General features: G+C 36.1%; 2 protein-coding genes across 3 annotated transcripts; one reads left to right on the top strand and one right to left on the bottom strand.

The window, feature by feature from the left end:
* Positions 1 to 3,303: 3,303 nt before the first annotated feature.
* Positions 3,304 to 11,788, bottom strand: LOC143634776 (clathrin interactor EPSIN 1-like). Of its 2 annotated transcripts, none has more exons than XM_077102773.1 (10): positions 11,670 to 11,788; positions 11,517 to 11,568; positions 10,105 to 10,184; positions 9,852 to 10,014; positions 9,608 to 9,753; positions 8,426 to 8,671; positions 5,559 to 5,716; positions 5,301 to 5,479; positions 4,842 to 5,220; positions 3,304 to 3,824 (listed from the first exon to the last, which is right to left on the bottom strand). In XM_077102773.1, exons 1-10 carry the CDS (start codon positions 11,708 to 11,710, stop codon positions 3,598 to 3,600), a joined length of 1,671 nt encoding a protein of 556 aa, XP_076958888.1. In that variant the 5' UTR covers positions 11,711 to 11,788; the 3' UTR covers positions 3,304 to 3,597. The 2 variants fall into 2 exon arrangements, with proteins under 2 accessions (XP_076958888.1, XP_076958887.1); XM_077102772.1 differs by having other exon boundaries at positions 3,305 to 3,824; positions 5,301 to 5,485.
* A 31,396-nt stretch (positions 11,789 to 43,184) lies between these two features.
* LOC143634769 (uncharacterized) lies at positions 43,185 to 54,758 on the top strand. The gene is made up of 5 exons (XM_077102767.1): positions 43,185 to 43,322; positions 52,511 to 52,602; positions 53,340 to 53,664; positions 53,773 to 53,850; positions 54,615 to 54,758. The coding sequence occupies exons 1-5, from the start codon at positions 43,185 to 43,187 to the stop codon at positions 54,666 to 54,668; spliced, it is 687 nt and encodes a 228-aa protein (XP_076958882.1). The 3' UTR covers positions 54,669 to 54,758.
* Positions 54,759 to 72,089: the final 17,331 nt, after the last annotated feature.

The raw sequence follows: 72,089 nt of genomic DNA, 5'->3' as shown, positions 1-72,089 counted from the left end.
TATGAAATTTTCTTTCTCTAATATATGATTTTTTTGTCTATATCATATTACTATATATTAATCTAATTATGTGTGTTTGTGTAATTACTAAAAGAGTAACTAGGGTTACCGTACAAAAATGGGTTATTTTGGAGTTCATATGAATTTGATTAATTTCATGCATAAAGACTAATTTCTTTTTTTTTTCTAACACCTCTTTCTGTTTGTGTTTGTTCTTGAAAATGTTAGGTTTCTAATGCACGAATATGTTTTTTTGTTTTTTTGTTTTTTTTTTTTTTGAACGGAAGAGTTTATATAAAAAACAAAGAAATCGGCAAGAAGCCGAAAACAAAATAAACAACTTACATCAAGACCTTGCTTTAATTAATATGTTGTATATTATAGGCGTGGGTCGACAAAATATGATTTGTTCAAAACCTTGCTTTCTTGATTTGAATAGATTGTGTCGACATATTTGGTGGGGTACATACTCATGAATCAATTCACATCATGAATAACCAACTTAAAGCGGGTCATATCTTTAAAATGAATGACCTGGCTCGGTGGATCAGGTAAATTTTGACAACCGTGTTAGTTTTTACATGTAACAAGTCAAGCTTTTATCTTATGACAATTGTTTTATTTAATTAATATGTTGTGTATTATAGGCGTGGGTGATCTTAGACAACTTCTATTTAATATTTAAGGAGTGCAGGAAGTCTAAAGATGGAGTTCACATGGCTTCTCCGGACATGCTTCTCACAGACTTGCTCTTGAGGTAAAAATAAAAAGTTGTTGATATACACCTATTTATACATATCAAATCCCTTGTAAAGTTATGTTTATTTAATGTTTTGAGTTCGGTTTAGTTCATGTTTCGTTCATCTTTTATTAATTTAGGTTTTGAGTCAGGTTTATTTGATGTTTATCGTGTTTTATATCTTTTGGTGTCTTGCTTTTTAAAACCTAATTCTTTCTATTATTTCATGTGAAGTCTATATTCGTTTCTACTTATCAATGGTTACATGATTACTTCACTAAGTGCTTTGATTTGTTTTCATGTAGATGGTGGCTTGTAACTCAAGGAAAAGAAGGCCTAGAAGGTTCCTATCGTTACTTGGAGTTCAAGGAAGAGATCTAACATATTTAAGTAATAAAATAACAAGAATTTTCGTTGCCCCCTCCTGATACACACCGCGCAAGCCCGGTCGCGCGGCGCCTAGGGATCCTGATCAGTTATTTTTCGCAAGTTAAGGCCCAGATCGCGTTATATGAAGATATTTTTAAACCTAGACGAATACACAAGTTATTCCAGCCGATTTTCCAAGGGAGAGAGCCAAGATTGAAGGTGTTTTAGAGGCTAGGAAGAGAGAAGATCATAGAGCTTTCATCCGAGTGTTCAAGGGTCGATTAAGACAGGTTCTCTCGTTCTTTTTCATTGTTCTTGTTCATTATCTTTCATGATTTTACTCTTTGTTCTTTGTTCTAGTTATTTGTCTTTAATGATGATTATTCTCGGCTAGACTTCATGTCTACCTAGGTGTGATGAACATGTTTTGATTTGATTCTTGCTTTGGACTATTGTTTTGATTATGGTATCGTTATATTAATAGTAAAGACTTGATTTTGCTTTCATGATGCATATGAATGTTTGTTATCTTGATTGATTGTTAACTATTGCTTCACATAGATCTTATATCTCTTGATTGTGTTCTTTAGATTTAGGGTTTATGTTTAATCATTACTTGGTGTTTTGATTATTATGACTGAATAGGCCTATTAGATTATAGAAGCTTGTTGATAATTGATTTAGGATTTTGAATGTTCTGCTAAATTCCAATAGCTGTGAGGTGAGGAGTTGTTCATGTATCTTGGTCAATCGCATTCTAGGTTAGATTAGTGACAGTATTCTTGCTTGGTTACTGTGTTGATCCTTGCTCATGATGTCGTGTTTAGTTTATCAAGTTATCTAAGGTTTAGTGTTTCGTAAGATTGTTTGCTTTGGATACTATTAATTAACCCTAATTGATAACTGTGAGGAAATCAAGATAACTGATTGCTTAATAATCTAATAATTATTCATTGGGATGGCATTTGATTTGGTCAAGGGTCCTCTAGGGTTTGTTAGATGAATATATTTAGAAATCAGTTACCATATCATGTTGGTTGTCCATTGCTTGATGATTGTTGATACATGGGATTCTTACCTAGGTAGATTTCTTCTCTTATTGGTTTCGATCTTGTGTTTGATTGCTTGTTTTCTAGTTTACTTGTTCATTAATTTTCTTAATTTAATATTAGTTTAAAATCCCCCTTAAAAAATTAATAATAAATAGTCGTGTCGTAAGTTGAGTCTAATTAGTTAATTAACGTAATTTATAGAGTCCTATGGGTTCGATATTCCGGACTTACTTAGCTTTAGTACAGTTGATCGGTTCACTTGCCGGTGTTTTGTGTAGTTGAGTCTTAAGTCTAGTTTTTATTACTTGTTTAATTTAGTTAATATTTAATTGACTGTTTTTAGCACATCAGTTGTTTTATATAATATAGCATTCATAAGATGTAATAATTGTTGTATTTTTTTTCTACCATTTTTTATATTTAGATGAAGAATAAACCAAAGGTAACTTTTCCAAAGGGGTTGTCAAGAGCACTTGTCACAAGGGTGTTTTTGAACCATGATTTGGAACATCGTTGTTGCATGATGCGCAAGTTTTTTTGAGTTGGAGGTGAAGAGGAAACTGATTCTGCGGTAGTTCAGGCAGATCCCAAAGCAGAACTGTTCGCATAGTTGTGAATTTGTGGTTAGTTTGTGAGGGAATACGACTGGTGAAGAAGAAGAAAACTTATTAGGATGGTTTAAATGTAATTGCGAGAGGGTGGTTGAAATACGAACAAAGGTTGTAACCACAAAGAAATCTGACATCAGGTAGGACACCCGCCGCAACGCGCGGGCTCTTCTATTAGTATATATGTAAGACTCATAAAGTCCTATTTACATAATTCGTTCAAATATGCATAGATTTGACCTTATGACAATATATTCACTAAATGACTATTTATATCCTATTAAACCTATTTACATAATTCGTTTATAGGCACCCTTTCGTTCATAAAGTTGCACAACGGACCAACGGAGTGGGTATTCACTCTACTCAGCTTTTCATTCTTATATTCGGTTTAGTTTTGCAAAGAACCAATCCTTTTTACTTTGATCCAAACCCATTGGCTCAGAACCCTTCTTGACCCGATGCCTGGCCCGCCCGTTTTTCCAAGCTTAACCCCCATGACATCTAATACACTATACGATTATATCTATTGTGTTAAATCATATATGCTACAAAAATCTTACCTAACAGGCGGTTAACGACAAACCAATACACCTGAGTGTTTTGCAAGTAAGCAGCATACGAATACAATAATACAATTGTTCGCAGTATACAAATACGGTATGATGGTCCCTCATAAGCATGCAACATCTCCCAAAAAAATATCTCATGAATTGCTACCAAATTTGTAAACTTTAGTAGACATTTTAACACCCACATCAAATGATCTCACACGCGAATCAAACACTTTAAAAGTAGATACATAATATTTCACAAAACAAAGAGAAGTTTACTTTTGGAACGAGCCGTATTGATTTTGGGGGCCACTAAGGCTAGAGAAGAAATCATCCATGTCGGTTGTTGCTGAAGTTGTGAAACCGGTTGACTTACCGAGCCCAGATCCTGAGCCCATGGCCTGGCCCATGAACAAAGAATTTGGAAGCCCTTTGTCTTTCTCTTCAGGCCCAGTAGACAGACCACCAACAATGCCCACGTCAGTTAAGTCTACCTTCTTGGCTGCTCAAATATGAAAATTATACGGTTATCATGAATGGGTCGTTTTAGGGCGGGTCAAATAAAATGTCTCTTGTTGTGTTAAACAGGTCGTGCCAACACAACGCGTTTAACTGAATGTGTCATCAGCTAACACGTACATGTTTAATAAGCGAGGTACAACTTAAAAGTGTGCATGAAACCGAAAAACCTAACCCAAACAAAATCGATGGTTTGGTTTTATGTTTTCGTAAAATATAAATTTTCGGCTCAGTTTTGCAAGTAACTTAAACCGAAAAACCAAACCAAATGTAGGAATTTTCAATCTATATTTGAATGTTGAGTAATTTATAAGAATTTAATATATGGTATAACCCAAATGTATAATAAACAATTAATAATTTATTAATAAAAAGATTGGCCTAGATTCATTATTTTAGGCCAGTTTTTTTCCCCAAAAAGTTTTGAGCCCAAATGATAAAACTAAAAAACGAAACCAACCGGTTTTCAAAAACTTGAAACTGAATTTTTGGTTCTCGGTTCGGTTTTAGCCCAAAACCGATCCAAACCAACCGATGCACCCCGGAAGTTACATGACGGGACACATTTAATGATTAAATGCAAGTATGTACCAGTTCATTAACACAAATGACACGACATGTTTAACGATTTTATACAAACAGTTTAATAACACAAAACTACATGTTTGACACGACTATTGACATGTTTCACTAAGCACTGTTTAGAAATAATACCTTATTAACCCAATAAGTTAAAATTTACCAAAACCACAATCCATATTTAATTATAGCATATTTTACTATTAATAAAACTAAGTCATCATGATAAACAGGTTACAACAGTGTCTCGTCGACCAGTTAGCCTATTTAACACAATAACTTAAGCACGTTATGCATGTCATAAACAATTTAACCAAGTTGAATACGTCTAAACACGTCTTGATCGTTTTGACCTGTTTACAACTCAACCCGTTTTAACTTTGTGCCGTGTTAACAAGTCTGAAAAGAAAGAGTGACTTACGTCCAGTTATATTGAGATCAATTAGCCCACGGCTCAAAGAATCAGCCCAGACTCCAGATTTGACTTGAAACCCATCCTTCTTTAATGGCGGTGCTGCGGTTTTAGAGTTTTGAGTGTTTAAACCGCTGCTATCCATGAAGCTCTGTGTGGGCTCAGTAGGTACCGAACCAGCATTGGAAGAAAACGAACCAAAAAAGTCCGGGTTATCAAAATTGGTCAATGGAACAGCCGCAAATGGGTCAACTGTTTGTGTTGACGTTGTCTTTGACTCCAAAGGTTTGACCTCAGGTTCCACGACTTGTTCAGGAACCGCAAAAAAGTCAACAGTTGAAGAAGCTGCAAAACTTGCTGGTGCAGAAGCAAATAGATCAACTTTATTCTGCTGAAAATGCCAAAACTTTTATATCATTAAGTGTACAAGTAAAAAAACAATTACTTTTGTATGAGTTTTGACTTCACCTCAGATCCAGATGTTCCATTAGTTGGTGCTGATACAAAAGCAGCATCAGCAAATAAGTCAACTTCTTCTGAGATATTATTTCCATTGGAGCTTTGTGTGGGGCCTGATGTTGGTACATCTAAAAGGTCACCGATTAAACTTTCACCGAACAAGTCCACCTGTGGAGTGCTTACAGTAGCTGCCTCTGCCAAACACCCAAACATTAGTCCAAACAACATAGTATAAACCAAATTCAAACATCATAGTAAGAAACTTACTTGCAGTTGATGTTCCTCGAGGGTCAAAATCATCAAAATCATCATCATTGTTATTTGAAGGTGCACTTGTGGTTTGTGATGAAATTGAGGAATATTTATCAGAAGCACTCTTTGTTGATGGTTTTGATGCGCCAGTAGTTGTAGAGTCTTGAACGGCGCTGTGATCACTCTTTCAATGTTAGTAACACCAAAAAATAAGGTCTGTAAACAAAGTGAACAAACACGAACTAAACATGTTTATGTTCATTTGTTTAGCTTTGATCCAAAGATGTTCATTAAACGAATGTTGTTTTCTTGTACGTTTGTTAATAAAATGAACATGTCCGTGTCCGTTTATGTTCGTTCATTAACAGTATAAATGAAAGTACACGAACAAACATAAATGAACATAGATAAACAAACATAACTGACCATAGATGAACAAACATAACTGAGCTAATTAAAAGTAATTGTGAAAAACAGTGACCTGGGCTTAAAAAGTTATTAAATCCTAGATAACGGTAATGGGCCTAAAAGTTTTATATTAATGTATTGATGAACATAAATGAGCGAAATTAAACAGATATATATAACAAACATAAATGAACGCCACTGCACAAACATAAACAAATTTAAATGAGCAAACATAAACGAGCCTAACAACAAACCAATTCTATTCCCCCTTTCCCAAGCCACTATTCCTCTTTATTTATAAAGGTAAAAGTTACATATACCCCCTCCCACAATTGCAAAATACTATTAGACTCAAAACCTAACATACGATTCCTATCAATACTCCCCCCATAACACAAGCCTTGTCCTCAAGGCTTGGTAGAAGACCCCGACACGGAGCAAAAACCCCCATTCGGTTGGAAATCATCCATATGTTCCAACTGAAAATGCAGCCCCTCGAATCCATCTGGTTCATCATCGCCGAGCAACATCACACAAAGTCTACCATCGGGACATTTATGAGTTGGACTATAGAGATGTCCACACTTGTAGCATTGACCCTTATTCCGACGTTCCTCCCACTCGGTGCGAGATAAGGAACGCACACCGCGATCACTTTGACCCGCTTGGCCACTTGCAAAATTCAAAGGGGAGTTTCCAGCAGTTTTAGACTTCGACGTACCCTCAAGACGGTGCCCGAACCCGTAGCACAATAATCCCGGCTGTTGAAAATAGCGAAAACGAGACGACAACATAGGAGAATCTAATGGTCGAAGCATCAACTCAACATCCTTAGCCAATGACATCGCATCAATACATGAGGTTGGGCGATGTAAACGAACCCTCTGTTTGACATCATCTTTCAATCCCGCAAGAAAATAACCAATAACTTGAGGCTCGGGTAAACGAGGAACCAAAGACAACAAAATACTCGAAATCATCAATAAAGTCAAAAATTGAATCAAATTGTTTAATAGTTGCCAATTGTTCATACGGCATCTGAATCGTAAGACCACTTAACCTTTGCAACATCCACGAAAGAGATGGTCGAACCTGAGTGAGGACCGTAAACCAGTGATGAGCAACACCGATCATACTCACTCGAGCAAGCTGTAAACGAGAAGCATCCAGAGTCTGATTGAGAAAGAAAAACAGATTCGCCTTTTGGATCCAGCCTTGAGGATCGAAACCAGAAAACTCGGGTAATTTGACCTTCACAGCCCAGGGTAAACCAGATGAAGGATCAGAAGGGTCAAATTTGGGCCCGGACAGCGAGAATACCAAACCTGAGGATCCCGATCCAGAAAAATCGTCAAGAGGTTGCTTCTCCTGTGATTTCATCCATGCTAAAACAGCTTTGCGGAATTCAGCGGATTCCGCACGATCGGCATTCAATACCGAAAAAGATGCCTTGATCTCGGTAACATCAGATTGGAGTTGAAGAATTTGTTGTTCGTATCTAATCGAAAGGTGTGATTCACCATGATGAAATCAGAAATTGAAGAAATTAAAATAGATAAAGGAATTTGGAGATAGATCTTAAATAGAGATGTAATTGATTGAAACCCTAGATAGATCTGACTGAATCAGTGAATCAATAGATCTGGTTGAATTGAGAAACGAGCGGAGCGGTGGTAGAGTAGAAGTAGCAGGTCGGACCAATGATAGGGTTTTGGTATGTTAATAACAACGATGGTGAAAATCAAAAGATAATATTTGTATTAAATTGAAAGATTTGATCACAAGGATCTTACAAGGATAATAACCACAAGTGGTCCCGGGCTATGCCCTTCTCATGCACATGGCAATGAGCCTAACAACTAACCAATTCTATTCCCCCTTTCCCATGCCACTATTCCTCTTTATTTATAAAGATAAAAGTTACATATACCCCCTCCCACAATTGCAAAATACTATTAGAGTCAAAACCTAACATACGATTCCTATCACATAAACGAGCATTCATGAACATAAATGAACGAACAAGATACACATTCATGTTCGTTCGTTTAACTAAATGAACCCAAAATTTTATACAAGTTCGTTCGTTCGTTTATTAAATAAACAATCACAACTGAACTTCCCGCCAAACGGTTCACTGAACGTTAAATTCATTTACAGGCCTACCAAAAATATTATCATTCAATTATAGTATTGTTAGACCAAAGACTGATCACTTGACTTTATTTTTCAAATAAATTAAACATGTATACATATTTTCGGTTTCCAAAAACTACCATTCCATCATTCCAGTAACACAAGTTAGCATGACCATTTTCTGATGGTTAAATCTTTTACATATTTAAAAAAGGTACAATAAATCACATCATAACGTGTCTAATATCTTTCTTTACTTTTGTATCAGTAACACCAACATTTAACATATAGAACCTCTGCAGTGAAAATAAATTGCAACGCGAGTAAAAAGATCAAACCTTCCATAACGAGACGAGCCTTTTTTTAACGAGCTCCCGCTACTAACGTCTTTGCGTGGCTTAAATTTACCCGGTTCAAACCTATCTTCATTTGATTGGTCTCTTTCCTTAAAACTATCTTTATATGTATCATTGTCTCTTGAACTACCATATCCACCATATGGATCACTTTTAAAGCTGCTGCTGCTCATTGATGTTGCTGAGCCTGATTTAAATGTAATTCCAGTTGATGATAATCCAACATATCTAATAATAAATAATCAAATAACATAGTTTAAATGTTTAATCACATAAGTGTTGTATGAATTACAATTAAAAAGAAAAGAGAAATTGTTTCATTTTCTAGGGACTGTGGGCCTGTAAAAGAGCCAGGTGAACACCAAAACGGATGCGTCTGAATTTTGAAAAAAGAGTGGCCGCGAACTAAACGGAAGGGGTTTTCTTGCTCGTATTTGTCTGTTAAGAAAACGACTGTGTTCATCCTTGTGTTATATCCTTTCATAATGGTAAAAAGTTATAAACGAACAGTTCACAAACAAACACAAGTGGGACATGATAGTCTTTTCTTTTTAACTTTAACCAACAATTTTTATCCGACGTAAACACTTAAACGAACAAAGTTTTCTTGTTCGTTACAAAAATAAATGAGTTCATCTTCGTTTATGTCTGTTTGTTAGTAGTTTAAACAAAAGGTTCATAAACAAACACAAACGGGGCATGCTCGTCTTCATATTTCTAACTTTAACCAAAAAACAACGCACGAGAACAATTAAACGAGCAGAGTTTTCATGTTGTTGTACGTTCATTAAAAAAATGAATGCGTTTATCTTCGCTTATGTTTATACTTAATAGTATAAACAAACGGTTCACGAACATAAACGAACATAACTGAACATAACTCAGAAACATCATCAATTAAAGAAAACATGAGAATCAATTTGTTCAGCCTTATACTAATACTAGACTAAAATCTAAATTGTAATGGGCCTATAAAAATTTAAATGAGTGTGTAAACAAATGAACTAAAACATACGTAAACTAAACGAAAATGAACGAACATGCTTTAATGTTCGTTCGTTTAACTAAAAGAACAAAAACTTATGTTCATGTTCGTTTATTGAATAAACGAAAGGTTCACTAAACATTTGTTCATTATAGGCCTAAACAGAGATTGTGACTTACTTTTCACGATTAGCAGCAGCTTTGTTTCTAGTTGCTTGAATTTTCTCTTTATCGTTCAGCAATGACACTATGTTCTCAACTTTTTTCCTCACGTTGATCCCACTGTCTTTTCCATTCGGCTCAACGTACTCGAAACACGCAAGTGACTTTATGATAGTAAGAATGTGATAAAATCAGTTACTAACAAAATATCACAAAATGATGAAAATGATTAAAAAAAATCTAGAACTGAAAGAAGACGTACAGAGATTTGGAAAGTGTGTTCTATGATGTCATCGACGGCCCGTTCAGACCCATTTGCCACCAAGTACTCTATCACAGCTAATGCCTTATACACATGGCGCCAATTGCGGTCTGTTTCGGTTAATCGGGCCCACAGGACATTCATAACCATTTGACATTCAGAGCTGGAATACATATTGAAGCAAAAGTAACAAGATTCAGTGAGGTGTTGTAGAAAGGAGAGTTTATTATGCTAGAAGGTAATAAAGATTTACAATTTCTTAGTTGCTTGTGCGATCTCTGCTAATGCGGTACCATGTGGACCCCATGGTTCGTCATCAGTAGCATCTAATACCTGTTTCAGTATCACTAAAGTTAAGCAAATGAATAGATCTAGAACAGCTATCTAATCATCATTAAGTTCACAGATTCTGTAGTTAGGCCTGTAAACAAACCGAATGTTCAGTGAACCATTCAGCAGGAAGTTCGTTTATTTAGCGAACATGAACAGAAAATGTTGTTCGTTTAACTGAATGAACGAGCATGAACAAACGTTGGTTCGTTCATTTATGTTCATGAATGTTCTTTCATGTTTCTTCATTTACGTTCGGTTATGTTTGTTTACTTACATTCGTTTACACTTGTTATGTTTGGTCATTTACATTAGTTCGTTTATGTGCGTGTATCTGGTTATTTTTTGCGATATTAGCTGGCCTGCCATGTATTAACTACCAAGTTGAATGAACGAACAAGAGCACTCTCATTTTGCTAGTTAGTTGTTAACTTACATAAATTTACATTCATTTGTGTTCATTAATCTTCGTTCATTTATCTTTGTTTGGAATATATACAATCAAACATAAACGGACACAAAATTGTTCATTTTCTTAACGAATGAACATGAAAAACAAAATCCATTCATTTAAATGTTCATGTTTCAGTTAAATCTAAATACACGAACATAAACAGGGCTCCTTCGTGTTTGTTCGGTTCGTCTACAAGCCTATCTGTAGTTCAATGTAATCTTGAATATAAACAGCAACAAGACCATCCGGTTATCAAAAGGCTTTGGACAAAATCTAATCCACAAAAAACTTATTTTAAAACAGCTTGGTATACCGTTTGGTTAATCCAATGCATAACACCCGATGTATCAAACCATATCATGTAACAACAGATCATGATATTTTGTCAGATTTATACAATAAGAGTTGACATAAGGTCCACAGATCCTTAACATGAAATCTATAGTATAACCTCCATGAATGTGTTTGGAGTTAAGCTAACAGCTTCCTTTTGAAACTAAAAGATATTTTGATAATGAATTTGGAGTTAAGCTAACAGCCTCCATGAATAGTATATATTCATCCATCCTTAAACTCGGAATTGACAACGAATGAAAAGGAGACACATTTTGATAATGAATTTCTAATAAACAAACCATTACCTTCTCAAAATCATAAGTGATACGGAATCGGTTAAAGTAAGATCGATGCTAATCTATTTGTAGTAGTAAACATTGATTAAGTCCCAAATCCTTTTCTCATAATGTTTAAATAAACTCATCATATAAATTTGAATCCAAGTATCCGATTTACCATCAACAAAACCCTAGCGGATGAATACAAACCCTAAATGTTATAATATAACCTATGAAACGATTGCTGAAACAACAGATTGAAATTACCTTCTGTTCGATCTCAGGAACCTTCAATACTTTCAAATTCACCTCTCGTTTTCTGAAATTAGAAGAATCAATGCAAGGTATAATAATAATAATAATAATAATAATAATAATAATAATTTGGGGAAAATGAAAATGGAAATGGAAATAGCTTACATCTCACGCACGGTCTGGTCGATGACCTTCATGAAATCCATATTGGAATAGAATAGATGAATGAAGAAGAATTGGGATTTGATGATCGAACCAGAATGAATGAATCTGCAATCAATCAATCAATCAATTGTTGGGGTTTGAGAGGAGAAGATATTATAGATCTATATTAGGAAATATTATTATATTATTATTTTATTTATTTTTTATTTTTTTTTAAGAAAACCATATATCTTCCATTTCTATAAAACATTTATAATAAAGTTACAGACAAACGGGCAACAAGCTGTGTCGTTACCCCATTTTGAATAGCAAAGCCAATCCTAGAAACCTTTATAAATAAAATCAAAATGAAATTTAATAACTAGATACAGCTATTCAAAAAGCTTGTGGTTCGGAGTTTGCTTGGATTTAACTTGGAAAAAGCTCAGTCAATTTGGCTTGGTTTGAAAATAAGCTTAGCTCAGCTCAATTCGTAACGAGCTGGATTGGCTTGGTTAGGCTCAGTTCAACTCTGATTTTCGGTTTTTAATATACTTTATCTTTATATACATAAAATATATATTTGTTTTTAATTACACTGTAATGACTAGTTGACCTCGTTTTTCTCTCACGAACCCCTGACTAGTTAACGAGTCTTTCTCTCTCAAACCTTTGTCGATAAATTTGGAGCCCTAATGTTTCATTCTTCGTATTCTTCTTCCACATAATCGAGGTTGCAAACATACGATCGATCTGAAGTGTGATGCACTTGTGATGCAACGACTTGCTACCAGATTTCCATGACCGAATCAAACCCGTGTCGGCGATTCTTGTGTTGTGTAAGTGTAAAATTAGTTCAATTTTATGATTATTGGATTGTGTAAATTCAATTTTAGGTTAATATTGTGTATGTTAAGATAATTAGTGTTAGTTCAATTTTAGGACTATTGTAGATTGATAATGTGTTCATATGTTGAATTCATTACATAAGAGAAGTTGTGGATGGCTAAAGTGGGCTGAAATCCCAGTTGTCCCAATTGTGAAAAGGTAATCCATGTTATGATGAAGATGATGAGCAAGAAAGATAAGTTTGCGATAATGAAAACCAAAAAAGTAACAACATTGAAGATTGTGTTAGGAGTTAGTTATTTGTTGTTCTTTGTGTGTGTGTGTTTGTGTTTTTTTATTATAGTTTACGATAGATCTTTATATTTTGGTGTTTAATCTATTTACATGATTTGTTTTGCACGATAACAATCATGTTACAACCATGATGAACTTGTTGAGATTGAGAATAATGCAGGGCAGGTGGAAAAGCATGTTGGTAAGATTGACAATGAAGTTGGTTTATTGAAAGAAAGTTGTTAATGTTGACAATTGGAAGAACATGAATTGTTGGTCTACATAGTGCAAGAAGATGAACTATTCATACCAAATCAAGAATATGAAATGGAATCAGGCCATGATTATGATCGTGAAGTTTTGAAAGATGCTTATGATTGATTATACATGAAACCGGAGAAAGATTGCTATCATGATCCGTATAAATGTGAGCACGATTGAGACTCTGACTGGTCAAATGATGATTGTCATTGGAAGTAACCGAGAAGTTGATTTGTAGTAATGTTTGAATTGATTTGTATTGTAATGTTCGACTTGGAATTTGATGATTTAATAAAACTGTTTAGATGATGCTTATGATATGTGTTATCTTGTTTGTCAAGCCATGAAAGTGCATAGCATAGCATCAAATTCTAAGACATTTAAAATGCAAAACTAAAACAACATAACATACCACTTCAACTGTCATGCCATTTAAATTGTCCAACATCAAACCTTTATAGCATCAAACATTCTTAACACACTTATGTACATAAAATTATACATCTTTTTAGCATTAAATAACCTCTAAAAATTGCAAATTCTATCAAATAACACAGCACATAAGACTACTTATCATAATAAAATGTAATTTCAGGTGAAACCAAGTCCCAAATGAAGAAATAAGCGAAAAGACGAAGAAAAACGGAAGAAAACACAAGAAAAGCAAGAAACACGCCCCTATGACTCAAGAAACACGCCCCCGTGCTTATGAACACCAGAAAAGACAAAAAAAACTACAAGAAAAGACAAAAAACTGAGAACAAAAATACGAGGTCGTGCCCCTTGCCCACGGGGCCGTGGTCAGACATAAGAAACGACAAAACAAATCCGGCACATGTCATAATAAAACACGGGGGCGTGCCTACGTAAGCACGGGGCCGTGCCCCTCACTCCAAATTGCCTATAAATAGTAGCTCATGTTGCACTCATTTGGTGTGCCTTGAAAAGAGTTCTTTCCGGTTTTCAATTATAAAAACACCCACTAACACTCATATTGAAGATCTAGTGAAGAGTTTGAAGGCTTGGAGACCATCATCATCAACCATCATCATCATCCATCATCATCATCATTAAGAAGGAAGATTCATCCACATTTGGTTAGATTGTTCTAGTTTAATCATGTGTTTGTTATCATCATCCATTCTAATGTTCATAACTATGCTCATTATGAGCTAAACTCCATTTACCATCTAAATCTATGAAGAAGCTTTGTTTTACTTTATAATTATATAAAATATGTGGTTTAGTCTAGTAAAGTACATGGTTATCTTGCAATTATCTTTTGATGAGAAATGTTTCACCATCTTAAATCAACAATTCAAAGTTGGTGATTGTCAATTCTATTGGCAATCATTCATGATCGATTTATGTTCTTGAAAGATAGAAATACTTTGATAAATTATCGAAACATGGATCCTTATATTGTATTTAGAAATGATGAGATATAAGTTCTGATCTATTTCTCTAAGTCTTGGTAATCCTAAAATGGCTTTGCTTAGGATATCATGCTAGTTAAAGAAATCATATGTTAATGGAATGTGTAAGTATAACCTCCTTAAATCAACCAAGGGGAGGTTGTGTGAGTTAACTACAACCACCCGAATTTGTTAGAATTGGTATTTGAGAAATCGGAGTCAATCCTAATCTTTCTACTTTACGAAACTACTTGCCAACTTAAATTGACATTCTCGAGGTAGCATGACATTAGGAAAGGGTCGACTTTAAAATGCGCATGCTACTCCCTTTTTGTCATAGATGCTCGCTTAGAAATGAGGAGCTATCTATCATATATTATTACGGAAAGTTTTACCACATATTTACGTATTAATTATCAATGATAAAATGGAGTGGATTCTTGATCTTAGATGGTAACCTTCATGTAATTGAATTACTTGTTTAGAATTTCTCGTCATGGTCACCTATATATTATATTTAAGTATTTATATTTTATAAAAGTTCAAAAAAATTAACCTCAAAATGATTAAAACCTCCGATTAAAGTAAAACGGCGATTCATTATTAGAAACATTTGTGTCCACGGATCGATAATTGGTTCTTACCAATACTATTCTACATATACGATAGGTACACTTGCCTATTTTGTGTGTGTTTAGTTGTCGTTGAAATCATTTTTATAAATTTAAAACACAATCTTGTGTAAAAGCTAAATATCCAATCCATCATATTTTACAAGCCACACTCGCACACGCATCAAGTTTTTGGCGTCATTGCCGGGGACACGGTACGTTTCTAAGAACGATCCAAGTTTTAATTTAATCATTGTCTATAATTGTACAATTTTTTCTTAACTTTTATTTTATTTCATTTTTACTAACTATTAAACTATATAATTTTACGGCTAGCCTAACTTTAACCTTTATTTACCTAATATTTACCTTAGCTTAATTAACTTAGACCTTAGTTTAGTTTAGCTTAGCCTAACTTTAGCGTAACTTTAACTAACTGTTACTCTAGTTTTAATGTTTATTTAGTCCCATGTATGTCCTCTACTTTTGAGCCTGAGCTTGTTTCTCCAATTTCTAATCCGGAACGACTCTTCGTCGACGAGCACGTAAACGGACTGCAGAAACTGCCGAAACAATCAAAGACGAGTCAGTAGACGCCACCACATCAGGAGAAAATCAAATAGAAGAAATGATGGCGGCCCAGAACAATGAGCCGAACATGAGCCAATATGCCAAGCCAACTCTCGAAGGCTATGGCAACGGAGTGGCTCCACCCGATATCACCGAACATTTCGAAATCAAATCAAGCACCATTCATATGGTGCAAAATTCAGTTCAATTTCATAGTCTCCTCGACGAAGACCCTCTTTCTCATATATCTCGATTCTTACGCATCTACAGAACCTTTAAAATTCAAAACTTTTCAGAAGATCAGATCGAACTCAAACTCTTTCCGTTCTCTCTAAGGGGTCAAGCCTTAGAATGGATAGAATCTATTTCCTCTGGTTTCATCACTATCTGGGACCAGATGGTTGAACAGTTTCTCCTCAAATATTTTCCGCCTGATAAAACTGCCAAATACCGAGCCAGCATTACCGGATTCCGGACCGATGATGATGAATTGTTACACGCAGCATGGGAGAGGTACAAGAGTCTTCTGAGAAGATGCCCACATCATGGACTGAGCGTATGGTTGCAAGTACAAACTTTCTTTGACGCACAATCCAGTCAAAACAAACAGGCCATCGACCAAATCGCTGGTGGAGACCTAGAATCCAAATCACCTAACGAAGCATTTGAAGTCCTGGAGAAAGCTGCAAAGATGAGTTTCTCCTACAACCCACCAAGATCTACACCTACACATAAAGGAATACACCACGTCGATTCCAACACTCTTGTCACCACACAGCTTGAAGCTCTTTCTATAAAATTCGAACAACTTCAAGCCGAGCTATCAAAAACCTGTAAGGCCCCGTTACTGGTAGCCCTACTTTCGTGTTGGATTTACTCATAAACGCAGTTCTAAATATCAGAGTTAATTAAAACATTTGCGGAATATAAAAGCTTTCATAAAACATTTCATAACAAAACACCTCTTGTCTTAAAACAACATCTTGTCTTTCAAAATAAACAAAACATTAAACTTAAACGTCTTGAGTCTTCCGATGCCAGCCCCTTATTCAGTGCCACGTGTCTCCTCAAGAGAGCTGCCTCATCCTACTCACCTGCGTGCATACTAAAAGTCAGCTACGCTGAGTGAGTTCTAGTTAATCACATAATCATACAATACCTTCTTACATTTCATACTTAACCTCTTAACATTTCTTACATACACACGTAAGTGCATATACTTTCATTCTTACCTTCATACTTCCTTTACATACATAATCATACGTTTTAAAGAGCCTTTCGCCCTATAACCTCACAAATATTATAAGGGTCTGGTCCCTAACATCACAGATATTATAAGGGTCTGGTCCCCAACATCACAGATATTATTAGGGTCTGGTCCCTAACATCACAGATATTATTAGGGTCTGGTCCCTAACATCACAAATATTATTAGGGTCTGGTACCTAACATCACAGATATTATTAGGGTCTGGTCCCTTTGTTTCGTGTAACTGTACCGTACTTGTTCATACATACTTTCCTTGACAATACGTGCAATCTCCGAAGAGCGTTCACGTACCATCATCATAACATACATACATTATGCATACATCATATATTCATACATACATCCTATCTTTCATCATTCTTACCAATCATATCTTAACTACCACCTGACGGTACATGCAATATCCGAAGATCGTTCACGCACCGTCAAACAATCATCATACATAAATCATACAAGGCATACACTTACCACTTAAGATAAGTGTATTAACTATCACATCGAGTATGCACACAGCCCCGAAAACATAACAAGGAAGTGGGGCTAGAAACTCACCTCAATGCGGTTGCATTCACCGTTTACGATTATTCCCTTCTTGAGCTGTGCACGACTAACTGTATAATAATTATACGTTTCAGTAAACTATCACTACACATATCGCCTTTCTAGTTTAATTATTACCCTCAACGAACAGGGGTCTGGGGGCAGCGCCCCTGGCAGCGGGGTTCTAGGGGCGGCAGCCCCTAGCAGGGTCCAAGGGGCAGAGCCCCTGGCTGGGGTTAAGGGTTTATTTTCATTAACTGTCTTATCACATTTTCCATTAGCATTTTGAATCATTGAATAATATGCTACTTAAAAGTTCAAGGGTTTATTTGTAATTAAATCATTCTTTTCCAAGTCCAGGGACCATTCTGTCATTCTGTTAAACTTCTAATTCGTTACTTATCCTTAACGAACTGACTTACCATGACGAACTGGTTCTTGTAACGAATTGGAACCTTTAACGAACGGGACTCTTAACGAATCAGTCCATGTAGCGAACCAGTCCAAGTAGCAAATTGGACCTTCTAATTCGTTATCTACTTTAACGAACTGGTCATAACGAATCAAGGGTGATTCGTCACCCCTTTCCCTTAACGAATTGAACACGAACTGTAATCAGTTCGCTATGTTCCCATGGACGAACTAGCTAGCGAATCACCTTTAATTCGCTATATTCCTGTAGCGAACTAGGGTTAGGTCAGGAATGTCAGAACATTCCCTGACATTCCCCCTTAACCTCGTACCACTTTCCGGCGCCGTCATTGCCGGAAAGCCGCCGGAAAAACGCGATTTCGCCGGAAAAACGGGTTTTAGCTTGTTTTTCACCGTTTTTCGTCCCGTTCAATCCAGATCTGAGCTAGGGTGACTCCTAAGCTCATCATAGGTTCGGTTTATACCCGAATCCACCCGGATCTCGTGACTTAAACGGTTTAACGGTGTCGGCTCGTCGTTTCATGATTATATCTAACGGATTTAAGCTCAAACAATAAAATACTATCATTACCTCGGGTCGGTTCTCGGTTTCCTTCTTGATATCGGTTTAGAGGGAGAGAGAACTAGAGAGAGAATCTTAAGTGTGTGTTTTGGATGGTGTAAGGGATATGTGTAAATGAATTAAATGGAGGATTAAGGGTATATATATTTTTGATCATGGGCTTAAGCCTATGGTCTTTCCTTCATTCCTCCATAACCCAAGTCCATAACCCATATCCATTTACCCAACACAAGTCCATCTCGTATTCTATTCAACTAAACCGATAACGACCCGCTATAAAATAAACGAACTTTATTTTATTAATATAACCGAAAGTAGGATGTTACAAAACCAGACTCACCTGTGACACTTGTGGAGGAAGTCATAAAGCAAGTGACTATAAACAAGTCATTATGGCCATGGAAGAAGTCGATTTCATCGCTCGACAGAACAACGCGTTCAGCAATAACTACAATCTAGGATGGAGAAACCACCGGAATTTCAGTTGGAAAGACAGAGGTAACACTCAAACCCTAACCGGATTCGAAAAGAAACCGATGAATCAACCCTTCCAACCAAAACCTCAATTTCAAGATCAAAGTTCCAGTAGCCATCAGAATCTGAGCTACTCGAAAATCGAAGAAATGTTGATCCAAATTATGACCAAAACAATTGAAGCAGAGAAGAAGGCCGACTCAAGAGCTGTTGATATCAGCGGAGTACTGTTAAAACATGAAGCCGACCTAAAAAGTCAACAAGCATTATTACAGAATCTAGAAACTCAAATCGGACAAATTGCCCGACAGTTATCTGAAAGACCACCCGACGCTCTTCCAAGCTACACAATCACCAACCCGAATGCGACAGCTAACGCTGTTACACTCAGAAGCGATACAACACTGTTGCCTCACCCACTTCAGAACCAGTTACGGAAAAGGAATCCCATGATAAAACGCAGGAAAGACTGATTCCAACAGGCACCGTACAACCCAAGGAGACAGTCCGAACTTATATTCCACCTATTCCTTACCCCGGACGGCTGAAGCAGGAGAGATTGGAAGCTCAGTACGGGAAGTTTTTAGAACTCTTCAAACAACTCCATATCAACATCCCTTTTATCGAAGTCATTGCTCAAATGCCGAAATATGCCAAGTTTCTCAAAGAAGTGCTAACCAACAAAAGGAAGCTGGAGGAGCTCTCGCATGTCACCCTAAGTGAAGAATGTTCAGAAGTCCCCCGAAACACGCTGCCACCAAAAATGACCGATCCATGGAGCTTTACTATCCCTTGTCTTATAGGAAATTTGTATGTTAGCATTACCCTGGCTGACCTAGGAGCTAGCATTAATTTAATGCCTTATGCGGTCTTTACAAAACTAGAGATAAGAGAACCAAAGCCCACCCGCATGAGCATTCAGTTAGCTGACCGATCTATTAAATATCCTCGGGGCATTGTTGAAAACATGCTTGTCAAGATTGACATGTTTGTTTTCCCAGTAGATTTTGTAATTCTAGACATGGAGGAAGACAAAAGTGTACCTCTGATTCTATGAAGACCCTTCTTAGCCACTGCAAAGGCTATTATTGACGTTTGCACCAGCAAACTCACTCTCAGGGTCAATGATGAGGCAATCACTTTTGACATAGGAAAATCTATGCAATATCCGCAACATCATGATGACACATTATATTGTGTCGACATTATAGATTCCATCGTGAGTTGCTATATGCGAGATTCCTCCATCGATAAACCGCTAGAAACACAAGTCTTAGACAAAACACTCAACATACCCGTTTTAGAAAACGAAAATATCAACGATGACTATCAGGAAGCATCAGAAGTAACATATGAAATCACTAAATGTAATGAAAAATCAAAACCATAAATCGAAGAACCACCAGCCTTAGAGTTAAAAGAACTACCAAACCATCTCGAATACGCCTTTCTAGAAAAAAACTCTCAACTCCCAATAATTATTTCATCTCACATTTCGAAAGAAAAGAAAGAAGAACTCCTTAAAGTTATCAACAGCCATAAGAAGGCTATCGCATGGAAGATCATGGATATCAAGAGCTTCAGTCCTTCGTTGTGTACTCACAAAATTCTCATGGAGGAAGAATACAAACCCGTGGTCCAACATCAAAGACGTCTCAATCCCAACATGCAAGATGTGGTGAAGAAAGAAGCAATCAAACTCCTTGATGCCGGATTAATCTACCCAATCTCATATTCACCTTGGGTTAGTCCCGTTCAGGTAGTACCCCAAGAAGGGAGGAATGATAGTTGTAATTGTAACACCCCGGCTAAAGCGGAATACGCCCGAGTGTAACGTACTGATTACTCAAAACACATGTGACACTATTAAATAACGATATTATCATTAATTAATTTAAACATCAAGTACACAAGTTTGTAACAAGAAATACAAAGAAAATACAAGAACAATTAACAACTTGTCCATTTATTAATATAACCTAAGTCCTAGTGTCTTCTCCGTTTCATCCTCTAATAATTGTACCTGTAACATATATATAAAATAAAGTCAACTAAATGAATAGTTGGTGAGCTTTCACAGTTTGATATACGTACATAAAAATCATACAATTCCATGAACAAGTGTAAATGAGCAAGTAATGTCCTTTCCAACAGGGATTGTGCACAAGCGTACTCAGATAAACGCAAGTAAGGTCCTTTCAGGTTGGGATTGTGCACCAACGTACTCAGATAATGAGGCTCTTTTCCACTCACAACAAATGTATTGAGCGCAAAGGGGGGCGTATGATCATACTATATTGAAGTAATCCATGTGCAAGTAATTTTGAGGAAGTAACAAGTAAACACCCAAGTCCATGTATCGAATTGTAGTTTGTGAATAGAGGATAAACGAAATTGTAATTTTGATACGATATATATGCTACCCCCAAGAGTAATAAAAGAGTAAAAAGGGGGTGTGAGAAACTCACCTTGATGTTGAAGACAAACTTGAAATAAAACCGAAAGTACGTAAATGAAATCGAAGCAATTGAACGTTTCGAACTAGAATTAAAAGAATAAAAAGTAATATTAACTAACGACTTATACAAAGTAGATATTCATACAATCACTATAAGTATGTTCTAAGCGATTCCTATAATCCTTAGTACCCAAACGATCCCACGGATTATTAAAATTTCACCCACCACATATAATACACGTAACATATCATATGTGACAAATTTATTATAATCTATCATATATTATAACATGTGTGACAAGTTTATTATTCTAGTTATCAATAACTAGTTAATCTCACTTAGGTCACCAACGACACCACTGACTCAATGTATGCATAAATGACACTATATGCATGGGAGTTCATTAACTTAGTTAACAGAACTAACTGGGTTTACTGACACAGTCAACAGGATTTAACTGAAAATGCTGGGTGTCACATAGGGGATTAGAAATGTATAATGTATATTTTATTATGGACTTAGATATTATAATATGTTTTTATATAAATATTTATAAATAAAAACATAAAATTTAAAACGGGTCGGATTTTCGGGTTTGAAAAGTAACAAATGTTACAGTAATGAACGAGAAGGACAAGCTAATACCAATGAGGACCATCACAGGCTGGCGAGTTTGCATTGACTACTGGAAACTTAATGACGCCACAAGAAAAGATCATTTTCCACTCCCTTTCATCGATCAAATGCTTGAACGATTATCTGGAAAAATGTTCTATTGTTTTCTTGACAGATTTTCCGGATATTTCTAAATTCCCATTTCTCTTGAAGATCAGGAGAAAACCACTTTTACATGTCCGTATGGAACCTTCGCCTACCGAAGAATGCCATTTGGACTATGTAATGCTCCAGCCACCTTCCAGCGATGCATGGTGGCCATCTTTCACGAAATGATCGAACACTATATGGAAGTATTCATGGACGAATTCTCAGTCTTTGGAGATTCTTTCGATCATTGCTTGAAAAACCTCGACAAAATGTTAGCCAGGTGTGAGGAAGTAAATCTAGTGCTCAACTGGGAAAAATGTCACTTTATGGTTAAAGAAGGCATCGTTCTCGGCCACAAGATTTCTCAAAAGGGATTAGAGGTCGATAAAGCAAAAATAGAAACAATATCCAAACTTCCGCACCCAACCTCAGTAATAGCCATTAGAAGTTTTATAGGTCACGCAGGATTTTACCGCCGCTTCACAAAAGACTTTTCCAAAATAGCTAGACCTATGACCAAACTTCTGGAGAAAGACGCACCATTCGTCTTTTCTGAAGAATGTGTGGAATCATTCAACATATTGAAAGACAAACTTGTCAACGCACCAATCATGACTACACCCGATTGGACCCTTCCATTCGAGATCATGTGCGATGCAAGTGACTTTGCAGTTGGTGCTGTACTCAGACAACGCAAGGAAAAACACTTTCACCCAATTTACTATGCTAGTAAAACTCTTAATGATGCACAAGAAAATTACATCACAACAGAATAAGAGTTACTAGCAGTAGTTTTTGCCTTTGAAAAATTTAGATCATACCTCGTTCTTTCCAAAACCATAGTTTACACCGACCATGCCGCCTACGTTACCTCTTCAGTAAGCAAGATGCCAAACCTAGACTTATCTGATGGATCCTACTACTCCAAGAATTTGACATAGAAGTCAATGACAAGAAAGGAGCAGAGAATGTAGCCGCAGACCATCTCTCACGCTTAGAATTTCCAACTTCAAAGGAACATCATGAGGAAATCATCAATGATTATTTTCCACATGAAATTCTCATGCATATCCAAGCAGTCATATAGGAGAAAGACGAAAGTCCTTGGTTTGCCGACTTCATAAACTATCTAGCTTGCAGAATCCTAAGAAAATGACTTACTCATCAACAACGGAAGAAATTTTTTTCCGACCTTAAGTTCTACTTCAGGGAAGAATCCGTACTTGTTTAGGATAGGTGCCGATCAGGTTATTCGTAGGTGTGTAGCAGGAAAGGAAACCTTAGATATTCTCAAACACTGCCATGAAGGACCTACTGGGGGACACCACGGTACCGCCACTACGGTCAGAAAGGTGTTTGATGCAGGATTTTTCTTGCCCACCATATACATAAATACACATGCTTTGATCCAAGCATGCGATGCTTGTCAAAGAGCCGGAAACATCTCAGCCAAAAATGAGATGGCTCAGAAAGGCATTCAAATTTGTGAAGTCTTTGATGTATGAGGAATAGATTTCATGGGCCCATTTCCTAACTAATTTGGAAATAAAGACATCCTTGTAGCAGTCGAATACGTATCTAAATGGGTAGAAGCACAAGCTCTTCCCACTAACGATGCTCGAGTAGTTGTACGATTTCGGAAAAGCTTATTTTCACGATTCGGTACTCCAAAAGCCCTAATTAGTGACAGAGGCACCCACTTCTGTAATGCTTTAATGGACAAAGTCTTAGCGCGATATGGAGTTCAACACCTACTAGCAACACCATACCATCCTCAGACCAGTGGGCAAGTAGAGATCTCAAATCGAGGAATTAAAAGGATCTTAGAAAGAACCATAGGGATGAATCGCAAAAATTGGGCAGAAAAGTTAGATGACGTTTTGTGGGCCCTTAGGACAGCCACAAAACCCCCCATAGGAACAACACCCTTCAAACTAGTTTATGGGAAAGCATGTCATCTACCAGTAGAATTAAAACACAAAGCCTACTGGGCTCTCAGAGCAGTGAACTTTGATCTAATGTCCGTCGGCATAAACCGGGAAGATCAAATTCACGAACTCGAAGAACTTAGAACGTTGGCCTATGAAAATTCCTGGTCTTACAAAGAAAAGACTAAACGTCACGACGCCCATTTAAAAGGAAACAAGAAATTCCAAGTTGGCGATCGTGTACTGTTATATAACACACGTTAACGTCTTTTCCCAGGAAAATTGAAATCACGACGGACAGGCCCATACATAGTTGAGTCAGTCTTTGACTATGGGACAGTCGAGATTTCAAATTCAAATGGCCAAAAGTTTAAAGTCAGTGGACATCTATTAAAACCATATATCGATGGACCATTTGAAGAAGTTTCGGAGGAATTGACCCTTCACAAACTAGGCCTTGTAAAGCTTTGTTTAAAAAAACACGGGGGCGTGCTTAAGAAAGCACGGCGCTGTGCCGCAATATGCGGGCCGGAATCTTCGCTGCAAAAATCTCTGTCAGACTGGTTCGTAACAGAATTGTCAGAGTAAGAACACGGTCCGTGTTTTTAAAAGCACGGGGCCGTGCTTGGGTATATGGTTGGCTATAAAAGGCACATCTTGCCAATGCATTCTTTGCACCAACCAAAACCAACACACTCCTCTCTGAAAAATTCAACATGCCTACTGAAATGAGTGAAGCAATTCCCGTTCCTCGACAACCGAGAAACAATGCCCGCCATGTTTCCAAAACCGAGCTTCGTTTGAAACTTCAAGAACTCGTCAAGGAACTCATCGAAATGAATCTCCTTGCTGAGATGTGTTTCGTTCAACTCACCGAATCAGTGGAAAACATGAAAATGGAACTTCAAGACATTAACGAACAACTCCAGTTTCAAGTTCTCGGTTTCACGTACTTTCCACCACCAGGGCCATTCGGAGGAGGAGATCCTTTCGAGGAAATCTAGGAAACTTAATTTTCTATTTTCATGTGTAAACAAGTGCATTACGCACATTGTGTTAGGAATTTCGGGCTTAACCCGAATATTTTCATATCTTTAGGAAAACCGGGCTTATCCCATATTTGTTTTAGGACCTTTAACTTTAATAAAAAGCAATTTTTAGGATGACCAAACTCTTAAAATAACATGCTAAACATAATTCTAAAAATTCCAGCTCTCGCATCTTGCTGAAAAATAAAAGAAAATCTCAATAACTAAAAGCACGGGCCGTGCTTCTAAAAGCACGAGGCCGTTGTCACCCCAGAATCTTCAGCATGATACGCGTTGACTCCGTACAATTCTTTGACTCATAAACATTTATTCCCCTAGCAGCACGGGGCCGTGTTCGACCTTCCAGTCTCTATGTAATGCATGCAAAAACTCACTATTCTATTCACACCAACCACAAAATTACTGAAATTGAAGGCAAGAAAGTTGAATGGAGGTCAGTGAGGAAAGGCAAGCAGCATGAATCTTCCTCAAACCTTGAGGAGGAGGTCATGAGGCTACAATGCATTATGAGAGACCAAGTCGAAAGCAACATCCAAACTGAAGCTCGCGTAATCGAGTTAATCAACAAAGTCGAACTACTTCAGTTCGTAAACTTCCATGTGGTGGATGGCCACCACAAAGATGTGGCTTCCAAGCTCAAATTTCTCAACTGGGAAATCGCAAGGCTCGACAAAAAGCTTTCCGAGCTCTTGGAAGTTAAGCGAGCTCCACCACACATTCATGACCTGTTCGGGAATGGTGGTCATTGAAGTCCCGACTTTGTTTTATGTAGTTGCTCCCTCTAGTGTTATGTGTTAAGGTCTAGGATTGTTGTTGTACTTTTCATTTTACTATGTTTAACCATGTTTTATGTTTTAATGAAATTTAGGATTTTTAATTACTGTTTTAATTTTAACCTACAAAGAAAATCAGTTAAAAAAACGAACCAGCTAGAAAAATAAAATAAAGAAACTGTCTGCATAATGCAGCATGGTACCGTGCTTCTAAAATCACGGGTCGTGCTTTTATGTTCAGTACAGTTATGAATTTTAAATTATTAAAACAACTTTTCTAACCATTCTACCCTAAAACCAACTTTGTCCCTGTACAAGAACCGCCGACCACTCCCTCATTTCACTGATTTCTGCATTAAATCTTCAATATTAAACCAAAGTTATGTTAATTTAACAATTATATTGTTCGAATCCATCCTTCCAGGCTTAATTTAACCCTAAAAACTCTCAAATTGATTAAATCGGGTCTAACCCTGAACATTATATGGGTTATTCTAGAAAAATAAAATAAAGAAACTGTCTGCATAATGCAGCACGGTACCGTGCTTCTAAAATCACGGGTCGTGCTTTTATGTTCAGTACAGTTATGAATTTTAAATTATTAAAACAACTTTTCTAACCATTCTACCCTAAAACCAACTTTGGCCCTGTACAAGAACCGCCGATCACTCCCTCATTTCAGTGATTTCTGCATTAAATCTTCAATATCAAACCAAAGTTATGTTAATTTAACAATTATATTGTTCGAATCCATCATTCCAGGCTTAATTTAACCCTAAAAACTCTCAAATTTAACCCTAACCCTGAACATTATATGGGTTATTCTATTAGTTTAGGATGAGGGATTGTTGAATAATTGTTGGTTAAAGATTAATTGAAAAGAACCATTCGGGTTTGGATCTTGAGTTGAAAATCCAACACACTAAAAAAATCCAAATGGAATAACCGGTTAGAAACGAGGGTTCCAATCTAGTTAAAATTAAAATTAGAATTAAAAGCACGAACCGTGCCTTGAACAAACACGACTTGTGGTCACCTTTTGGTCACAAAAAGTCAAAATTTGTATAAACTGACGAACAGTAACAGCACGGGTCGTGCTTCTAAAAGCACGGTACCGTGCCCTACTCTTTGTTCCACTAACTGAATAAATTTTTACAAATTTTGACTAATTTGGATACAAATTGCAGATGGCCAAGTATGATGATGATGTTCATGCATTTTTGGTCTTTCCCGGACGTGATGCAAGGAATAGACGAGCCAACACAAGATTAACATAACTCAACCGTCGATATCCAGAAGAAAAATTCTATGCATGCAAACCCACATTGAAACAAGTCAACCAATGGAACCGGTACAAGGCCATTGTGAAGGGACCGTGGAGACAGGTCCTTGGTCAAACTGGAGAGGCTATAACCGAACTTACAAAAGAGTTTTTGGATTCTTTCCAAATAAAGACCAAGAACCCGGATATGTGGGATGAAGTCTCCATTGAATTCATATGCGGGGGTATATGGCACACAACTTCTTTCACTCAACTCGGTATCGATCTGGGAATATACACAGAAGTGGAAACAGACCAAGAAATATGATTCATGGCAGGAGCAACATTTGCAGACGAAGATGGTGACGATGATGCTGAAGCTAGAAACACACCTTTAGAGGCATGGTAACAACTGAGTTACGGAACTGAGAACTATAATGCAAGCGTTTCAAAGAGCACTGCACTACGTGACCCACTTATGAGATACATCCACCGCCTGCTCAGTCACACCGTCACTGCTAGAGGTCAAAGTGAAGGGCTTGTTAATCTAAAGGATCTTTTGGCACTTTATTGCATGAACAACAACGTCCCATGCAACATCACGTACTTATTCTGCAAGCTGTTCACGACGAATGCAGATGCCAGAGGAAACAAACCAATCTTTGGCGGGCCATGGATTTACAACCTCTGTGAGGCCTATGGTGTAGATAGGGAAGGTACCAGAAGCCCAGATTCGATTGCTCTAATAATTGATTATTGTATTAGCATGTAGACGGTTCAGTGAATCGGTCAGAACCCGGATGTGTGGAGGTTTTGTGATAAGTATAACCAGGTTTTGGACCCCGAAGACCCTACAGAGATGATGCTTCAGGATGTGCCCGAGAGGAGAGGATCACCGCCCAGATAGTACCGACGCCGCACCTACCATCAAAGAGGAAGCCCATCTTAATCAGGGGCCGGCCCCAGTTCGTCACATGATAGCCGATACTCACTCGAGGGCATGTACGGCCTAATTGATCAGTTCTCAGAAAGAACTACCGCCTCATTTGACAGAATCACAGAACAGATGGCTGCCACAGATGCACAACGATCAGCCGACTATGCAGAGACGAGGCGAGAGATTGATCGTTTGGGCTAACGCATGGGCAGGCAGTGGGGTCCATTTGACCCGGACACGGGTAACTGACAAGTTGCGGTACTGGTAGGTTGGGTATGGGCATGCATGGGTTGGTAGCACTTTCATGACACTTTTATTACTATTATGTCTTTTTGAACAATTTATATTCCGTCGTTTACTTGTTTATTTGTGTGCTTGGTTGGACACTTTTATGGCCGTGGGTGCCAAAACATTATTAGTAGGTACTTATTTAGCCCGTTAGGGCAAGGGATGGATGATTCAATACCCAATTTTCAGCATGCTTGGTTGTTTGTGGTTGTTTGCAATTTTATATTCTACAGGTACAAAACAGGAAAACGGACGATAAACAGGGGACTTTCTGTCGAAATTTCGTTAGCCTGCAAGGAAGTACCTCTCCATTTTAAACCACCATACTTAATTAGAATTTTTATCTTTCAATGAATCTTTTCACATTAAGGACAATGTGAGATTCAAGTGTAGGGAGGAGAATTACTTGATCAACTGCTTGCTCAAATAATCATAAAAATACTCTAATTAAAAAAAGATTGACAACAAACAAATATTATTTTTATAAAACCTAAAGAAATATCCAAGAAAATATTTTACAAATAACCAATTACTATTCTATTATAACTAAAGAAAAGTGAAAAAAAAACAAAAAGAAATTTTGTAATGCTGAGAAGAAATTTATGCAGAATATGATGTTTATACCCAATCCCTCCATTACTGTGAGATAAACCTCATGCCATATAAATTTTTTTTCGGAAGCTTTGAGTGAGTCATATGATTCGTGTAATTTAGAACTTGTCACAACTAATCATTTCAAGACCGCACGAAGAGTTATTTAAAGAAGAAGGTAATGTTTTCACCTTTCCCTCAAACCATTCCCCAAATCACAAAACCCAAAAACCTTCACCACTTTATCCATCTCACCGGTAAAATATAACACTGGTCTTTTACTGACAGACCCTAAAGAACTGGAAATGCATTCTTTCGATTTCAATTTCCTTTGCTGCATACATTTAGCAAAACCTAGGTTGCCTCCAGAACTTAGGGAGAGAATCTTTCTCTTTAGCAATGAGGTGAGGAAAAAGTGGCGCCAAGATGAACAAAGGCCACCATTTTGTGGAGTTTCCAAAAACGCAATAAAGATAAGAGCAAAAAGATACGAACGATGTTTAGGCTGCGGAAACTGGTCCCACAAAGGAAGATGTAGAAAAAGTCAAACTCAGTCTCAGCATGAATATACCGAACTAATGAGGGTGGGGGCTATTAGGCTCAAAGCCGAACGATCCACTAGAGTTGGAAGTTATGTTCAGAACAGGATTGAGGAAGAACTTGTAACATCCCCTTTTCTAGTTTCAGTTAATATAATGAGTCGGGCTAGTGTTGGGTTAAATGGATATGGGTTATGGACTTGGGTTATGAAAGAAAGAGGAAAATACCATGGGCTTAAGCCCATGATCCATAATTATATAAGTCATAATTACCCATTTAATTTCATTTTACACATATTACATACACCACCAAAACACACACTTAAGGTCTCCCTCTCTCTCTCTCTCTCTCTCTCGTTCTCTCTAGCCGAAACATAGAAGAAGAACTGATCCCGACCTAAGGTAATGATAGTATGATGTTCTATGAGCTTAAACCAATTAGATATGGTCACGAAACGACGAGCCGACACCATTAAAGCGTTTAAGTCACGAGATCTGGGTGGAATCGGGTGTAAACCAAAACTAAGATGAGCTTAGGGGTTACCCTAGCTCAGATCTGGATCAAACGAGGAGATAACGATGAAAAACGAGTCAAAACTCGTTTTTTCCGGCGAAACCGCGATTTTCCGGCGGCGTTGCCGGAAATGGTACGAGGATAAAGGAATGTCAGAGAATGTTTCTGACATTCTCTGACCTAACCCTAATTCGTTAATGAGAAGTTAACGAACTAGGGGTGTTTCGCCAAGTAATTCGTTAAAGAAAGCATAGCGAACTAGCTTCAGTTCGTGTTCAATTCGTTATGGGGAAAAGATAACGAATTACCCTTGATTCGTTATAGTCATTCGTTAAAAGATATAACGAATTAGAAGATCCAATTCGCTACATGGATTGGTTCGCTAAATGGACTGATTCGTCAAGGGTCCAGTTCGTTATAAGGTCCAAATCGTTATAAGGACCAGTTCGTTAGAGGGTCCAATTCGCTACAGGGACCAATTCGTTATGGTAACCCAATTCGATAAGAAAAAGTAACGAACTAGAAGTTTAACATAATGACAGAACAGTCCCTGTACTTAGAAAAAGAATTATTTAATTACAAAGAAGCCCTTGACCTTTTAAGTTAGCAAATTAATAATTCAAAATTCTAATGGAAAATGTGTTAAGACAGTTAACGAAAATAAAATTTTTTCAAGCTGACCTAGCAGCTCGACCCCAGCCAGGGGCTCTGCCCCTTGGACCCTGCTAGGGGCTGCTGCCCCTAATCCCCGCTTCTAGGGGCGCTGTCCCCCCCCCCCTCGTTCGTTGTGGGTTATAATTGAACTAGAAACACAATATATATATATATAGCGATAGTTAATTGATACGTGTAATTGTTATACAGTTAGCCGTGCACAGCTCAAGAAAGGAATAACACTTAACGGTGAACGTAACCGTGTTCAGGTGAGTTTCTAGCCCCACTTCCTTGTTATGTTTTCGGGGCTATGTGCATACTCGATGTGATAGTTAATACACTTACCTTAAATGGTAAGTGTATGCCTTGTATGATTTATGTATGATGATTGCTTGATGGTGTGTGAACGATCTTCGGATATTGCATGCACCGTCAGGTGGAAGTTAAGGATATGATTGATATATATGATGTATGAATGATGTATGTATGAAGATTTATGATGAATGAATAATGTATGTATGATATTTTGATGGTACGTGAACGATCTTCGGATATTGTACGTATTGCCATGGAAGGTACGTAAAGACAGGTATGGTACAGATGCACGAAACAAAGGGACCAGACCCTAATAATATCTGTGAGGATAGGGACCAGACCCTAATAATATCTGTGAGGATAGGAACCAGACCCTAACAATATCCTAATAATATCTGTGAGGATAGGGACCAAACCCTTATAATATCTGTGATGGTAGGGACCAGACCCTTTATAATATCTGTGATGTTAGGGACCAGACCCTTATAATATCTGTGAGGTTATAGGGCGGAAGGCTCTTTAAATAGGATGGATAGTTATGTATGAAAAGTATGTATGAATAATGTACACCCCTTCGGGCATGTGTGCAAGTATGTGAACTGATTGTATGTCGTATGATTAACTAGAACTCACTCAGCGTACCTGACTTTTAGTATGCACGCAGGTGAGTAGGCTGAGGCAACTCGCTTGAGGGGAAGCACATGGCATGGATTTGAAGACACTGGCATCTCAATGAAGTGTTATGTTATGTTATTTTAAAAGACAAGTTTTATGTTTGAATGACTTGAATGCTTGTGAAGACAAGAATTAATGGTTATGAAATGTAACGCTTTGAATGTTTTTATTATTCCGCGAACGTTTTTTTATTAACTCTGATTTAGAACTGTGTTTATGAGTAAATCCAACGTCCAATGTAGGACACCGGAGACGAGGCTTTACAGAACTAATCCACATCCTCGACAAAACTGGTCTTGAAGATCTGACCTTAAAAAAGTCACTAGGTTTGTAATATAAACTTAAAAAAAATGGTTTAATTTTCAGCAATTGGGATAAAGAGCTAACCATTGAAGACATCTTAAGACTCTCGACAATCAACAAAAAGTTGTATTTACCATCCTCACCATCATTAACCTTAACCTTTGCACCACCACAAAATATCAAAATCCCTTCTCACCCAAAACCAACTATTATTACCTTCTTATTTATGCAACCCTTCAAAAAGGTGGAGATTTGAACTTGTTACAAGCTTATTTATCACAGGTTACGTATTGACTAAAAGTGTTCATATACATACATCACAGGTATGACCAAATGTAAAACCGAGTGTGAGTGAACATTGTGAGAACATAACGTCTGCAGAAACAGAAGCTCATAAAAACAAAATTGCCTTTTTATTTATCACTACATATATTCCTATGAATTAAGGTTGGTTATTTTTTTTCCATTTTCTTGGAACTCTTTTAGGGGATGTTTAGGCTATAATCCAAGCTTGCTGTTTTTAGAGAGTATTTATAAATAGATTCTAAGTATATTCATCTAACAAACCCTAGAGGACCCTCAATCGAATCAAGTAAAATCCTAAAGAATGAATATTAGATTATTAAGCAATCAGTTAGATTGATTTCCTTACAGTCATCAATTAGGGTTAATTAATAGTATCTAAAGCAAGCAATCTTACGAAACACTAAACCCTAGATAACTTGATAAACTTATCATGACATCATGAACAAGGATCAACACAATAACCAAGCAAGAATATTGTCACTAATCTAGCCTAGAATGCGATTGACCAAGACACATGAACAACTCCTCACCTTACAACTATTGGAATTTAGCAGAACATTTAAAACCCTAACCAACTATCAACAAGCTTCTATGATCTAATAGGCCTATTCAATCACAATAATCAAAACACCAAGTAATGATTAAACATAAACCCTAAATCTAAAGAATAAAATCAAAAGATAAAAGATATATGTGAAGCAATAGTTAACAATAAATCAAGATAATATATACTCATATGCATCATGAAAGAAAAATCAAGTCTTTACTATTAAATCAACAAATCCATAATCAAACAATAGTCCAAAGCAAGAATCAAGCGTCAAACATGTTCATCAAACCTAGTTAGAGATGATGTCTCGCCTAGCATAGTCATAATTAAAGACAAATAACTAAAACAAAGAAAACAAAAGAGAATCATGATAGATAGTGAACAAGGATAATGAAAAAGAACGAAAGAACCCTTCTTAATCGACCCTTGAACACTTGTATGAAAGCTCTATGATCTCTAATGTAATCAACCTCCAAAAACCCTTCAATCCCTTGGTTTCTTCTCTCAAAATCGGCTGCCAACCAGTGTTAACTCGTCTAGGTTTATAACATATGTTTATATAGTGCATAACGGGCTTGGACTTGCGAAAATTGGCTGACCAGGGGACCTAGGCGCTGCGCGGCCTCCCATGGCCCTCACCTCCGCGCGGCGCTGCGTGTGCTAGGTGGGGGTTCCGAATTTTCTTTTTATTTCCTTGATAAATCTTGTTAAATATCCTCCTTGAACTCCAAGAAAAAATAGGAACCTTCTAGAAAATCTTTTCTTTGACTCACAAGCCACCATCAATATGAAAACATAACAAAACATTAGTGAAGTAATCATGTAATTATTGACGAGCAAAACGAACTTAAACTTCACATGAAATGATAGAAAGAATTAGATTTAACATGCAAAACACCACAAGATATAAAACACGATACATATAAATAAACTTGACTCAAAAAGTCAAATAATAAAAGATAAATGAAACACGAACTAAGCCGAGCTCAAAACATTAAATAAACATAACTTTACAAGGGATTCAAGATATATAAATAGATGTATATCAGAATGTTGGATGTACATAAAATTATACATCTTTTTAGCATCAAATAACCTCTAAAAACTGCAAATTCTATCAAATAACACAGCACAGAAGACTACTTATCATAATAAAATGTAATTTCAGGTGAAACCAAGTCCCAAACGAAGAAACAACCGAAAAGACGAAGAAAAATGAAAGAAAACACAAGAAAAGCAAGAAACACGCCCCCATTCCTCAATAAACACGCCCCCGTGCTTATGAACACCAGAAAAGACAAAAAAACTACAAGAAAAGACAAAAACTAGGAACAAAAGCACGAGGTCGTGCCCCTTGCCCATGGGGCCGTGGTCAGACATAAGAAATGACAAAACAAATCCGACACATGTCATAATAAAACACAGGGGTGTGCCTACGTAAGCACGGGGCCGTGCCCCTCACTCCAGATTTCCTATAAATAGTAGTTCATGTTGCACTTATTTGGTGTGCCTTGAAGAGAGTTCTATCCGGTTTTCACTTATAAAACACCCACTAACACTCATATTGAAGATCTAGTGAAGAGTTTGAGGGCTTGGAGACCATCATCATCAACCATCATCATCATCCATCATCATCATTAAGAAGGAAGATTCATCCACATTTGGTTAGATTGTTCTAGTTTAATCATGTGTTTGTTATCATCATCCATTCTAATGTTCATAACTATGCTCATTATGAGCTAAACTCCGTTCACCATCTAAATCTATGAAGAAGCTTTGTTTTACTTGATAATTATATAAAACATGTGGTTTAGTCTAGTAAAGTACATGGTTATCATGCAATTATCTTTTGATGAGAAATGTTTCACCATCTTAAATCAACAATTCAAAGTTGGTGATTGTTAATTCTATTGACAATCATTCATGATCGATTCATGTTCTTGAAAGATAGAAATACTTTGATAAATTATCGAAACATGGATCCTTATATTATATTTAGAAATGATGAGATATAAGTTATGATCTATTTCTCTAAGTCTTGGTAATCCTAAAATGGCTTTTCTTAGAATATCATGCTAGTTAAAGAAATAATATGTTAATGGAATGTATAAGTATAACCTACTTAAATCAACCAAGGGGAGGTTGGAGTTAACTACAACCACCCGAAGTTGTTAGAGTTGGTATTTGAGAAATCGGAGTCAATCATAATCTTTCTACTTTACAAAACTACTTGCCAACTTAAGTTGACATTCTCGAGGTAGCATGATATTAGGAAAGGTTCGACTTTAAAATGCGCATGCTACTCCCTTTTTGTCATAGATACTCGCTTAGAAATGAGGAGCTATCTATCATATATTATTACGGCAAGTTTTACCACAGGTTTACGTATTAATTATCAATGATAAAATGGAGTGGATTCTTGATCTTAGATGGTAACCTTCATATAATTGAATTACTTGTTTAGAATCTCTCGTCTTGGTCACCTATATATTATATTTAAGTATTTATATTTTATAAAAGTTCAAAAAAAATTAACCTCAAAATGATTAAAACCTCCGATTAAAGTAAAACGGCAATTTATTATTAAAAACATTTGTGTCCACGGATCGATACTTGGTTCTTACCAATACTATTCTACATATACGATAGGTACACTTGTCTATTTTGTGTGTGTTTATTCGTTGTAGAAATCATTTATATAAGTCACACTCGCACACGCATCACACACCATAAGTTATTATAATGTCATACAAATCACAATTGTTTGAGATTGTTTAACACAAACCACAACACAAAGTGATAAAATTGTCTAGCGACATCAACCTTAAAAACTAACCATGTTGACTTCCTTGGGCTTGACTTGGTTGGGGTGCTTCTTGTGAAGACCTTATTTCTGATTGGGAATAGGGATGAGAAAATATGGTACCGGTACTGAAATCAATACCGATTTGGTATCGTCGGTACCGAATCGGTATCAAAGTTTTGAGTTTTGGGATCGGTATGGTACCGGTATTTCCCGAACTTTTACCTTCATTACTGATACTGTACCGGTACCGAATCGAATATTTCGGTACCGATACCGATACCAAGAATTTGTGATTTTCGGGATCGGTATTTTCGGTACCAGTACGACACCGAGCTCATCCCTAACTGGGAGTTAGTCCCTCCGATATCAGGTGGAGGCATGCAACTTCTGATGTTGTGACCATAATTTCCACGGTTGCTACATCTAAAATTTTGTCTCATTCTTGTCATTCTCCCACCTTAAGAAAACACTTCTTGAACCTCTTATATTGCCCTGACCCATATATTTCATTTTAGCGTAACATTAATCTAACTCAAAAAATTCTCCCCCAAATATTTTAAAACTTTAATCAAATCAGCATAACATATATAAATTCTCTTTAATTGCATAGTTGGACTGCCAGGATCAAAATATGGTTCCACATCTAATTTGATGGAACTCCTAGGGCTTGCTTTTAGCGACTCATCAATATATGATCTTACGATGTTGTATTGTTTGGTGAAATCATTATCCTTCTTATTTCTAGCTACTGTCTTAGCTCTTCTTACATTTTCTTCTGATACTTGGACTTGGTGCTCCTGCTGAATTCTTTTCGTCAAAGATTTCGCAGCTATGTTCAGATTGGTTTCAAGCTCTCACTCTATCTCCTTAGTTATTGTCAACACGTATATACCAATAGAATTGCTTTTGAGACACTGATGTTGGTGAGGGATGGTCTTCACACACCAACTATCTCGAACGGAGGCTCTAGAGATCTGTATTGCCCAAAGGCAAGTGGGTTTAATGTGTCATTTTTTACCCTCTTTACCCTTGTAGTTTTCCTCACTTGTTACATCTAACACTTGACCAACAATCAAATTGGGATTGGTCCCCAAACATGTACTTTATACCTTAACGAAACACTTTTCTTCATGTAAAGATCTCTTCTTGCACTAACAACATAACTTTTAACCATCACGTTTAACTCATCCTTCGTTTGTATTAGTTAACCAACACAGAAGGGATAACAATCATTCACATTACTAGTTTGCTTCCCCCTTAAACTTCCTTATCACACTATTCAACACACTCAGACTCTCATCATCAGAGATCTTATAATCGTCCATGTCGTGATTTAACCAATCTTCATCACTATTATGCTTTGTGTCTTCATCCACAACATAATCAACAATAACTTTATATAGACTCCTGTCAACTTCTACTTCTTCCAAATTCTGCTGTATCATTAGGATCTGAATCACTACCATCTGATCCATCATATTCATCATTATATTCTTCATCACCTTCTCCACCATCACCACCATGCAATTCTTCCTCACCCTCAGTTTGACCGGTTTCTTTGTATGGAACAATTTCACCATTAGGCATGATAAAATCACTAGCAAATCATGCATTTGTATCACGCTTCTTTGCCCATGTTCAACATACATTTAAACAATGTTATGACCACCTCTAACAATATCACGTACGTATTTAAACTGGTAAGCTTCATCCAAAGGCTTAAGACCCAAATTCAAACAAACACACAGTTCTTTGTAATGAAAGTAACAAACTTGACCACAACCATATTGTAACTTACAAACAACTATTTTCAACAACCCTTTACAAAATTTATCAACCTCAACAAAGTCAATAAAGCTTATTTTACCTCCCTCGTAACTTAATTCCGGATGATTAATAAACTCACTTCCATGGAACAATTTTATGGTAACATTGTGTTACCATCACCTTAAGTACCATTAATAAATCAATAACGCTAATAAATTAAAAATTTTGGTAAAAACATAACCGCTGATCACTTACCGTATAGATCATTGGGCTCATAATACTCACTTTTAGGCCTTATACAGTATGAACCAACCTCCATATCGACTTCCAAACCACTAAATGACCATGAATTTCTGACCAATTGAAGAATTGAGTTCAAAATTACGGGGACACATTGAGGAGAAGACGTCGAAGAGCCGTTTTTAACCTAGGTTTTGGTCTTAATTGGGGGAGATAAGTGTATAACAACGTTTTTTTTGTGTAAAAACACTATTATGCCATTTCCGTCAATGAGTCAAATAACGAACAACAGATGAAGCAACACACAAAAACCCGTCTTAAAAGCACGGGGACACAAATAACTCAAAATGAGACATGCATTGTGCACCGCCCATACAACACATTTGAACAAATCATAATTTTATCTAAAATATATTATTAAATATGTTAAAAAACATTTAAAAAATAGAGGGAATATATCCCTAGAAAATCCCACTCTAATCTAAATTTCTAATATAGACAATTTGTTAAAAACAAATGCTCGTTCTTAATTCTCAATACTCTTGCATTATTGCTATTTCGGATTGGTTCAGATGCTAATGATATTATTTTGTAATCAGTTTTTTTATGATTATGTATTGTTTATAATATACTTTGTATTTGGTTGAACTCGTAATGTTTTTTGTATTCGGTTGAACACGTATTTGGTATGTATTCGATTAAAATTGTTATGTATTATGTATGCATTTGGTTTTTCCTATTTGGTCTGTTCATTTTCATGCTTGCCTTGCCCTAGTGCAGCCTAGCCATATATAACTTTTTAGGGAAGTAAAGATAATTGAATATGGGTTATTGTTCTTTTGCGTGTTTATTCTCTCTGTTATATGTAGCAAGGTTGCAGAAGAAGTTAGGCATTTTAAAGTAGTCGGTCGGGGAGTTGTATGTACTCAGACTAAGTAGGGAGTAGACGAACATGGTAAATTATAAAAGAAATAATATATTTTTTGAGAGATTATAATCTTATATATATGTCAAATATCTTAATTTTACTTTTTTTAATAAATATTAAACTATATCAAGCAAAATGGGACCATTTTCTACTACAGTGTTATAGCAAGGTTTATAATCTTAAGAATTTTAAAGATATTACCATAGACTCATGCAATTGTTCTTCATTTGTGTGACATTCATCAAATTCGCGTCTCGTTTGTATTCGTTTTGTATCCATTTACTATGTAAACCGACCCGTTTTGTAAACTGAAACTTATGATATAATCAAAATGATGGATTTTATGTTACAATATTGTTTTACACTTGTTGGGTCATGAAAACATCCTTTTTGGTCCTTAAAACACATTAAAAACGCTTAAACAAACTTCAGGGGCCAAAATTGTCAATTTTGAAACTTTGGGATTTTCGGTGACCAGCCCATAACGTGGCGCGATGGGGGTGGCCAAACCCCATCACGTGGCGCGATGACCATCAGGTCAACAGCCTGAAATTTTGTTGTTTTGTGTCTTGTCTTGATCCCTTTTCCATGCAAACTCTTGTTATCATCACACATACTTGACCATAGTCATTACCCTATATAAACACCACCAATCCCTTCATTTTTCCCCTGCTACAACTCCAAAATCTCTCTCAAATTCAAATATATCAAGGTTATTTTCTTAGTTGTTCTTGAAGGTTTGACTTCCAAAGTCAAACTGAGAAAAGTCTTACATTCTAATTATTTATATGGTCTTATTAATACTTGAATATGGTTGAGAAAAATATATATAATATACACCATTTGTTACCTTTGATGGTCACTTCCCCGGTTTCGGTCGGTGGAGTGTCGGGCCTCGTAAGGCAAGGCTTCATGGAGGACTCACGTGGTCCTTGATATATATATATATATATATATATATATATATATATATATATATATATATATATATATATATATATATATAGGGTAGGGTTAATGTAAAAAACAATATTTTTGTGAGAAGAATAAGAATAGATCTAGGCCCTTGGATCTATGATCTAGTGGTTGAGATTGGTAGTTTCTAAATAATTATATTTTATATTTACATTGTATAGTATCATATTTAGGTGGTTTGTTTTATTTTAAAGCTCTTCTCACACTTCTCACAAAACACTTGTTTTTTATTTGAACTCTTTTCTATATATATATATATATAATTATCTAACTTGTTTATGCTTACTAACTATGCTTAACTTCTGCTCATTTTAGGTTGTATATCATATTTATGAAGTTCTATGGTTATGGTTTTGAAGAGACTAGCTTCGGTTTAACCGTAAATAGCTTCAAACCGTAACAAACTTGTTTACTAGTTTTGTTAAGTAATTGTATAAACATGCTTTATGTTAGATTTAAGTTTCTAAAATCATTTTTATGAGTTATATGGTTATGGGTTTGTAGAATCTCACCTCGATCTTAACTCAAAACGAGATCCGAACCGAAAACCGAACTTTCGTTTAAAGACTTTATTGTTAACTTTTTGGTTGTAAAACTTAAGTATCTTCATTTATAAATTATTATATAAGTTCATTGATATTGGAATGTGGCAACCATCCATGAACTTATTGTGAGATGGAAACCGAACCAAACCGAACTTAACCGATTTTCACTCGCTTAAGACACACAAGTGTGTTTATAGTTATCAAGACTTGTATATTTATTTAAAAATCATTTATAAACTGATTTTAAATATTTTATTAAAGTACTTGGAATGTTGAATCCAACTTAATCTTATAACAAAGTTGGACCGACAAAACCGAACACTCGCTTAACGGACGTTGTTAGTTCTAAAACAATAGAACTACATACTTGGTTAAGTCTTCTTAAATTTTATTGAATTATCTCATAATATTTTTTATTTTGGAAAGTTGACTTTGGGTTTGACCAATTATCAAGACCCGAACCAATAACCCGAACAATCGTTAAAACCCGTTTTAGTATCTATATTATAAAAGGATTTGCATTCTTGCATTTTACCCACCTTATTAATTAACATAGGCTGAGTAAATATTAAGGCTAGATACTTTAACCCGGTTTCGAGCAAACTTATATTTTCAAAGGACTATTGTTATAAATTCCTAATTATTTACATTTTAAACCTTAAACTTTAATTGCTTACATTTCTCATCATTTATTTTATTTAAAGAATTCCAAGACAACTTTTCTAATATAAGAATTTTTCCTTTAGACTTTGTTCGTTAAACCCGCTGTTCCGGTTAAACTCCAAATCACCAATCTTTCAAGTTTGTTACTTGAACGTGAGTACTTTCATACCCCGTTTTTCATCTTTCGTTTTGGGGGTGATATTGCATACTTATTTCAAACTAAAAGTTTTATACTTGAGTCTTAAACCACAAATGTTATTGTATACTTTACTTAAATAAATGCTCGATTTGGTGTTCTATGCTTACATGCTTATATGCTAATGTGTTTACCGCTTTTGGAGGGTTGATTCATAAATCTGTGAACTATCTGGTATTCTCTTATAGCACGGTGTCGTTAATGTATTCTTATCAACGATTGCATACAAAAATCCGTGAACTATCTGGTATTCTCTTATAGCATGGTGTCACTAATGTATTCTTATTAGTGATCTCATATTATCCAAATTTTTGCTATTATTTATTGTTTCGTATAAAAGTTGTAGAAATTTCATATTATATATATTGTTCAAAACTATAAATTGCTCACCAACCTTTGTGTTGATAAACTTTATTTTATGCAATGTTACAGGTTTGCATTTAGGTTGATTCGAGATCGTGAAGAAAACGTTGTCAATACCTCTAGGATATTAGGAAAATGTACAATATTTGATTTGCTATACTTTGTTATGATTATCTTATGAATAAGTATGCTATGTGACATTTTGATGTTGTGAAATTAAAGGAGTTTGTTAAATATTGTTGCTATAAATAGTGTCATGCGCTTATGGGCAATCCGTCGCATCCCGGCATGTTTCGCCGCCTTTGGTCGGGGTGTGACAGATTGGTATCAGAGCCATGACTATATGATAGGTGGTTAGACGTAACAACCTATTATGGTTATGCTTTAGGGTCATATACGTGCTCTTATACGTGTTTATTCTATTTGATTGTTCATTTCGCATGTTTATAATAAACTTGTTTAAAATTCACCAATATAATAAATGTTCACATATACACACACTCATAGTATTCCAAATGTATCCTTACCTTAAAACGCAAAAAGTAGATTTTCATTGTGTTTTATGGATTACAAGTTTAACTTGGATCCCGTTGTTTAAAATCCATTAAAGGTTGCATTTATTTCGGGTTTGTGGTCATCATAGGAAACGAGATATTATGAAACGACCATTTGACAAAAATATTCCAAGAATCGAAGGTGATTTACTTACCTGGTATGGTTGAATTGTAGTGCTCGTTTTCTAGGCCAACGAATCGTGTTATACATGTCAATACTTTAAATAGTCGACTGCGACCGTTCCGGTCGCCATCCAAATTTTTGATGTTGAAAACACGAGAGTCACGGTGGTTTGTGGACAAGTGTTTTTGACATCTCGTTGTATCTTCGTTTCATTAAATGTTATTATCGTTATTTGAGTCGAAAACATAAAAAGACACGGTGCGTGCACATGTTTAGACTCCAACATGATATTTTGTAAAGAAAATATTTTTTTTAGTGTCGAAAAATATCAAATCATGGTGGTTCATGTACGATTTCCCGACTCTACAAATCTCAAAATCGCAAATTTTCCAGCTTTAACCTCTCAAAACTCATTTACGTTTTTGTTTTGGATTGTTATTTACATACAAAGTTTCATATTTTATTTAACACTAACATCTTCTCCTCACTAACACCAGGATTCACAATAAAAAATTGAAGTTTTATTTTATTTTTATACACCCTCATATTCATTTCTTTTACCTCAAACTTAATTCATTTCTTTATAAATTTTTAGCATGCCTCCGAAAAGCCATCACCCGTGCAAGAACTCCAACCGACGTATGGCTGCTATTCGTCGTCAAGCAAATGGCCGCGGTGATTCCCGAACTTATAACTCAAATTCAAGCTACCCAACCTCCTCCACCCGTTGTTGCACCCGTTGAACCCAAACCCGCATCCTACTCGTATAAGCAATTTACTAGTGCCAACCCAACCCAGTTCTTGGGTACGAACTGTGCGACTACCTTGTTTCAATGGTTCGAGTCGATGGAGAATGTGTTTCGACACAGCGAGTGCCCCGATGCGAAAAAGACAAACTTCGCTTCAAGCATGTTTAAGAAAACCGGTCTTACATGGTGGGGTAGTGTTATGCACCTCCAAGGATCGGAAACGGCTATGGCTCTTCCATGGTCCGATCTCAAGGCACTTATGATGAAGAAATTTTGTCCTAAACACGAGCTCCAAAAGCTCGAGAAGGAATTTTAGAACCTCAAGCAAGATAGTGGTGATAATGCCGCCTATTCACTCCGTTTCCACGAGTTGAGCATTCTCGTCCCTCACTTGGTTACCCCGGCTAAGAGTGAGCTTGATAAATACATTGGGGGTTTACCGATGCAAATATGGGACTCAGTAATGAGTAGCAAACCAGTGAACCTTGAGGATGCCATCACTCTGGCCGGTGCGCTATCGGTAAATCATGTGAAGGCGGGTACCCTAACCCTCAAGAAGTCAAGTGAGAGAGCCAAGACCGAACCCGCACCTCAAGCCAAAGTTGAATCCGCACCTCAAGCCATTAACTACTCCAACTCTTCCCGCCACAACAACAACAACAACAACAACAAACAGAAACCAAAAACCAACCACCGAAACTTTGTCGTTACCCAACCCCAACCTCAACAACAAACCCAAGCTCCCACACAAACCCGAAGACCCTACACCGGTACTTTCCCACTATGCAACAACTGTCAACGTCACCACGCATCACACTTGCCATGTCGCCAATGCACTATTTGTAACCGTTTTGGTCATCTCAACACTACATGCCGATCCGCACAACAAACCCAATCTAACAAACCAAGAACCACTCCCCAAAATTCCCAAAACCGATATGCACCATACCCACAAAATCAACCCCAACAACCCCGAGCTTGCTTCACCCGTGGTGATCCTAACCATTTCCGCAACAATTGCCCACGCCTAGCCTTCGCTAACGAAGCCCAAACCATGACCGTACCTTACTATCAAACCCAAACCTACCAAGTCCAGACCTACCAACCTCAACTTCCCCAACTCAATGCACCACTCATCCAACCCGTGCAAGCCATCCAACCCATGCAAGCCATCCAAGCACCTCCTCCTCCCCCACAAGTGCCTCAAGGAAATCATGGTAATCAAGGGCGAGCTTTTATGATGAATGCATATTAAGCTCAAGTGACAAACGATGTTGTGAACGATATGTTTTTGGTGAACCATCATTTGGCTTCTATTTTATTTGATACTGGTGCCAATAGAAGTTTTATTTCTTTGAAATTTGAGTCGAAACTTGTTATGCCTCAAACCAAGCTTTCCCGACCATTTTCTGTTGAAGTCACAAATGGCAATTCCATTACCATCAATTCTGTTGTCCGCGATTGTTCTCTCATTCTTTCCAAGCATAAATTCTCCATCGATCTCATCCCGATGCAAATGGGAAGTTTTGGTGTCATAGTAGGCATGGATTGGTTATCTTTGCACCGTGCCGAAGTCGTTTGTCTCGATAAATTCATCCGCATTCCGCTCGTCACCGGTAAAAATCTTAAAGACTTCGGAAACACAACTTCTAGAAGACTTAATCTCATGTCGTGCTCTCAATCGCAAAAATACTTACGCCAAAAGTATGTTCCGTTTCTAGCTCTCGCGGTGACAAAAGACAAAAGGAAAAGAAAATCCAAGATATTTCTATTGTTCATGATTTCTCCGACGTCTTGTCCGATGATGTCACCAGTCTTCCACCCATTCGTCCAGTTGAATTTTGAATCAATCTTGTGCCCGGCGCGATGCCCGTGGCCAAGGCTCCTTATCGTTTAGCCTCGTCGGAGATGCAAGAATTGTCGAACTAACTCGAAGAACTTTCCGATAAAGGCTTCATTCGTCCAAGCTCTTCTCCTTGGGGCGCTCCCGTTCTCTTCGTGAAAAAGAAGGATGGTTCGTTTCATATGTGCATCGATTATCGAGAGCTTAACTAACTCACTATTAAAAATCGTTACCCCTTGCCACAAATCGACGATCTCTTTGACCAACTTCAAGGCGCAACGTGTTTCTCAAAAATGGATCTTCGATCGAGTTATCATCAATCGGGTGTTCGCGAAGAAGACATTCCTAAAACCGCTTTCCGTACTCGATATGGACATTTCGAATTTTTGGTCATGCCCTTCGGGTTAACCAATGCACCCGCGGTATTTATGGATCTCATGAACCATGTTTGTAAACCGTTTCTTGGTAAATTCGTTATTTTCTTTATTGATGACATCCTCATCTTTTCCAAGACCAAAGCCGAACATGAGCATCATTTGCATTCCATTCTTGAGCTCCTTAGACACGAGCGACTCTACACCACTCCAGATGTGAATTTTTTCTGGAGGAAGTTCAATTTTTAGGACATATCGTAAACGACAAAGGTATCCATGTTGATCCAGCTAAAATTGAGGCCGTTAAGGATTGGAAAACTCCAACGACTCCCACGAAAATTTGATCCTTTCTCGATTTGGCTGGATATTATCGGCATTTCATTCGAAACTTCTCCAAAATCTCTTTGCCTCTTACCTCCCTCACTCATAAGGAAAACTATTCGATTGGGGTTCGAAACAAGAGGAAGCCTTTCATACTCTAAAGGACATGCTTTGCAATGCTCTCATTCTAACCCTTCCCGACGGAAATGACGATTTTGTTGTATTTTGCGATGCCTCACATCAAGGCCTTGGTTGTGTTCTCATGCAACGAGGTCAAGTCATCGCTTACGCATCAAGGCAACTTAAGGTCAACGAGAAGAATTATACGACTCATGATCTCGAACTTGGTGCTGTCGTTTTCGCTCTCAAAATCTGGGGACATTACCTTTATGGTACAAAATGTGTGGTTTTTACCGATCATAAAAGCCTTCAACATATTTTTGACCAAAAAGATCTCAACATGAGACAACGACGATGGGCCGAATTACTTAGTGATTGCGATTGCGAAATCCGCTACCATCCAGGTAAGGCGAATGTTGTCGCTGATGCCCTAAGTCGAAAGGTTAATGTTAAATACGTTCTGCTTCTAAGCGTTGTTGTTCAAACAGATCTTCAAATCCGTATCTTTCAAGCTCAACAACGTACCTCCGTTGAAGAAGGTAACATGTATGACGAGATGTCATGTGGAGCCGAACTTCAACTCGAAACCAAACCCAATGGTCTCTTATACTTTCTCAATCGTTTATGAGTTCCCGATCGCGATGGCCTTCGTACTTGTATACTCGACGAAGCTCACAATTCGCGATATTCCGTTCATCCCGGTGCGGATAAGATGAATTTCGATCTTCGTACTACCATTTGGTGGCCGAGTATGAAAAAGGACGAAGGGTTGTTTATATCTAAATGTCTTACTTGCTTCAAAGTCAAAGCCGAACACCAAAGACCTTTAGGTCTACTCGAGCAACCACCGATTCCCGTTTGAAAATGGGAAGACATTGCTATGGACTATATCACTAAACTACCCAACACCCAAAAAGGAAACGATAGTTTAACCAAATCTGCTCATTTCATTCCGATCCGCGAAAAGTATTATGTCGAGCAGCTTCCTCAAATCTATGTTCGGGAAATTGTGTGCCGACACGGTTTACCATTGACTATCCTTTCTGATCGCGATGCTCGTTTTACCTCTCATTTTTAGCGTTCACTTCAAGAAGCCTTGGGAACACGTCTCGATCTTAGCACCGCTTATCATCCTCAAATGACGGACAATCCGAACGTACGATCCAAACACTAGAGGATATGCTACGAGCATGTGTTCTTGATTTCGGTGGGAATTGGGATTCTCACATTCCATTCATCGAGTTTTGTATAATAACAGTTATCATTCTAGCATCGAGATGGCTCATTTTGAAGCTCTTTACGGTCGTAAATGTCGGTTTCCTATTAGTTGGAATGAAATTGGTGAAGCTCAAATCACGGGACCCGAAATGGTCCAAGAAGCCACCGATGTTATCGATCAAATCCGTAAAAACCTCCTAGCCGCTAGAAGTCGTCAAAAGAGTTACGCCGACAAACGGCGAAAACCGATTGAATTTAATGTTAACTATCTAGTCCTTCTAAAAGTATCTCCTTGGAAGGGGTGGTCCATTTCGGAAAGGAGGGTAAGCTAGATCCTCGTTTCGTTGGTCCTTTCAAAATTCTTGAACGTGTTAGAAAGGTAGCCTATCGACTCGAACTACCGAAAGAACTTGCCGGTGTTCATCCAACTTTTCATGTTTCAAATATTAAAAAGTGCTTAGCAAAGGGTAATCTCCATATACCTCTCGACGAAGTACAAGTCGATGAGTCGATGATCATGGTTGAACGACCCGTTGAGATCATGGATCGCAACGAGAAGAAAACCAAGCGTAGTCGTATTCGGTTAGTCAAAGTTCGATGGGAATCAGGGTGTGGCGCGAAATTCACTTGGGAACGAGAAGACGCATGAAAGAGAAGTGTCCACATTTGTTTGCATCATCGTCTTCGTCTTAATTTTGGGACGAATTTTCCTAAAGTAGAGGATACTGTGACATTCGTCAAATTCGGGTTTCGTTTGTATTCGTTTTGTATCCATTTACTATGTAAAATGACCCGTTTTGTAAACCAAAACTTATGATATAATCAAAATGATGGATTTTATGTTACAATATTGTTTTACACTTGTTGGGTCTTGAAAACATCATTTTCGGTCCTTAAAACGCCTTAAAAACGCTTAAAACGAACTTCAGGGCCAAAAATTGTCAATTTTGAAACTTTGGTATTTTCTGGTGACCAGCCCATAGCATGGCGCAATGGGGGTGGCCAAACCCCATCACGTGGCGCGATGACCATCAGGTTAGCAGCCCGAAATTTTGTTGTTTTGTGTCTTGTCTTGATCCCTTTTCCATGCAAACTCTTGCTATCATCACACATACTTGACCATACTCATTACTAGGGGTGAGAAAATTAACCGCCATAACTGTTAACCGAACCATAACCGTCATAACCAAACCGATTTTAACTGATAACTGACATATCCAGTGGGTCGGTTTAATGAGTTTTCAAAAACCGCCAAATTTGGGTCGGTTTTGGTTAAAGATCATTTCAAACCCGCCATAATCGAACTGTCCCATTTATACGACTGTTAATCGAGAAACATGGATTTAGAAATTGGAATTAGTGCAAGTGGGATTAACTCTTTAGTTATATAAATCTTAACCTATATTTTTATATCTATTGTCGTTCAAAAAATAAACTAAAATAAAATAGCTAACTTTATACCTTTTTTTAGATTTAGGCCAATAATATTAATAATATTGGTTGTCAATGATTACCGAATTAATTCCAAGTCTTCCATAATCTTCCTTTCAAATTTTCGTTTGAAGTACCTTTTAATTGTTCAATATATTAATTAGATACATATATTCCATAACTGAAGTTAAAAGAAAAAAAAGACATATACTAATTCCTAATTCAGTTCAACGATTATTCAGTTGTCACAATCATACGTTTGAGGCAGCTACCTTTTCACAATAGGCGACCCATTTAGTTGAACGGAACGGTTGAAGACGGTATGTTCACTTGATATCACCATAAATTTCGTTGTTGTTCATCGTTCTTTTGTTCTTGTTCATTATGGATTATATATTTTATTTGATTGTGTATTTTTGTAATATTTGGTACCAATTTTAGTTCTAATTATATTTTTCTCGGTCACGGTTAACCGACCCATAACCAACCCGCAACAACCATCAAAACCGATTAACCGAAACCGCAACAACGGATCGGTTATGGTTATTACTTTCTATTAACCGACATATCGGTATGGTTATGGGTTTGGCAAAAAACCGCCCAAACCGACCCATGCACACCCCTACTCATTACCCTATATAAACACCACCAATCCCTTCATTTTTCCCCTGCTACAACTTCAAAATCTCTCTCAAATTCAAAGATATCAAGGTTATTTTCATTTATAAATTATTATATAAGTTCTTTGATATTTGGGCATGTGGCAACCATCCATGAACTTATTGTGAGATGGAAACCGAACCAAACCGAACTAAGCCGATTTTTACTCGCTTAAGACACACAAGTGTGTTTATAGCTATCAAGACTTGTATATTTCTTTAATAATCATTTATAAAATGATTTTAAATATTTTATTAAAGTACTTGAAATGTTGAATCCAACTTGATCTTATAACAAAGTTGAACCGACAAAACCGAACACTCGCTTAACGGACGTTGTTAGTTCTAAAACAATAGAACACATACTTGGTTAAGTCTTCTTAAATTTTATTGAGTTATCTCATAACATTTATTATTTTGGAAAGTTGACTTTGGGTTTGACCAATTATCAAGACCCGAACCAACAACCCGAACACTCGTTAAAACCCGTTTTAGTATCTATATTATAAAGGGATTTGCATTCTTGCATTTTACCCACCTTATTACTTAACATAGGTTGAGTAAATATTAAGGCTAGATACTTTAACCCAGTTTCGAGCAAACTTATATTTTCAAAGGACTATTGTTATAAATTCCTAATTATTTACATTTTAAACCTTAAACTTTAATTACTTACATTTCTCAATATTTATTTTATTTAAAGACTTCCAAGACAACTTTTCTAATATAAGAATTTTTCCTTTAGGCTTTGTTCGTTAAACCCGTTGTTCCGGTTAAAATCCAAATCACCAATCTTTCAAGTTTGTTACTTGAACGTGAGTACTTTCATACCCCGTTTTTCATCTTTCGTTTTGGGGGGATGATATTGCATTATTATTTCAAACTAAATGCTTTATGCTTGAGTCTTAAACCACAAATGTTATTGTATACTTTACTTAAATAAATGCTCGATTTGTTGTTCTATGCTTACATGCTTATATGCTAATGTGTTAACCGCTTTTGGAGAGTTGATTCATAAATCCGTGAACTATCTGGTATTCTCTTATAGCACGGTGTCGTTAATGTATTCTTATTAACGATCTCATACAAAAATCCGTGAACTATCTGGTATTCTCTTATAGCACGGTGTCACTAACGTATTCTTATTAATAATCTCATATTATCCAAATTTTTGCTATTATATAGTGTTTCGTATACAAGTTGTGGAAATTTCATATTATATACATATTGTTCAAAACTATGAATTGCTCATCAACCTTTGTGTTGATAAACTTTATTTTATGCAATGTTACATGTTTGCATTTAGGTTGATTCGAGATCGTGAAGAAAACGTTGTCAAGACCTCTAGGATATTATGAAAATGAACAATATTTGATTTGCTATATTTTGTTATGATTATCTTATGAACAAGTATGCTATGTGACATTTTGAGGTTGTGAAATTAAATGAGTTTTATTAAATATTGTCGCTTTAAATAGTGTCATGCGTTTATGGGAAATCCGTCGCATCCCGGCATGTTCCGCCGCCTTTGATTAGGATGTGACAGTTTATGACAAATTAGAAACTTCAAAATGGTTTATCAACTTATTTTCAAAAACACATTATAGATACATCATACATCCAATACTGCAAATGCAAATCAATTGTTCTTCGTTTTCTTGTTCTAACACTATTATTCATTTTCTTGTTCTAATACTATTATACCATAATTCAAAACCCATCATCAACATTCAACATCAACTCAACTGTACCTAAATTTATATGAGCTAAATCGGACCATGATGCTAAAATGAATAAAATCTAACTATGCAATTGAGGCAAATCGAACCAATATCTAACTGCTAGGCATCCCATAACTATCGTTGATAATATGAATATAAATTGAAATCTTTTATGTTTTCTTAATATGACCAATGCCTAAAAAGACATCGAAGAGAGATAAAAACACATCGTGTACTATTTTTTGTTAACTTTCTTTTATCTTTTTATTTGTAAAATACAATTTTTTTATGAAACTTTTTCTAACTAGGTTTTAGCTAGTTGCAACATTTTATCAAGACGAAATCCTTTATACAATTGACTAACTGAGCAATCCATGACGCATCTTATGGATGACAATTAATAAATGTTACTATTCTTTTAACATATTATTAAGCAGATAAGTTTGAGTTGCATTAGTACATTTATTATTTACTACTTGTAAACTAGACATGCAATTTTCTTAAAAGGAAAATAAATTTATTTCGATTCCTTCTTTCTGTTTAATTTCGATATTAGTAGCAATCATCACATTTCATAATTAAACCCGATATAGTTTTTTGAACGTCAAATTTCTTTCAAACAAAATTAAAACCCCTTCTACCAACACAACCTATTTCCATCTATCCCAATCTAAAGTGGTACAAGTCATCCAATTTTTATTCACAAGAAACTCAAAACCTTTAGATTTCGTTTAAGAAACTCAAAACTCAAAACTCAAAACCTTTACATCTCCAAACATTTTATCAGTCTTCACTGGCTTGTTTTTGAAAATGAACTCGTTTAAGACCTTCCATAAACACCAAATGCCCACCATATCAATTGAGTAAAACATGTTGTTTAATGCCCCACCTCCGAAGTCTATTTTACAGTCTTAAACTTATATAACATGAAAATGTTGAATATTGCAATACGTTTCAATTCTTTGCCACGCCACATTTAGGACATAGCAAGGTGTAAAAATATGGTCCACCTAATCTCCTGATGCCAAACAATTACTACACATATCTAGACCAAACTTTTTTTTTTCTTTTTAACAAATTATCGCTCGTTGGTAAACAGTTCCGAAGGCCCCGCCAAACTACCGCATCCACCTTCATCGGAACCCAATTGTTCTGGACAAGACGGATCAACTCTATATAACTTCTTCATCGAAGCAACGCCTTCTTCAGAAATTGATGTTTCCATTTTCCAATTCCACCTTATCGAATAATTCCCGTCACTAATTTTAACTCGACCGGCCACTAAACAAGACTGCACCATTAAACCCGATATATAATCTTTTATTAATAATTATCGTTACATATTTTAAAAAGAAATATACAATTATATATTTACGAAACGACAACAGAAGATTCCGTCTAAGTTCACTAACGGCGTCAATATGAAACAACTTAACGGGGTTAAAAGGAAGGCGAGTTTAACACCATAACGTGTACAAGATCAGATCTCCACCGTCGGATGATAAGCCAACGGCCAGAGATGGAATCCGTCTTCTGTTTGGAGTTTGATCGATAAACCTGAACCTGAACATGGAGAGATTATTATTGTTATTATTTATATAAAGAGGTTCCAAATGAGAGAGAAACAAACACGTCGTATGCACAATAACAACACCACCTTCTTCATCTTCAATTTCATCTTCTCTCTTAACAGTTTCTATTCACTAATTCTAATTATATCAAATGGAAATCATACACATATAATAATTCCAAACACGAATTCGGTGAGTCAAATGTTTACGTTTAATCGATATGGTTGAACGGTTCGGATCAATAGTTGCAATCGATTTGTATAATTGACAATATGTGACAAATTGGTTGCTAATTTGCGTGATTTCGTGTGTGTGTTTTGCAGATAGGTTATACGCTGCGTGTTCGTGTTGTTCACTCTTCTGGATTTGAAACCTGAATTCGGTGAGTGAAAAGTTAAAATTAAAACTCGGATGGATGCATTTGAATAATCGATCCGGATGTTTCGAATTTTGAAATCGACTCGTGTAATTGATAATATTTGACAAATTGTTAGAATTGAATAAAAGGATTTGCTGTGTGTTTATTCGCAGATAGATTACACGAACGGAGGCTGGATGCAGTTTTGTTCTAAGTCTTCGTGTTCTAGAGCTTTTTACTGTTCTGGATTTGAAATCGGCATTCGGTAATGTTTGATTTCAGATCACAGATTCAATCAATCAATCATGCCCAGTAAAATCCCATCGACAGCAAAGCTATAACTAGGGTCTGAGGATGGTGGGATGTAGGCACACCGTACCTCCATCCAAAGGAATGAAGAGGTGACTTCCAGAGAGACCCTCGGCTCTAAGTACATGTGTATGAAGCAAAATAAAGGAAATCAAAGTTTAACAGTTATATACAAACTACTACTAATTATAATAATATTAATAATAAGATTACAGTTTAACAGCTATATAAAAGCTAATAATAATTATAATAATAATAATATATGTAAGGGAAATACCATTATGGTATGCGACCTAAATAAGTTAAGTCTAAGCCCTAAGGTATTCAATTCTCTCTAAAAATCCTTAACTTTAATTCTACTTCTCCACGAATTCCTATCCTCAACCATGTCCTCGGAGAGGTTTAGATCTATCAAATCATAGAAAAAAAGAATTAATTAAACACTTTATATGTTATTATATAAAAAAACAAAAAAAAACAACACACATTCATACCCATCATTCCATCTTCCCCATAACAACCCTCTGATTTCCACAATATTTCTTCTGATCCACATCTGCCATAGGGATATTCCCGTAATTTCACCACCCGGCTCTTTATTTTTTAACATTATATTATTTTTTATAAAATATGGGTTATTAATTATTTATTTTAACTTTTGTTTATTAATTTTTATAAATAAATAAATTTCAGGAATTCTGAGAATAATTCAAGTGCAATGAAGGGGCAGAGAGGCGTTTGTTCACCGGAAAGAGTGGGTGCGCATGATAAACGGACGGCGCACCATAATAACGGGAAGAAAAATAATAATAATAATACTGGTGGGTCAAGGTCATCGGAGACGGCGCACGATAGCAAGGCATCAGCGGTGAATGAATCTGTTCCGATGGTGTGGCCACCGAAATTTGCGATCGGATTAACAAACAAGGAGAAAGAAGAAGATTTTTTAGCGATTAAAGGGGCTAAGCTTCCTCAAAGACCCAAGAAACGAGCCAAGTTCATCCAAAGGACAATTAACGTACGCACGCCGCTCCTTCATTATTTTATATATATATATATCCCTTTTTTATTTTCAATTAATTATTAATTATGTATTGTTGGGTGTTTGATTGATTTGTGTGAATAGTTGGTGAGTCCCGGTGGGTGGTTGTGTGATCTAACCTTGGAACGCTACGAAGTCAGAGAGAAGAAGATCACAAAGAAGGTATTTTTTTTTTATTTCAATCTATTTATTAATTTTTTTAATTAAAACGTATCAAATTTGGTTTTTTATCTATTTAGTAATGTGAATTTTTTTTTTTAAAAAAAAAATTCTATTTATTAATTCTAACAAGAAATATTGGTTATGATACTTATATTATTTTATAGAGAAATCACAATCATTTATCACTTTTTTTTTAACATTTTTACACTGTACACCCTAATAATAGCCATTAAATACTCACTATAAATAAATACGTGAAAATAGTTTTACAACAAAAATCATAAAACAAAAAACAAAAACTTAGACAAGCGAGTTAATTGATTTAAAAAAAAAAACATAGATATTTTTGTGGTTTTAAGAATATTTGGAATTTTATATAGAATAAAAAAAATATATGAAAATGCATTAACTGTGATTATAGCAAACGCGATATGCATTTAATTCTCTTTAATAGTATAATCTTTTCTTTAAAAGTGGATTAATGTTACTCGAAGATGGATAGGCATAGTATTATTTGATTTCACGTAGTTGTTGAGGTATAAAATGTATTTTTTTTTTTTAGCAATTGTAACTTTTATATTTCATAAAAACATCCAAACGATTTACAATGAAGTGGCAGGTAAGCGGGCAACAAGCTGCGCCGCAACCTCCTTTTGTAATATAATTATAATTTAGTAAAATGATTTTCTGAATTTTATTTGAATAATAAAAGGTATTAGTTTTTTTTTATGACTAATAAACGTGTAAATATGATTGTTGAACAGAGACCGAGAGGGTTAAAGGCTATGGGAGGTATGGAGTCTGAGTCGGAAGAATAAAGGGCTTAAGTTTTGTTTTTGATATATAATGGAAACAAATGTTTTCCTGGTGCGCTTATATATCTAATATCATTTGGTATTATGTGTTATTATCTATATAAATTAATCAATTTTCTCCTTTTCTTTTAAGGGTTATAAATCAAATGTAGAAAAGTTTGAGGTTTCATTTTATATAAAATGCTTTGATTCAAATCTCATGTAATTTTTTTGTTTGTGTTTGTCTATGTCTTATAATAGAAGTTTAGTAGAAAGTTGGGAAAATCATATAAACATTCTTACCTATTTTGAATGTGTTCGTGTTCGTATGACATTCAGTCGTCCCTTGTTTTTCAGTTATTTAACGTTTAAAATAGACAAGGTTTGAAAAATAGACAAAAACACAGGAATCTTGAAATATCAAGGAAACATGTGTAAAAATAACAGTTTTGAAATAAACTTGCACGAGTGATCAAAACTGAAGAACGAAAATGACTTTTTACACTAGTGATTTATTTAAAGTTGAATTTTATCCTCTGTTTAATGTTAAAAAATGAATTAAAAAGGTAGTCTTTTATCAAGGCGCTTTTGGACTTGTCGTATATGATATTGTTTAAAGGGGTGTCCTTCCAAAAGAGGTTTGAGGTTCAAGTCCCAAGGATATTGATGTAATATTAGAACATTCGTAGTGAAATGGTTAAAAATGTCTCTTTATCCTGTCATGTTAATGGCACGTGGACACAAAGGTTTTTTTCAGTTTTATGTGTATTGGTTGATGCCCCCGTCTAATCTAATGATTGAATACTGTTTAATTAAATAAATAAAAAATAATATGATGGTCAGTTGTCCTTTTGCCCCAAACATAGTAATCCCAACAATGTAGAGAACAAAAAAAAACTTGAAACGCCCCATTTGTATTGGTGCGGGGCTCGTTTGGTGCAGAAAAGACATGAGTGATGCCCTGTTACGGATTCCCTTAAAGCATCATAAAAGAATGCATCCCCTTGTCCACGTCAACTAATTAACGCTCCAACACCATTACAAATACAATTTGAATGTTTCCTACTCTAGCGTCCTAATAGGGACGACGTTTCCCTTTCAAAGCCCCCATCCTCATTTTGCATTTAACTGGAATAACCAATGAGTGTCAAATATCATACACATGTTATCATTTTCTTTTTTAAAGTTTTTTTTATCTAACTTAAAGTCTTTTAATATGTTCAGTCTATATCAGGTAACTGAATTTATGACCAAATTCAATGTAAATGTGTATGTGTGGACTTTTATACTCATGACAAAATAATTTGACTTTGGTAAACTTCCAACTTGCTAGAGTCTTTGCTTAAAAAAATGGCCGCTCTAAAAAAAGAAAAAGAAATTGTAATTTGATAGTTACTCATTTTATTACTATTTTAGTTTAGTAATCTATTTTTCTATGAAAATTTATTCCAGTTTTAATTTTTTTCTATCTTCTAAAGTATTTTACAACCAACTATTTGGTTACTATCTAATATTTTTTACTAACCATAAAAACTATCAAACGGTAGTTACAAAAGTTTATATGATAATGAAACTTTCCAAAAACATAAATAAATTTTACGGTGCTCTGATATATCTATTGAGTTATCGTATATCACTCGAGATTGGTTGGACACTCGATATTCATACATGTCTGTCTAGTGACACGTGGTTGCATGATGAGGCATGCCTAGTTTATTTCAATTCTCCGCATATTTTCAAAATACAACATTTTGCGTGAAAATATTATATTATTAACCAGCATTAGTGATAGTGATGCATTCCTTTTAAGCGACCTGTTTTTGTCAACTTAGTCGTTAAACAAGTAATGCACTCTAATCGTATTAGAGAAGAGTGAACACTGAGTGAACACTGAGTGGGAGCAAATGAGTTTTTGTGATCTCTTGTTCATGATAGAAAAAATTTAATTAACTTTAACAAAAAGAATATTAAATTGACATTGACATTTCCTTACACAATAGTTGTTAGAAACTTAGATCAAAAGGGCCCTTCTTTGAAATCCATCATCCAACATCACAAGTACAAACTTCTTAAGAAAGTTGTTTCATTCCCATGATTTTTTTTCTTTTATATAATTTAAATTGTAAAACAAATTTATTTTGGCCTCGTCATAAGGCTATGTGTAGTGGAGGGGCTACAATTGAGAGCGAATTGTGGCACGTGGCGCCCAGTCAGCATGGCGTGTAAATTTGTTTTTGGGGTGTAATGGTGTAGGGGCTACAAGTTGGGCCCACAGTGTCTTTTTTTAAATCAATTGCTATCTATTACAAACGTTTTTTAACGACGAGATCTATTATCGCTTTTTGCATGTCCTCGGAAATTTAAAGTAGGCGCAAATTCTCCTAATTTGTATCCTACCATACGATCTGTTATATAAATAGGTAAATGTTCCTTTCCATTATGGATAGCAACAGTATGGCCCACCATTATGGGTATAATGGTAGATGCCCGGGACCAGGTTATTATTATTTCTTTTTCTTCTTTTGTGTTAAGCTTATTTATTTTTTTTAATAAATTATTCGCTACAAAAGGATTTTTTTTAGTGAACGTGTCACAGCTTCCTCCTATTTTTTTTTTAAGACGAAGAAAGAAATTATATTTTCTCTCCTATTTACTACGGCGACGAAGAATCAAATTATCACTATATTTATTCCTTTTTCGACTTCTTTTTCCAAGTGCAGAATAACCCCAAGGGGTTGTGGGTTTTTTTCTACCAATTGGGGCCCTCCCTTCACCACCCCCATGTGGATGGTCTACAGGGTTCATAACTACTCCTCTTACTACAGGGCGCTTACCTAGCCAACGCTTAGATCCGGCTCTACCCAAACTTTTCTGGTTCACCCCAACATTCCCCACTTGTCCGACTGTTGCTGAGCAGTTTTTGGATATCAAACGGACCTCCCCAGAAGGTAATTTTAATGTGGCCGATTTCCCTTCTTTTGCAATCAGTTTCGCTACAGCACCCGCTGCTCTAACTAATTGTCCACCCTTTCCAAGTGTGATTTCTATGTTATGTATGGCTGTGCCTAAGGGCATATCGGTTGAAGTAGATTCTTCTTTTTTATCAATCAAAACCCCTTCCCGTACGGATTAGATCAAATAGGAAAAAGTTTGTAATAGATAGCAATTGATTTATTTTTACTTTGAAGGGCAAGAAAAAAAGGAATGTGCCCTCTTATTTTATTACTAGATGTTCCATTAGTAACATTCCTTTGTAGTTTTGATTTTTTATTTTACTTGTGTTTAGTCTTTCCCGATTATAAATCATATAGAAATTTTTGAAATGGATATTTTCTTTTTATAGTTAAACTAATTAAATAAAAACAAATTTATTTAAATAATTAAATAAAAATGCATTAAAATTAAAAAGAAATACAAAAAAACATAACTAAAAAAAATACATAACTAAAAATATTAAAAAACATAACTAAAGAAAAAAAAACATAACTAATATCCGTAATATTCGAGCATTTTTCCACGTCGGCGTTGAAACAATAATGCAGCATCCTCGTGAAACCCCTCCGCTTTGAGGGATTCGTAGTGGTCTTTAATTTGTTTTAATTCCAACGTCTGGTTCAGCTTTTCTTGTTGTTTGTTGGATGCTCGAAGGTCAGCTCCAATTACGGTGGCATTTGTTTCCAAACGACCGACCAACTCGTTTATTTCAACGGGCTCCGTATTGAATCGTGTTGACGACGAACCTTCCTCCTTATTTTTCCTCGATCTTCCGCGTGGTTGAGGAAACTCCTCTACCTCATCGTCGTCGGGTATATTAAAATCTTCGGCTAAATTAACCGTGTCGTCCAGGAAGAAGCTACGATCATCGGAGGGTGTGTTTGATGTGCTCGGATTTGTCGACGACGATGTCTTCGGCCTTTTTGATTGTCGGGATGAGTCGGCTCGTCGGGCGACGGGAACGGTTGGTGCCCCGGCCCATTTCGCGCACCCGTGTAGTTTTTTTCCAACAATTCAAATACTTGAACGGTTTCCCGGGTCGCTCAAAAGTTTGGCTCTAAGCTCGAAAGTCGCTCGAGGCTTGAGTTATAATGTCGCCGTTGTATGCCCGCTACGCCACCCGGGCCCCTGCAACCGATTAATTATGCCGGCAAATTTTTGACAATCGGCGTTAAGCCCCTTCCAGTGGGCTTGAACCGCTTCTTTTCCCCGGTAGTCTTCGGGTTTTTTGGTTATCTCGAGCCAAGCTTCAAATACTTTCTTCCAAAACACCCCGGTGGCTTGAAAGTTAGCTACAAATTAAAATTATTTGTCACAATTAGTATATATTTTAATAAACACTAATACATTTTTAATAAATACTTAATATTAAAAAACTTACCGACGTCGGGATCCTCCGAAATGACGATCCAAGCCCTTGCAAGGACCACCTCCTCCTCCTCGCTCCAATGCTTGTATGGATCACGTTGCGCCATCGACTCCCCCGGTTGTTTTTATTTTTTTGTGTTTACGGGTCGGCTTTTTGCTTGAACCAGAGGCCCGTGACGTTTGCATATCCGGTACCGTCACCGGCTCCGACTCCGGCGGTGTAGAACCGAACGCCGGCATTGTGTTTTGGGGGCTGAGAAAGTTGGCGTACATGTTTAGGTTCGGGTCGGAAAATTGATACGGATAGCTCGGTTGGTTCAGGTTTCTCGAGTTCCATTGTAAGTTCGGTTGGTTCGGTTGGCTCGATTGCGAACCATACGTTTGACCAAAACCAGGGAATTGGTAGTTCGGTTGGTTCGGCTGGCTCGATTGCGAACCATACGCTTAACCGAAACCAGGGAGTTGGTAGTTCGGTTGGTTCGGGTTGTTTCTAGGATTCATTTTGTTTATTTTTTGTAAGAATTTGAGTATGATTTGTGTATAAATGGAGAAAAATGGTGTATGTTTATATATATATATATATATATATATATATATATTGTTTAATCTTTTTTATTTAATTTGACCGTTTGACAACGGTCATTTCATTATAATATTATTATTTTTCTTCATTGCAGGGCGACAAGATTACTCTGCCCCGGTCCCTTTTCGCCCAATTATCGCTGGGGGGGGGGGGGCGTGTTCTACCATTTTATCGCCCCATTTTCGCCCAAAGTGTCGCCCAGTACACTCGGCCTAAGTATTTAGGGCCAATTTCGATAATCATAAATAATTTTTTGACCAAGGCAAGTAAAAGGAAAGAGCATCTAAGTAAAATATGAACTCGATAATTCAGTTATTGAGCTTAAGAGAATTAATGAATCGGGCTAGAATATTTGATTATTGGTTATTCCTGATTTTTATATAACAGATAAATATACATAAAAATATTTTTTTTGCTGGCCTCACTGGGAAATCAGACTGGGACCTTGCCCACCTGCCCCTCCCTATTCTTCTTATCTGCCACTAGAAGTTGGCGGACTAAAAAAAACTTATGGATGGGTAAAAGAACTCGGGCTTGCCCGTCTCTACCTTGAAGGCGGGGAAAAGTCGACATTGGTCAATGGTTTGAAAACACTTTTTGATGTCAAATTCCAAAATCCAACATAAGGTTCACACTTGTTTGACTCATCTTAGACTCAAGTGGCTCATCACTAGAGGTGGCAAATGAGTTGGGTTGGGTCGAACGAGTCATGGGTTGAAATGAGTTATGGGTCAAAACGAGCATGAGTCAAAATGAGTTTGGGTCAAAACGAGTGAATTAAAAAAAGAGTTGTTTTGGTTTGGGTCAAAATAGGTTAAGGTCAAACCGGGTTTTGAGTTTATTTATTTATTTTTTGTTTGAACGAGAATAACGGCGGAAACATTTTAGTTTTTTAGATTTTTCGTTTTTTACTTATATTTTAACTTATGATTTTTTTAATTATTTTTTTGATTTTTTTAAGGTTTTCTATTAATATCAAAAACCCTCAAAAAAATATTCAAAAATAATAATAAAAAATTATAACTCAAAATATAAATCACAAACAAAAAAAGTAAAAACACTAAAATTTTTCATACGTTGTCCTCGTTCCATATAAAAAAAACACCTAGAATCGAACCGACACTGAAAGAATCGACGAAAATGAAACAAAGAAACAAAAAGCCAAAACCGGACCACGTCAATCGAAATCGAAAAAATCAATCAAAACGAAACTAAAAGAATTTAAACCGAACAAAAACAAAACTAAAAAAACGAACAAAAACGAGTCCGGAATCGTCCAGAAAGAAACAGAAGAAACCAAAACCCAACACGTCACGGGTGAAAAATCGTGTTGAGTTGAAACATGAACCGAACCCGTTCCGATCTGAAACCCGTTTCGTGCCAAAACCTGTTTTGTACAAAAACCCGTTCCGATCCGAAATCTGTCACATTTCCTTAGGACACTAACCCACATCGACCCATTTCTTTGAACATGTCGACCCATTTTGACCCGAAAATAAAAGGATTGAATTTCAAATGACTCATTTTGACCCATTTATTTAAAACTTGTTACCCAAACTAACTCATTTAACTTTTAAAATAACTCAAAATTGACTAATTTGAAAGGGTTTTGGTCAAGATTGCCACCCCTACTCATCACACACATATCATATATCTTTTCTACTGAATTTCTAAATAAAGTACCTAACTCACCTAATGATAATGATCATAGTTTATGATCAAGTAGGATAAAGTATAATAAATTTTTTTACCAGTTGTATGAATTGAGTAAAAATTTCCTTAAGTGTGAGATGAGTCGATGAGAAAATGTTTGAGCTTAAGAGGTTAAATTCCACAACATATATTAATTAATAAAACATTTTTAAAATAAAATACATTTAATTAATAATCAAGTCCCGAATCGATAATCAAGCACGAATTAAACGACTAACTCTCGTTTATATTAATCAGAAAATATAACTCGAAAAAACTGATTACAAATCTCTCAAACCCTAACTCGATAGGTTTTGAAGCAACAAAGGTTCGGTAGGATTGATCGTAGTTGTTGCCATTATTATTGTTGTTGTTGTTGTTGCTTCCGTTGAGTTGATTGACGATAGCGGGAAGAAAAGTGGCCATTTGAGCGAGCACTGTTGCCAACAGGGCATCGTTATCGTTGTTGTCATTGTTGTCATTAAAGACATCACGACGAGGAGGCATTCTAAGAAATCATTATACAAAGATGGATAAGTAAAAGAGCAAGGAATAATAAAGCAACTTTTTATTATAAAAGAAAGATAGTTTAAACTAGAAATGTCATGGAATTAAAAGATAAACTAGAAAAAGATAGATCAAGATTGCAAGCCCAAATATTCCAATAAATTTTAAGTTAGTTGCAAGGGCCCTCTTGTTTGCTAGTGGCATCATCCTCGAGCTCATCGCCAAGTAGTTGATTACTTCCTACCGAGCTATTGACTGACGGGGCAAAGAATTCTCCGATTGGGCTTATTAGTTCTCAATGGGTGGGGGAAGGAGTTCTCATTAAACGGGCCCAACTAATTGGGCTGTAGGTGGAGATACTTGGTGATGGAGGGTTCAAAGGCACGTCCAAGTCCTCTAGCGCAATGTAGTTGTCACACCCCGACCAAAGGCGGCGGAACATGCCGGGGTGCAACGATTGCTCATAAGCGCATGACACTATTTAAAGCGACAATATTTAACAAACTCATTTCATTTCACAACATCGAAATGTCACATAACCAAATATTCATAACTCAAATACAACAAAATATAGAAAATCAAATATTGTTCATTTTTGCTAATATCCTAACGGTATTTGTGACGTTTTCTTCACCGAACTCCATAATCAACCTAGATGCAAACCTGTAACATTTCATAAAATAAAGTTTATCAACACAAAGGTTGGTGAGCAATTCATAAGTTTGAACAATAGATATATAGTATGAAAAGCCACAAAACTAGTATACAAAACCATAAATAATAGCTATAAACTTGGATAAATAGTTATCGCTAACAAGTTAGCGACACCAACTATAAGGGGTTGCCAAATAGTTTAGGATTTTATAGTTATCGTTAATTGCATTACGTTAACGACACCTTGCCATGAGGGGTTGCCAAATGGTCTAGGATTTATAGTTCCACCATCCAAAAGCGATAAACACATAGTCAAATAAGCATAGAACACCAAATCGAGCAATTATTCAAGTGAGGTATACAACAACGTTTGTGGTTTAATACCCAAGTATAAAACATTTAATTTAGATAAGTTGAAATGTCACCCCCAAAATAAAAGATAAAAAACGGGGTATGAAGTTACTCACGTTCAAGTAATAAACTTGAAAGATTGATTATTTGGAGATTTGCCAGAACGACGAGTTTAACGTATGAAGCCTAAATAAAAGAAAGTCTTGGATTTAGAAAGGTTGTCTTGAAGATCTTTAAATAAAATAATTGTTGCAAAAACTAATCAATTAAAGTTCAAGGTTTAAAATGTAACTATTTAAGAATTTATAATAATAACCCTTTTAAAAAATGTAAGTTTGCTCAAAACTGGGTTAAAGTATCTAACCTTAATATTTACTTAACCAATGTTAAGTAATAAGGTGGGGAAAATGCTAAAATGCAAGTTCCATTAGGCTAAAGATACTAAAACGGGTTTTTAACGAGTGTTCGGGTTGTCGGTTCGGGTCTTCACAAATGGTCAAACCCAAAGTCAACTTTCCAAAATATTAATTGTTATGAGATAACTCATTAAAACATACTAACACTTAACCAAGTATGTAGATCTATTGTTTAGAACTAACAACGCACGTTAAGCGAGTGTTCGGTTTTGTCGGTCCAAACTATTGTAACATCCTAAATATTTTAATAATAAATAGAGAATGTTGCGTTAAATTGTCGTGCGTTTAATAATACTAATTAACGTCTAATGAGGAAAAGATCATGGACTTGGACTAATTAAGATGGATTAAAGGAAATGGTCCTTAGGTCCATGGGTTTTAAGGGATATAAATATCCCCTTAAACCATCCTAAAACCCTAACTATCATTTCCATCTTTCATAAATCTCTACACACTCAAAACACACACATCCTACACCACCTCCTATACGGACGAGAGAGAGAGAGACGTCCGAGACCAAAATCAAGCCAACCATTATTAGATCTTCGATATACGAGCTAGATACGAGATAACCACGCAAACCGAACACATAAAGGTAAGATTTCGATCTTAAAGTTCATGTTTTTATAGACGGTTTGCCATGAAACTTGAAACGATAATAGATCGGATCTAAACGAAGCGTGAAGTAGCGAACTTGATGCTAGGACGAACCTAATAAACCCATAAACATGTACGGTTCGTTTAAGATAAACCGTAGATCTTGTATTGAACGTTTCTGAAATTAAAGGTCCAAACTTTACGTGTTTTCGGGTCAAATCTTAACCAAAAACGACTATAGGAATAGTCGCGGGTTAGTTAAATACCATATTCCTGGATTTCGTGTTAAACGATTATAATTAAGGAGTTTTAGAGCGAACAGTAACCACTGCTGAACAACTTCGCCTGCAAGCTTAACCTCGCCTGCAAGCTAAGTTCGCCATTGTATGAACTTCGCCGAGTACATAAGTTCGCTGAGCCAAGCCATAACTTCGCCTGGTGATAAGTTCGTTCAATGCTAACTTCGCCTGAGTTAAGTTCGCTGAATGCTTAACTTCGCTGAATGATAAGTTTGCTTAAAAGATAAGTTCGCTTAACACTAAGTTCGCTTACAGTAAGTTCGCTTATTGTTAAGTTCGCTTAATGATAAGTTCGCTGGAGTTAGCAAATTAGAAAATAAATTAAAAACCTAATGAAAAATGTGTTAAGACAGTTAATGGAAATAAAATTTTTCCAAGCTGACCTGGCAGCTCGACCCCAGCCAAGGGCTCTGCCCCTTGGACCCTGCTAGGGGCTGCCGCCCATAGACCCCGCTGCCAGGGGCGCTTTCCCCGGACCCCCGTTCGTTGTGGGTTATATAAAGATAGAAATACAACACGAGTAGTAGTAGTTAATTGATACATGTAAATATTATACATTTAGCCGTGCACAGCTCAAGAAGGGAATAACGATTAACGGAGAGCGTAACAGGATTCAGGTGAGTTTCTAGCCCCATTTATGTGTTATGTTTTCGGGGCTGTGTGCATACTCAATATGTTTGTTAATATGCTTATCCTAAGAGATAAGTGTATGCCTTATGTGAATAATGTGAAATGTATGAATGATTGCTTGATGGTACGTGAACAATCTTCGGATATTGCACGTACTGTCAGGTTGGAACGCTATGTATAAAGTAAGTATGATATGTATGCTATGTGTATGAACGTGATAAAGTTAATAAAAGAAGGAAAGGATGGTTGTATGGTTACGAAAAGGGTACCGAGCCCTAATAATACTCGAGGTATGATGTATGGTTGTATGGTAACGAAAAGGGAATCGAACCCTACTAATATTCGAGAACTAGGGAACCGAACCCTACTAATATTCTAGGAAAGAGGGTACCGAGCCCTAATAATACTCGAGGAAGAAGGGTACCGAGCCCTAATAATACTCGAGGAAGGAAGGTACCGAGCCCTAATAATACTCGAGGAAGGAGGGTACCGAGCCCTAATAATACTCGAGGAATGTAGGGCGTAATGCTCTTTATAACGTAAGATATGAAAGCAAGTTAGTACAAAAGAAAGTATGAATGAAAGAATATAAGTTGTGTGTATTGTATAATGTATGATTAACTAGAACTCACTCAGCGTAGCTGACTTTTAGTATGCACGCAGGTGAGTAGGATGAGGCAACTCGCTTGAGGAGACACGTGGCGTTGAATAAGAGACTGGCATCGGAAGGCTCTGGGCGTATTATGTTTTAGTTACTTAGTTTTCGAAAGACAAGTTGGTTGTTTAAGACAAGTTTTGAATTGTTATGAAATGTTTTATTAAAGTTTTTATATTCCGTGAATGTTTTTAATTAACTCTGATATTTAGAACTGCGTTTATGAGTAAATCCAACACGAAAGTAGGGCTACCGGTAACGGGGCCTTACAACTATGTTATGAGATCAAGTTGGATCCAACTATTCCAAGTACTTAAGAAAATAATTAAAATCAGTTTGTAATATATTTTTTAAAGAAATATACAAGTCTTGATAGCTAAAAACACACTTGTGTGTCTTAAGCGAGTAAAAGTCAGTATAGATCGGTTTGGTTCAGTCTCCATCTCACAAATAGTTCATAGATGGTTTCTACATGCCCAAATATCATAGAACTTGTATATTGGTTTATAAATGAAGAAAACTTAAATTTTACAACAAAAAAAGTTAACTACAAGTCTTTTAAGCAAAAGTTTCGGTTTAGTTCGGTTTCCATCTCCCAACGAGTTCATAGATGGATTCCATATGCTTAATATCAAAGAAATTGTAAAAATGATTTTTGAAACTCAAATCTAGCAACAAACATGTTTAAACAACTATTTTAACAAAACTAGTAAACAAAAGTTCGGTTTCCGGTTTGGACTATTTTCGGTTAAACCGAGGTTAGTCTTATACAAACCCACACCATGGAACTTGTAAATAAGATGAACAAACTAAAGGGTTAGAAGTTAGTCATAAGTGATATGTATAATAAGTTATGTGTGTGTAAATATATATCAAGAACACGAAGTCCTCCATGAAGCCTTGCCTTATGACATTCGAAACTTAACCAACCAGAGTCGGTGAAGTAACAAATAAAGGAAACAAGGGGTGTGTATTATATATATTTTGTACCACCATATTCAAGAGTTAGTAATGTTAGATGAACAAGTTAGAATGAAAGACAATAGTTAGTTTGACTTGAGAAGTCAAAACTTCAAGAATACATAAGAAATAACAATCTTGAATCTATGGAGTTTTGAGAGAGTTTTTGGAGATGTAGCAAGAGTAAAATGAAGAAGATGGGTGTGTATATATAGGGAAGGAGTGAAGGGTTGGGTATAAAGATTCTTTTATGGTTTGCATAAAAATGGGTATGTTTAAATGGTCAAACAATGCATAATATAAAAAAAAACAATATTTTATATATTTTATATATATTAAATGACAAGATCCAATATTTTATATATTTGAAATGTTCGGGTTACAAACGGGTCGGGTTTACATAACAAAAGTGACCCGAAATTGACGAATGTCACAGTAGTATTCGTCCAACGATGGTAAGGGGATGTGGGAGTTTTCGGAAGGGTTGGCGGAATCAAAAGACATGTTACAAAAGGAAGTTAGTACATATAATAGAACATAATTTCAACCTAAGGGACATTCTTAGACGTAGGTTGGTTACTAACTCTCTACGAACCTGACTTTGATACCAATCGGTCACACCCCCCGGCCGAAGGCGGAATGCCGAGGCGTGCGTAGATTGAAATCATGCACATGGTAGTAAATGTAAAAACTCTTCTTAAAATAAACCAACAAGTTGTTAAAACCAAACATAATCCAAAATAGAAAACATGACATAACAATTTATTCATTAAACTTCTAAGTCTAACTCATCCCCTATATGAAACTTCAAGAATCTTCCTTAATTTCCATTACCTGAAAAACATGCGAGAGTGTTTGTAACACTCCGGCTAAAGCGGAATACGCCCGGGTGCGACGTACAGATTGCTAAAAACACATATGACACTATTAAGTGACAATATTATCATTAATTAATTTAAACATCAAGTACACAAGTTTGTAACAAGAAGTACAATGAAAATACAAGAACAATTAACAACTTGTTCATTTATTAATATAACCTAAGTTCTAGTATCTTCTCCGTTTCATCGTCTAATAATTGTACCTGTAACATATATATAAAATAAAGTCAACTAAATGAATAGTTGGTGAGTTCACAGAAGTTTTGATATACGTACATAAAAATCATACAATTCCATGAACAAGTGTAAATGAGCAAGTAATGTCCTTTCCAACTGGGATTGTGCACCAGCGTACTCAGATAAGCGCACGTAAGGTCCTTTCCAGTTGGGATTGTGCACCAACGTACTCGGATAATGAGACCCTTTTCTACTCATAACTACAAATGTATTGAGCGCAAAGGGGGGCGTATGATCATACTATATTGAAGTAATCAATGTGCAAGTAACAAGTAAACACACAAGTCCATGTAGCGAATTGTAGTTTGTAAATAATGAATAAACGAAATTGTAATTTGGATATGATATATATGCTACCCCCAAAAGTAGTAAAAGAGTAAAAAGGGGGTGTGAGAAACTCACCTTGATTTTGAAGACAAACTTGAAATAAAACCGAAAGTACGTAAATGAAATCGATGCAATTTTAACGTCACGAACTAGAATTAAAAGCATAAAAATTTATATTAACTAGCGAATTATAAAAATAGATATTCATACAAGCACTATAAGTATTTTCTAAGCGATTCCTAAAATACTTAGTATCCAAACAATCCCAAGGATTATTAAAAGTTTGACCAAAGTTTGACTTTCCGTTGACTTTGACCAAAGTTTGACTTTTCGTTGACTTTTGACCAAAAGGTCCAAGTTGTTGACCGTTGACTAAAAATATTGACCGTTGACCAAAATATTGATCGTTGACCCTAAATTTTTACCTACGACCCGTTGGTGACTTTTGACCAATTATCTAGACTTAAAATAGTCATAAGATATTCATAGTCGCAACCTAACAATCGATCATGTAATTTGCACTTAATCATTTTTCACGCAACCGTATGACTAAGTCACACTTTTACCAATTTCATTTCTCATAAGTAAGACCAAACATTTAGTAAAATAATTTCAAGTTGACCAATAAAGTCAAATTTCAAAATAACACAACAATCTTTGTACAAACTACAACTATTTTTACCAGACATCATGCTGGATAAATTTGAGCAGATTTTAAGTCATCAAAACCTATTTTTCTAACAAGTCAAAACATGCAAATAATTTATCAAATAATTCCCACAGATACGTTCAAGTATTAGGAACAACATAAAATTTTCTTGTAATTTTTGAACACTCACAAACATCATGAAAATTCATACACTACAGCAACCTATTTTCAGCTACCTTATCAGCACAATAGAATGTAAATATTTGCTAAAAATTCAATATATGTCCAATAAATTCAAGACCAATTGTATTGGATTACTAATTCAATTTATAACATTTTAGAAGTGGAATAACACCCATATCTATTTTCAATCTCAAGTTATACAATTTACAACACAACTCGGAAAATTTCTCTTTCAATCAGGATTGCAACCCGATTTTGTAAATTAATAAAACTAGTCAAACAAAGTCCAAAAATTATGATTCTTGACTTTTTGAAAACTGGATTCAAAGTACTTAATCATAGTATCACAAACCAATCATAAACACCAACGTATCATCAAGTTATAAAATTAACAACCTAGGTTACAGAATATGTCAGCAAGCAGATTTAAACCTATGTGCACAACAATCATGATTTTCATATCTATATGATCCTAAATCACCAATAAATTATTTTATATAATCAAAACTCATGTTTTTAATTATTAATCTTAATCCATAAAGAACAAATATATATATATATAAAAGATTCAAACTTTTATTCCATGACACAACAAACACTTTTAACCAAATCAAACTTTGATCATTCTTTATTTATCTCTATAATCCAAATCATTTTGATATAAATATCATGTTTCTAAGATAAAAACATAAACAAAAACATAAAGCAAATATATGTTAAATATGATCACCTAATTGCTTAATCAAAAGATTCAATCATATTGCTTCCAAGAATCACCAAAACAATACTTGTGTATGAGGATAATTTGAGAGAGTTTTTGCAAAAGTGTTTTGTGTGTGTGTGAGTGATAAATTTCGACCAAGAGGTACAAAAAGGAAAGGGAAGAGTTTGATTACTAAGAATTTTTAACTCCTTGTTGAATTAATAACAAACTTTTAATCTTACTTTAATAAAATTCAACCTTAAGTAACTTTTATATTAAAATAGGTGACATGATACAACTTTTTAAACCATTTCTAAGTATTATATTGTCTAAGGTTTATTGGTCTAGCTAGGCAACATAACATGTATCATATCATATAATGTAACAAGTTTAATCATCTATCTTTCTTATAAATCACATAAGTATATATCAACTAGTCACGTAACATATTGATCATATAACACATTATACCTATCGTATAAGGTACATGTAACATATTATTATTATAACATGTGTAACAAGTTACTTTTGTTTAGGTCACCAACAATACGACTAACTCAAATGTATGCATACATGACACTACATGCATGAGAGTTCATTAACATAGTTAACAAAACTAACTGGGTTTACTGACACAGTCAACAGGACTTAACTGGGTTTGTTAAGGGGAGTTAACCTGAAAATGCCGGGTGTCACATTGGGGATTAGAAATGTTGAACGTATATTTTATTATGGAGTTGGATATTATAATATGTTTTTATACATATATTTATAAATAAAAACCAAAAATTTAAAACGGGTCGGATTTTCGGTGTGACATCCCGAAATTTCTAAAATAATAGTTATTGTATTATTTAATATTGGCGGGAAAGTTTACTCGGGTAAGCGGGGAAATAATAAAATAGAGTAGGAGCTAGTATGGGTCGGGCTAGTGTTGGTTAATGGATATGGGTTATGGACTTGGGTCATGAAGGAATGAAGGATGAGACCATGGGCTTAAGCCCATGATCCATAATTATAAAAGCCTTAATCACCCAATTATCATTCATTTCTCATACTCTATACACCACCCAAAACACACACTTAGCTCTCTCTCATCCCACTCTCTCTCTCTAAGCCGAAACCAAGAAGAAGAAGGAGAACCAATTTCCGACCCGAGGTAATGATAGTATGTTGTTGTAGAGGTCCAAACCGTTAGATCTAGTTGCGAAACAACGAGCTGACACCGTTAAACCGTTGAAGTCACGAGATCCGGGTGGAATCAGGTATAAACCGAAACTAAGATGAGCTTAGGGATCACCCTAGCTCATATCTGGATCGAACGGGACGAAAAACGGTGAAAACGGTGGCCAAACGAGTGAGATCTCGCTTTTCCGACGAGATTCACGTTTTTTTGGCAACGGCGGCACCGGAAAGGCGGCGCCGGAGGTTGTGTCACATCAGATGTGACGTCTGACGTCTGTAAAAACCCTAACCCTAATTCGTTACGGAATTCCAACGAATTAGCGGTAATTTGTTAACGGAAGGGTAGCCAGTTCGTTATGGAAATTCGTTATGGTGGGAGGAAGAACTAGAAGCAGCTCGCTAAGTGATTCGTTAAGGAGAAATGACGAATGAGGATAACGAATCAGACCATGTTAGCTGATTCGTTACTCGTCCATTCGTCAAGGCCAGATAACGAATTAGCTCACTCAGTTCGCTAAGTCAAGATAACGAATTAGGCAGTGTTGTGATAACGAATTAGGCTTAATTCGTTATAGCAATCAAGTGGGCGAATTAAATAATAATATAAAATGCTAATGGAAAATGTGATAAGACAGTTAAGAGAAATAAAATTTTTCCAAGCAGACCTGGCAGCTCGACCCCAGCCAGGGGCTCTGCCCCTTGGACCCTGCTAGGGGCTGCCGCCCCTAGACCCCGTTGCCAGGGGCGCTGCCCCCAGACCCCCGTTCGTTGAGGGTTGTAAATAGACTAGAAACGGGATATGGATAGTAATAGTTAATTGATGTGTGTAATTGTTATACAGTTAGTCGCGCACAGCTAAGGAAGGAGTAACTGTTAACCGAGTTCAGGTGAGTTTCTAGCCCCATTCCTTGTTATGTTTTCGGGGTTTTATGCATACTCTATGTGAAGTGTGAATACACTTACCTTAGGTGGTAAGTGTATGCTATAATGTTTGATGTGATATATTTATATATGTTATGATTGGCTGTCTGTTGGTGCGTGAACGATCTTCGGATATTGCACGCGTAGACAGGGAAGGTTAGTCGGTGTGCGAACGATTTTCGGATATTGTGCATACCGTCATTCAGGTATGATCCCCAAGTGGTTATTAGTGTGTATATAAATGTTGTGATGTAACTTGATTATTATATAAATGACGTGATGGTATATAGTGTGTTGTAGACAAGTAGAAGTAGGGTGTGATAGAAGTGGCAAGGTTCTAGTAAGAGTGTTAGTGGCATGCCGATAGTACGTGGTAGGGTAAGCCTATGCGTGACCTCGTTATTAAAGTGGCAAGTGGCATAACGATATTTGTTATTAAAGTGGCAAAGTGGCATAAAGTGGCTAAGCTGTAGGGGTAATTAAGTGGTTAAGCAGTAACAGGTTAACAGCTTCAGCAGCGGGATCTCTTTCTCTCTCTCTCTCCGACGGCTGTAACTCCGGCGACAAATCTCTCCGCTTGACTCTCACCACATATATACATATATACATATATATATATATATACACACACAGCTAGATCTATTCAATTACCT

This window comes from Bidens hawaiensis, unplaced genomic scaffold (genome assembly GCF_021521415.1).
Source record: "Bidens hawaiensis isolate Kalapana, Puna unplaced genomic scaffold, B.hawaiensis_p1.1 tig00007241_1, whole genome shotgun sequence".
Lineage (NCBI taxonomy): Eukaryota > Viridiplantae > Streptophyta > Magnoliopsida > Asterales > Asteraceae > Bidens > Bidens hawaiensis.
Note: the sequence above shows the minus strand (reverse complement) of the source record. Positions and strands in the feature narration are given on the sequence as shown.

Bases quoted from the DNA above. Each gene is read 5' to 3' on its own strand.
- LOC143634769 (XM_077102767.1), top strand. From the start codon at position 43,185: ATGAGTAGCAAACCAGTGAACCTTGAGGATGCCATCACTCTGGCCGGT. The intron at 53,665-53,772 runs GTACGCACGCCG...TTGTGTGAATAG, and splicing joins TCATCCAAAGGACAATTAAC to TTGGTGAGTCCCGGTGGGTG. The intron at 53,851-54,614 runs GTATTTTTTTTT...ATTGTTGAACAG, and splicing joins AGAAGAAGATCACAAAGAAG to AGACCGAGAGGGTTAAAGGC.
- LOC143634776 (XM_077102772.1), bottom strand. From the start codon at position 11,710: ATGGATTTCATGAAGGTCATCGACCAGACCGTGCGTGAGAT. The intron at 8,672-9,607 runs GTAAGTCACAAT...ATTTATTATTAG, and splicing joins GCTGCTGCTAATCGTGAAAA to ATATGTTGGATTATCATCAA. The intron at 3,825-4,841 runs GTAAGTCACTCT...ATATTTGAGCAG, and splicing joins TGATCTCAATATAACTGGAC to CCAAGAAGGTAGACTTAACT.